The sequence below is a fragment of the Solanum dulcamara genome, chromosome 1 (assembly GCF_947179165.1).
Source record: "Solanum dulcamara chromosome 1, daSolDulc1.2, whole genome shotgun sequence".
In the NCBI taxonomy this organism is placed as follows: domain Eukaryota; kingdom Viridiplantae; phylum Streptophyta; class Magnoliopsida; order Solanales; family Solanaceae; genus Solanum; species Solanum dulcamara.
Genome location: NC_077237.1, coordinates 86,541,618 through 86,613,517, shown reverse-complemented (window position 1 = coordinate 86,613,517; position 71,900 = coordinate 86,541,618).

Genomic DNA, 71,900 nt, shown 5'->3' with positions numbered 1-71,900 from the left:
ACGGATATTTTAGGTGCCGGAGGTCCGAGTCGAATTTTCTTGGATTTTTCAATAGTAGCGTCCGTAACGAACTGGGGAACGACTCCAGTAGCCCTGACGGTGTTATAGAGGGGTTTAGGAGCATTTTATTGGCAACGCAATAGGAATTAAGCGAATTTGCAAGTTTTTCGTGTGTGTTAGTCCACGGATTTTTTAGGTTTCGGAGGTGCGGGTCGAATTTTCTTAGATTCTTCCATTGTAGCGTTTGTAACGACCTGGGGAATAACTCTAGTAGCCCCGACGGCGCTATTGAGGGGTTCAAGAGCATTTTATTGGCGATGCAATAGGAATTAGGCAATATTGCCAGTTTTTCGTGTGTGTTAGCCCACATATATTTTACATGCCGGGGTACTTGTCTAAATTTCTTGGTTTTTTCCATTGTAACATCCGTAATGACCTGGGGAACGACTCCAGTAGCCCCGGCAGCGCTATAGAGGGGTTTAGGAGCATTTGATTGGCGGCGCAATGGGATTAGGCAATTTTGCCACTTTTTTGTGTGTGGTAGCCCACAGATATTTTAGGTGCCGGGGTTCCGGGTCGAATTTCTTGGATTCATCCATAGTAGCATCCATAACGACCTGGGGAACGACTCCAATAGCCCCGGTGATGCTATAGAGGTGTTTAAGAGCATTTTATTGGCAACGCAATATAAAATAGGCAATTTTTGCCAGTTTTTTATGTGTGTTAGCCCACGGACTTTTTACATGCCGGGGGGCCGTGTCTAAATTTCTTGGATTCATCCATTATAGCATTCGTACCGACCTGGAGAACGACTCCAGCAGCCCCGACGATGCTATAGAGGGGTTTAAGAGAATTTTATTGGCGACGCAATAGATATTAGGCAATTTTGCCAGTTTTTTGTTTGTGTTAGCCCACGGATATTTTAGGTGCCGGGGGTCCGGATCGAAATTTCTTGGATTCTTCCATTGTAGCATCCATAACGACCTGGGGAACGACTCTAGCTGCCCCGACGGCGCTATAGTGGGGTTTATGAGCATTTTATTAGCAGCGCAATAGGAATTAGGCAATTTTGCCACTTTTTCGTGTGTGTTAGCCCATGGATATTTTAGGTGTCGGGGGTCCGGGTCGAATTTTCTTGGATTCTTCAATAGTAGCATCCGTAAAAACCTGGGCAACGACTCCAGTAGCCCCGGCGGCGCTATAGAGGGGTTCAAGTGCATTTTATTGGCGATGCAATAGGAAATAGGCTATTTTGCCAGTTTTTCGTGTGTCAGCCCACGAATTTTTTAGGTGCCTGGGGTCTGGGTCGAACTTTCTTAGATTTTTCCATAGTAGCGTCCGTAACGACTTGGGGAACGACTCCGGTAGCCCTGGCGGCGCTTTAGAGGGGTTTAGGAGCATTTTATTTGAGACGCAATAGGAATTAGGCGATTTTGCCAGTTTTTCATGTGTGTTAGCTCACACATTTTTTACGTGCTGGGGGTCTATGTCGAAATTTCTTGGAATCATCCATTGTAGCAGCTGTAACGACTTGGGAACAATTCCAGTAGCCCCGGCGGTGCTTTAGAGGGGTTTAGGAGCATTTTATTGGCGATGCAATAGGAATTAAGCGATTTTGCCAGTTTTTCGTGTATGTTTGCTCACAGATTTTTTAGGTGCCGGGGGTCCAGTTCAAATTTTCTTGGATTCTTCAGTAGTAACGTCCGTTACAACCTGGGGAATGACTCCAGTAGCCCCGACGGTGCTTTAGAGGGGTTTAGGAGCATTTTATTGGCGACGCAATAGGATTTAGGTGATTTTGCCAGTTTTTCATGTGTGTTAGCCCACAAATTTTTTAGGTGCCAGGGATCCGGATTGAATTTTCTTGGATTCTTCCATAGTAGCATCCGTAACGACATGGGGAAGGACTCCAGTAGCCCCGACGGTGCTATAGAGGTGTTTAAGAGCATTTTATTGGCGACGCAATAGAAATTAGGCAATTTTGCCAGTTTTTTCGTGTGTGTTAGCCTACGGATTTTTTACATGCCGGGGGCCGTGTCTAGATTTCTTGGTTTCTTCCATTGTAACATCCGTACCGACCTAGGGAACGACTCCATCAGCCCCAACGGCGCTATAGAGGGGTTTAAGAGCATTTTATTGGCGGCGCAATAGGAATTAGGCAATTTTATCCACTTTTTCGTGTGTTAGCCCACAGATATTTTAGTTGTCGGGGGTCCGGGTCGAATTTTCTTCGATTCTTCCATAGTAGCATCCGTAATGACCTGGGGAACAACTCCAGTAGCCCCGGCGGCACTTTAGAGGGGTTTAGGAGCATTTTATTTGAGACGCAATAGGAATTAGGCGATTTTGCCAGTTTTTCGTGTGTGTTAGCCCACAAATGTTTTACGTGCTGGGAGGCCGTGAGGAAATTTCTTGGAAACTTCCATTATAGCGTCCGTAACGACCTGGGGAACGACTCCAGTTGCCCCGGCTACGCTTTAGAGGGGTTTAGGAGCATTTTATTGGCGATGCAATAGGAATTAGGCAATTTTGCCAGTTTTTCGTGTATGTTTGCCCACGGATTTTTTAGGTGCCGGGGGTACGGTTTAAATTTTCTTAGAGTCTTCCATAGTTACGTCCGTAACGACTTGGGAAACGACTCCAGTAGCCCCGGCGGCGCTTTAGAGGGGTTTAGGAGCATTTTCTTGGCGACGCAATAGGAATTAGGTGATTTTGCCAATTTTTCGTGTGTGTTAGCCCACGGATTTTTTACATGCCGGGGTCCTTGTCTAAATTTCTTGGTTTCTTCCATTGTAACATCCGTAACGACCTGGGGAACAACTCCAGTAGCCCCGGCAGCGCTATAGAGGGGTTTAGGAGCATTTGATTGGCGGCGGAATGGGATTAGGCAATTTTGCCACTTTTTTGTGTGTGGTAGCCCACAGATATTTTAGGTGCCGGGGTTTCGGGTCGAATTTCTTTAATTCTTCCATAGTAGCATCCATAACGACCTGGGGAACGACTCCAGTAGCCCCGGCGATGCTATATAGGTGTTTAAGAGCATTTTATTGGCAACGCAATATAAAATAGGCAATTTTTGCCAGTTTTTCATGTGTGTTAGCCCACAGATATTTTACATGCCGGGGGGCCGTGTCTAAATTTCTTGGATTCTTCCATTATAGCATTCGTACCGACTTGGAGAACAACTCCAGCAGCCCCGACGACGGTATAGAGGGGTTTAAGAGCATTTTATTGGCGACGCAGTAGAAATTAGGCAATTTTGCCAGTTTTTTGTTTGTGTTAGCCCACGGATATTTTAGGTGCTGGGGGTCCAGATCGAAATTTCTTGGATTCTTCCATTGTAGCATCCATAACGACCTGGGGAACGACTCTAGCTGCCCCGACGGCGCTATAGTGGGGTTTATGAGCATTTTATTAGCAGCGCAATAGGAATTAGGCAATTTTGCCACTTTTTCGTGTGTGTTAGCCCATGGATATTTTAGGTGTCGGGGGTCCGGGTCGAATTTTCTTGGATTCTTCAATAGTAGCGTCCGTAAAAACCTGGGCAACGACTCCAGTAGCCCCGGCGGCGCTATAGAGGGGTTCAAGTGCATTTTATTGGCGATGCAATAGGAAATAGGCTATTTTGCCAGTTTTTCGTGTGTCAGCCCACGAATTTTTTAGGTGCCGGGGGTCTGGGTTGAATTTTCTTGGATTTTTCCATAGTAGAGTTTGTAACGACTTGGGGAACGACTCCAGTAGCCCTGGCGGTGCTTTAGAGGGGTTTAGGAGCATTTTATTTGAGACGCAATAGGAATTAGGCGATTTTGCCAGTTTTTCATGTGTGTTAGCTCACACATTTTTTACGTGCTGGGGGTCTATGTCAAAATTTCTTGGAATCATCCATTGTAGCAGCTGTAACGACCTGGGAACCATTCCAGTAGCCCCAGCAGTGCTTTAGAGGGGTTTAGGAGCATTTTATTGGCGATGCAATAGGAATTGAGCGATTTGTCCAGTTTTTTGTGTATGTTTGCTCACAGATTTTTTAGGTGCCAGGGGTCCGGTTCAAATTTTCTTGGATTCTTCAATAGTAACGTCCGTAACGACCTGGGGAATGACTCCAGTAGCCCCGACGGCGCTTTAGAGGGGTTTAGGAGCATTTTATTGGCAACGCAATAGGAATTCGGTGATTTTGCCAGTTTTTCGTGTGTGTTAGCCTATGGATTTTTTACATGCCGGGGGCCTTATCTAAATTTCTTGGATTCTTGCATTTTAGCATCCGTAACAACCTGGGGAACGACTCTAGTAACCCCGGCGGCGCCATAGAGGGGTTTAGGAGCATTTTATTGGCGGCGCAATAGGAATTAGGCAATTTTGCCACTTTTTCATGTGTGTTACCCCACAGATATTTTAGGTGCCGGGGGTCCGGGTCGGATTTTCTTGGATTCTTCCATAGTAGCGTCCGTAACGACCTGGGGAACGACTCCATTAGCCCCGACGGTGCTATAGAGGGGTTTAGGAGCATTTTATTTGCGGCGCAATAGGAATTAGGCAATTTTGCCAGTTTTTTGTGTGTTTTAACCCATGGATTATTTAGGTGCCGGGGGTTCGGGACAAAGTTTCTTGGATTATTCAATATTAGCGTCCGTAAGGACCTGGGGAACGACTCCAGTAGCCCCGGCGGTGCTTTAGAGGGGTTTAAGAGCATTTTATTGGAGACGCAATAGGAATTAGGCGATTTTACCAGTTTTTCGTGTCTGTTAGCCCACGGATTTTTAAGGTGCCGAGGGTCCAGGTCAAAGTTTCTTGGATTCTTCAATAGTAGCGTCCGTAACAACCTGGGGAACGACTCCAGTAGCCTCGGCAACGTTTTAGAGGGGTTTAGGAGCATTTTAGTAGCAATGAAATAGGAATTAGGCAATTTTATCCACTTTTTCGTGTGTTAGCCCACGGATATTTTAGGTGCCGGGGGTCCGGGTTAAATTTTCTTGGATTCTTCAATAGTAGCGTCCGTAACGACCTGGGGAACGACTCCAGTCGCCCCGACGGTGCTTTAGAGGGGCTTAGGAGCATTTTATTAGAAATGCACTAGTAATTAGGCGATTTTTCTAGTTTTTCATGTGTGTTAGCTCACAGATTTTTTACGTGTTGGGGGTCCATGTTGAAATTTCTTGGATTCTTCAATAGTAGCATTCGTAACGACCTAGGGAACGACTCCAGTAGCCCCGGCGGCGGTTTAGAGGGGTTTAGGAGCATTTTATTAGAGACGCAATAGGAATTAGGCAATTTTGCAAGTTTTTCATGTGTGTTAGCCCACGGATTTTTTAGGTGCCGAGGGTCTGGGTCGAAATTTCTCTGATTCTTCCATAGTAGCATCCGTAACGACCTGGGGAACGATTCCAGTAGCCACAGTAGCGCTATAGAGGGTTTTAGGAGCATTTTATTGGCGGTGCAACAGGAATTAGGCAATTTTGCCACTTTTTCGTGTGTGTTAGCCCACGGATATTTTAGGTGCCGAAGGTCCGGGTCGAATTTTCTTGGATTTTTCAATAGTAGCATCCATAACGACCTGGGGAACGACTCCAGTAGCCCCGACGGTGCTATAGAGGGGTTTAGGAGCATTTTATTGGAAACGCAATAGGAATTAGGCAATTTTGCCAGTTTTTCGTGTGTGTCAGCCCACGGATTTTTTAGGTGCCAGGGGTCCGGGTCGAATTTTCTTGGATTCTTCCATAGTAGCGTCCGTAACGACCTGGGAAATAACTCCAGTTGCCTCGGCGGTGCTACAGAGGTGTTTAAGAGCATTTTATTGGCGACGCAATAGAAATTAGGCAATTTTGCTAGTTTTTTCGTGTGTGTTAATCCACGGATTTTTCACATGCCGGGGGGGGCATGCCTAGATTTCTTGTATTCTTCCATTGTAGCGTTCGTACCAACCTGGAGAACGACTCCAGCAGCCCCAACAGCGCTATAGAGGGGTTTAGGAGCATTTTATTGGCGGCGCAATAGGAATTAGGCAATTTTGCCACTTTTTCGTGTGTGTTAGCCCACGGATATTTTAGGTGCCGGGGGTCCGGGTCGAATTTTCTTGGATTCTTCCATAGAAGCGTCCGTAACGACCTGGGGAACGACTCTAGTAGGTGTCGGGGGTTTGGGTCAAATTTTATTGGATTTGTCTATAGTAGCGTATGTAACGACCTAGAGAATGACTCTAGTAGCCCCGACGGTGCGTTAGAGGGGTTTAGGAATATTTTATTAAAGACGCAATAGGCATGAGGCGATTTTGCCAGTTTTTCGTGTGTATTAGCCCCCGGATTTTTTACATGCTAGGGGTCCGTGTTGAAATTTCTTGGATTCTTCAATAGTAGCGTCCGTAACGACCTGGGAAACGACTCCAGTAGCCCTGGCGGTGCTTTAGAGGGGTTTAGGAGCATTTTATTTGAGACGCAAAAGGAATTAGGCGATTTTGCCAGTTTTTCGTGTGTGTTAGCCCACACATTTTTTATGTGCTGGGGTGTGTGTCCAAATTTCTTGGAATCATCCATTGTAGCAGCCGTAACGACCTGGGGAACGATTCCAGTAGCCCCGGCGGTGCTTTAGACGGGTTTAGGAGCATTTTATTGGCGATGCAATAGGAATTGAGAGATTTGTCCAGTTTTTCGTGTATGTTTGCTCACAGATTTTTTAGGTGCCAGGGGTCCGGTTCAAATTTTCTTGGATTCTTCAATAGTAACATCCGTAACGACCTGGGGAATGACTCTAGTAGCCCCGACGGTGCTTTAGAAGGGTTTAGGAGCATTTTATTATCGACGCAATAGGAATTCGGTGATTTTGCCAGTTTTTCGTGTGTTAGCTCACGGATATTTTACATGCCGGGGGCCTTATCTAAATTTCTTGGATTCTTGCATTTTAGCATCCGTAACAATATGGGGAACGACTCTAGTAGCCCCGGCGGCGCCATAAAGGGGCTTAGGAGCATTTTATTGGCGGCGCAATGGGAATTAGGCAATTTTGCCACTTTTTCATGTGTTAGCCCACGGATAATTTAGGTGCCGGGGGTCCAGGTCGGATTTTCCTGGATTCTTCCATAGTAGCATCCGTAATGACCAGGGGAACGACTCCATTAGCCCCGGCGGTGCTATAGAGGGGTTTAGGAGCATTTTATTTGCGGCGCAATAGGAATTAGGCAATTTTGCCAGTTTTTTGTGTGTGTTAACCAACAGATTATTTAGGTGCCGGGAGTTCGGGACAAAGTTTCTTGGATTATTAAATAGTAGCATCCGTAACGACCTGAGGAACGACTCCAGTAGCCCCGACGGTGCTTTAGAGGGGTTTAAGAGCATTTTATTGGAGACGCAATAGGAATTAGGCGATTTTACCAGTTTTTCGTGTGTGTTAGCCCACGGATTTTTAAAGTGTCGAGGGTCCAGGTCAAAGTTTCTTGGATTCTTCAATAGTAGCATCCATAACAACCTGGGGAACAACTCTAGTAGCCTCGGCGGCATTTTAGAGGGGTTTAGGAGCATTTTAGTAGCGATGAAATAGGAATTAGGCAATTTTATCCACTTTTTCGTGTGTTAGCTCACGGATATTTTAGGTGCCGGGGGTCCGGGTCAAATTTTGTTGGATTTTTCCATAGTAGCGTCCGTAACGACCTGGGAAACGACTCCAGTAGCCCCGACAGCACTATAGAGAGGTTTAGGAGCATTTTATTGGCGACACAATAGGAATTAGGCAATTTTGCCAGTTTTTCGTGTGTGTTAGCCCACAGATTTTTAAGGTGTCGGGGGTCCGGGTCAAATTTTCTTAGACTCTTCCATTGTAGCGTCCGTAACGACCTGAGGAACGACTCCAGTCACCCTGACGGTGCTTTAGAGGGGCTTAGGAGCATTTTATTAGAGATGCAATAGTAATTAGGCGATTTTGCCAGTTTTTCATGTGTGTTAGTTCACAGATTTTTTACGTGCTGGGGGTCCATGTTGAAATTTCTTGGATTCTTCCATAGTAGCATCCATAACGACCTAGGGAACGACTCCAGTAGCCCCAGCGGCGGTTTAGAGGGGTTCAGGAGCATTTTATTAGAGACGCAATAGTAATTAGGCAATTTTGCAAGTTTTTCATGTGTGTTAGCCCACAGATTTTTTTGGTGCCGAGGGTCCGGGTCGAGATTTCTCTGATTCTTCAATAGTAGCGTCCGTAACGACCTGGGGAACGATTTCAGTAGACACAGTAGCGCTATAGAGGGGTTTAGGAACATTTTATTGGCGGTCCAACAGGAATTAGGCAATTTTGCCACTTTTTCGTGTGTGTTAGCCCACGGATATTTTAGGTGCCGGAGGTCCGGGTCGAATTTTCTTGGATTTTTCAACAGTAGCGTCCGTAACGATCTGGGGAATGACTCCAGTAGCCCCGACGGTGCTATAGAGGGGTTTAGGAGCATTTTATTGGCAACGCAATAGGAATTAAGCAATTTTGCAAGTTTTTCGTGTGTGTTAGTCCACGGATTTTTTAGGTTTCGGGGGTGCGGGTCGAATTTTCTTAGATTCTTCCATTGTAGCGTTTGTAACGACCTGGGGAATAACTCTAGTAGCCCCGGCGGTGCTATAGAGGGGTTCAAGAGCATTTTATTGGCGACGCAATAGGAATTAGGCAATTTTGCCAGTTTTTCGTGTGTGTCAGCCCACGGATTTTTTAGGTGCCGGGGGTCCGGGTCGAATTTTCTTGGATTCTTCCATTGTAGCGTCCGTAACGACCTGGGGAATAACTACAGTAGCCCCGGCAGTGCTACAGAGGTGTTTAAGAGCATTTTATTGGCGACGCAATAGAAATTAGGCACTTTTGCCAGTGTATTCGTGTGTGTTAGTCCACGGATATTTTACATGCCGGGGGGCCGTGCCTAGATTTCTTAGATTCTTCCATTGTAGCGTTCGTACCGACCTGGAGAACGACTCCAGCAGCCCCAACAACGCTATAGAGGGGTTTAGGAACATTTTATTGGCGGCGCAATAGGAATTAGGCAATTTTGCCACTTTTTCGTGTGTGTTAGCCCACGGATATTTTAGGTGCTGGGGGTACGGGTCGAATTTTCTTGGATTCTTCCATAGTAGCGTCCGTAACGACCTGGAGAACAACTCCAGTAGCCCCGGCGGCGCTTTAAAGGGGTTTAGGAGCATTTTATTTGAGACGCAATAGGAATTAGGCGATTTTGCCAGTTTTTCGTGTGTGTTAGCCCACAAATTTTTTACGTGCTGGGGGGCCATGTCGAAATTTCTTAGAATCTCCCATTATAGCGTCCGTAACGACCTGAGGAACGACTCCAGTAGACCCGGCGGTGCTTTAGAGGGGTTTAGGAGCATTGTCTTGGCGACGCAATAGGAATTAGGTGATTTTGCCAATTTTTCGTGTGTGTTATCCCACAAATTTTTTACATGCCGGGGTCCTTGTCTAAATTTCTTGGTTTCTTCCATTGTAACATTCGTAACGACCTGGGTAACGACTCCTGTAGCCCCGGCAGCGCTATAGTGGGGTTTAGGAGCATTTGATTGGCGGCGCAATGGGAATTAGGCAATTTTGCCACTTTTTTGTGTGTGGTAGCCCACGGATATTTTAGGTGCCGGGGTTCCGGGTCGAATTTCTTTAATTCTTCCATAGTAGCATCCATAACGACCTGGGGAACGACTCCAGTAGCCCCGGCGATGCTATATAGGTGTTTAAGAGCATTTTATTGACAACGCAATATAAAATAGACAATTTTTGCCAGTTTTTCATGTGTGTTAGCCCACGGATATTTTACATGCCGGGGGGCCGTGTCTAAATTTCTTGGATTCTTCCATTATAGCATTCGTACCGACTTGGAGAATGACTCCAGCAGCCCCGACGACGCTATAGAGGGGTTTAAGAGCATTTTATTGGCGACGCAATAGAAATTAGGCAATTTTGCCAGTTTTTCGTTTGTGTTAGCCCACGGATATTTTAGGTGCCGGGGGTCCGGATCGAAATTTCTTGGATTCTTCAATAGTAGCGTCCGTAACAGCCTGGGCAACGACTCCAGTAGCCCCGGTGGCGCTATAGAGGGGTTCAAGTGCATTTTATTGGCGACGCAATAGGAATTAGGCAATTTTGCCAGTTTTTCGTGTGTGTCAGCCTATGGCTTTTTTAGGTGCCGGGGGTCCGGGTCGAATTTTCTTGGATTCTTCCATAGTAGCGTCCATAACGACCTGGGGAATGACTCCAGTATGCGTGGCGGTACTTTAGAGGGGTTTAGGAGAATTTTATTTGAGAAGCAATAGGAATTAGGCGATTTTGCCAGTTTTTTGTGTGTTAGCCCATACATTTTTTACGTGCTGGGGGTCTATGTCCAAATTTCTTGGAATCATCCATTGTAGCAGCCGTAACGACCTGGGGAACGACTCCAGTAGCCCCGGCGGTGCCTTAAAGGGGTTTAGGAGCATTTTATTGGCGACGCAATAGGAATTAAGCGATTTTGCTAGTTTTTTGTGTATGTTTGCTTACAGATTTTTTAGGTGCCGGGGGTCCGGTTCAAATTTTTTTGGATTCTTCAATAGTAACGTCCGTAACGACCTGGGGAACGACTCCAGTAGCCCCGACGACGCTTTAGAGGGGTTTAGGAGCATTTTCTTGGCGACGCAATAGGAATTAGGTGATTTTGCTAATTTTTCGTGTGTGTTAGCCCACGGATTTTTTACATGCCGGGGTCCTTGTCTAAATTTCTTGGTTTCTTACATTGTAACATCCGTAACGACCTGGGGAACGACTCCACTAGCCCCGGCAGCGCTATAGAGGGGTTTAGGAGCATTTGATTGGCGGCGCAATAGGAGTTAGGCAATTTTGCCACTTTTTCATGTGTGTTAGCCCACGGATATTTTAGGTGCCGGGGGTCCGGGTCGGATTTTCTTGGATTCTTCCATAGTAGCGTCCGTAACGACCTGGGGAACGACTCCATTAGCCCCGGCGGTGCTATAGAGGGGTTTAGGAGCATTTTATTGGCGGCGCAATAGGAATTAGGCAATTTTGCCAGTGTTTTCGTGTGTGTTAGTCCACGGATATTTTACATGCCGAGGGGCCGTGCCTAGATTTCTTGGATTCTTCCATAGTAGCGTTCGTACAGATCTGGAGAATGACTCCAGCAGCCCCAACAACGCTATAGAGGGGTTTAGGAACATTTTATTGGCGGCGCAATAGGAATTAGGCAATTTTGCCACTTTTTCGTGTGTGTTAGCCCACGGATATTTTAGGTGCCGGGGGTCCGGGTCGAATTTTCTTGGATTCTTCCATAGTAGCGTCCGTAATGACCTGGAGAACAACTCTAGTAGCCCCGGCGGCGCTTTAAAGGGGTTTAGGAGCATTTTATTTGAGACGCAATAGGAATTAGGCGATTTTGCCAGTTTTTCGTGTGTGTTAGCCCACGAATTTTTTACGTGCTGGGGGGCCATGTCGAAATTTCTTAGAATCTTCCATTATAGCGTCTGTAACGACTTGAGGAACGACTCCAGTAGACCCGACGGCGCTTTAGAGGGGTTTAGGAGCATTGTCTTGGCGACGCAATAGGAATTAGGGGATTTTGCCAATTTTTCGTGTGTGTTAGCCCACAGATTTTTTACATGCCGGGGTCCTTTTCTAAATTTCTTGGTTTCTTCTATTGTAACATCCGTAATGACCTGGAGAACGACTCCAGTAGCCCCGACAGCACTATAGAGGGGTTTAGGAACATTTGATTGGCGGCGCAATAGGAATTAGGCAATTTTGCCGTTTTTTCATGTGTGTTAGCCCACGGATATTTTAGGTGTCGGGGGTCCGTGTCGGATTTTCTTGGATTCTTCCATAGTAGCGTCCGTAACGACATGGGGAACGGCTCCATTAGCCTCGGCGGTGCTATAGAGGGGTTTAGGAACATTTTATTTGCGGCGCAATAGGAATTAGGCAATTTTGCCAGTTTTTCGTGTGTGTTAACCCACAGATTATTTAGGTGCCGGGGGTTAGGGACAAAGTTTCTTGGATTATTAAATAGTAGCGTCCGTAACGACCTGGGGAACGACTCCAGTAGCCCCAGCGGTGCTTTAGAGGGGTTTAAGAGCATTTTATTGGAGACGCAATAGGAATTAGGCGATTTTACCAGTTTTTCGTGTGTGTTAGCCCACGGATTTTTAAGGTGTCGAGGGTCCAGGTCAAAGTTTCTTGGATTATTCAATAGTAGCGTCCGTAACAACCTAGGGAACGACTCCAGTAGCCTCGGCGGCGTTTTAGAGGGGTTTAGGAGCATTTAGTAGCGATGAAATAGGAATTAGGCAATTTTATCCATTTTTTCGTGTGTTAGCCCACGGATATTTTAGGTGCCGGGGGTCCGGGTCAAATTTTCTTGAATTCTTCCATAGTAGCGTCTCTAACGACCTGGGGAACGACTCCAGTAGCCCCAGCAGCACTATAGAGAGGTTTAGGAGCATTTTATTGGCGACACAATAGGAATTAGGCGATTTTGCCAGTTTTTCGTGTATGTTAGCCCATGGATTTTTAAGGTGCTGGGGGTCCAGGTCAAATTTTCTTAGACTCTTCCATTGTAGCGTCCGTAACGACCTGGGGAACGACTCCAGTCACCCCGACGGTGCTTTAGAGGGGCTTAGGAGCATTTTATTAGAGATGCAATAGTAATTAGGCGATTTTGCCAGTTTTTCATGTGTGTTAGCTCACAGATTTTTTACGTGCTGGGGGTCCGGGTCAAATTTTCTTAGACTCTTCCATTGTAGCGTCCGTAACGACTTGGGGAACGACTCCAGTCGCCCCGATGGTGTTTTAGAGGGGCTTAGGAGCATTTTATTAGAGATGCAATAGTAATTAGGCGATTTTGCCATTGAAATTTCTTGGATTCTTCCATTGTAGCATCCGTAACGACCTAGGGAACGACTCCAGTAGCCCCGACGGCAGTTTAGAGGAGTTTAGGAGCATTTTATTAGAGACGCAATAGGAATTAGGTGATTTTGCAAGTTTTTCATGTGTGTTAGCCCATGGATTTTTTAGGTGCTGAGGGTTCGGGTCGAAATTTCTCTGATTCTTCCATAGTAGCGTCCGTAACGACCTGGGGAACGATTACAGTAGCCACAGTAGCGCTATAGAGGGGTTTAGGAGCATTTTATTGGCGGCGCAACGGAAATTAGGCAATTTTTCCACTTTTTCGTGTGTGTTAGCCCACGGATATTTTACGTGCCGGAGGTTCGGGTCGAATTTTCTTGGATTTTTCAATAGTAGCGTCCGTAACGAACTGGGGAACGACTCCAGTAGCCCTGACGGTGTTATAGAGGGGTTTAGGAGCATTTTATTGGCAACGCAATAGGAATTAAGCGAATTTGCATGTTTTTCGTGTGTGTTAGTCCACGGATTTTTTAGGTTTCGGAGGTGCGGGTCGAATTTTCTTAGATTCTTCCATTGTAGCGTTTGTAACGACCTGGGGAATAACTCTAGTAGCCCCGGCGGCGCTATTGAGGGGTTCAAGAGCATTTTATTGGCGATGCAATAGGAATTAGGCAATATTGCCAGTTTTTCGTGTGTGTCAGCCCACGGATTTTTTAGGTGCCGGGGGTCCGGGTCGAATTTTCTTGGATTCTTCCATAGTAGCGTCCGTAATGACCTGGGGAATAACTCCAGTAGCCCCGGCGGTGCTATAGAGGTGTTTAAGAGCATTTTATTGGCGACGCAATAGAAATTAGGAAATGTTTCTAGTGTTTTCGTGTGTGTTAGTCCACGGATTTTTTACATGCCGGGGGGCCGTGTCTAGATTTCTTGGATTCTTCCATTGTAGCATTCGTACCAACCTGGAGAACGACTCCAGCATCCCCAACAACGCTATAGAGGGGTTTAGGAATATTTTATTGGCGGCGCAATAGGAATTAGGCAATTTTGCCACTTTTTCGTGTGTGTTAGCCCACGGATATTTTAGGTGCCGGGGGTCCGGGTCGAATTTTCTTAGATTCTTCCATAGTAGAGTCCGTAACGACCTGGGGAACGACTCCAGTAGCCCTGGCGGCGCTTTAGAGGGGTTTAGGAGCATTTTATTTGAGACGCAATAGGATTTAGGCGATTTTGCCAGTTTTTCGTGTGTGTTAGCCCACGAATTTTTTACGTGCTGGGGTCCATGTCGAAATTTCTTAGAATCTTCCATTATAGCGTCCGTAACGACCTGGGGAACGACTCCAGTAGACCCGGCGGCGCTTTAGAGGGGTTTAGGAGCATTTTCTTGGCGACGCAATAGGAATTAGGTGATTTTGCCAATTTTTCGTGTGTGTTAGCCCACGGATTTTTTACATGCCGGGGTCCTTGTCTAAATTTCTTGGTTTCTTACATTGTAACATCCGTAACGACTTGGGGAACGACTCCAGTAGCCCCGACAGCGCTATAGAGGGGTTTAGGAGCATTTGATTGGCGGCGCAATGGGAATTAGGCAATTTTGCCACTTTTTTGTGTGTGGTACCCCACGGATATTTTAGGTGCCGGGGTTCCGGGTCGAATTTCTTGGATTCTTCCATAGTAGCATCCGTAACGACCTGGGGGAACGACTCCAGTAGCCCCGACGATGCTATAGAGGTGTTTAAGAGCATTTTATTGGCAATGCAATAGAAAATAGGCAATTTTTGCCAGTTTTTCATGTGTGTTAGCCCACGGATTTTTTACATGCCGGGGGGCCGTGTCTAAATTTCTTGGATTCTTCCATTATAGCATTCGTACCGACTTGGAGAATGACTCTAGCAGCCCCGACGGTGCTATAGAGGGGTTTAAGAGCATTTTATTGGCGACGCAATAGAAATTAGACAATTTTGCTAGTTTTTTGTTTGTGTTAGCCCACGGATGTTTTAGGTGCCGGGGGTCCGGATCGAAATTTCTTGGATTCTTCCATTGTAGCGTCCGTAACGACCTGGGGAATCACTCCAGCAGCCCCGGCGGCGCTATAGAGGGGTTTAGGAGCATTTTATAGGCGGCGCAATAGGAATTAGGCAATTTTGCCACTTTTTCGTGTGTGTTAGCCCACAGATTTTTTAGGTGCCGGGGGTCCGGGTCGAATTTTCTTGGATTCTTCCATAGTAGCGTCCGTAACGACCTGGGGAACGACTCCAGTAGCCCTGGCGGCACTTTAGAGGGGTTTAGGAGCATTTTATTTGAGACGCAATAGGAATTAGGTGATTTTTCCAATTTTTCGTGTGTGTTAGCCCACAAAATTTTTACGTGCTGGGGGTCTGTGTCAAAATTTCTTGGAATCATCCATTGTAGCAGCCGTAATGACCTGGGGAACGACACCAGTAGCCCCGGCGGTGCTTTAGAGGGGTTTAGGAGCATTTTATTGGCGATGCAATAGGAATTAAGCGATTTTTCCAGTTTTTCGTGTATGTTTGCTCACATATTTTTTAGGTGCCGGGGGTCCAGTTCAAATTTTCTTGGATTTTTCAATAGTAATGTCCGTAACGACATGGGGAATGACTCCAGTAGCCCCGGCGACGCTTTAGAGGGTTTTAGGAGTATTTTATTGGCGACGCAATAGGAATTAGGTGATTTTGCCAGTTTTTCGTGTGTGTTAGCCCATGGATTTTTTACATGCCGGGGGCCTTATCTAAATTTCTTGGATTCTTCTATTGTAGCATCCGTAACGTCCTGGGGAACGACTCTAGATGCCCCAGCGGCGCCATAAAGGGGCTTAGGAGCATTTTATTGGCGGCACAATAAGAATTAGGCAATTTTGCCACTTTTTCATGTGTGTTAGCCCATGAATATTTTAGGTGTCGGGGGTTCGGGTCGAATTTTCTTGGATTATTCCATAGTAGCATCCGTAACGACCTGGGGAATGACTCCAGTAGCCCCGGCGGTGCTTTAGAGGGGTTTAGGAGCATTTTATTGGCGACGCAATAGGAATTAGATGATTTTGCCAGTTTTTCGTGTTTGTTAGCCCATGGATTTTTTACATGCCGGGGGCCTTATCTAAGTTTCTTGGATTATTCAATAGTAGCGTCCGTAACGACCTGGGGAACGAATCCAGTAGCCCCGGTGGTGCTTTAGAGGGGTTTAGGAGCATTTTATTGGAAACGCAATAGGAATTAGGCAATTTTACCAGTTTTTCGTGTGTGTTAGCCCACGGATTTTTAAGGTGCCTAGGGTCCGGGTCAAAGTTTCTTGGATTCTTTAATAGTAGCATCTGTAACAACCTAGGGAACGACTCCAGTAGCCTCGGCGGCATTTTAGAGGGGTTTAGGAGCATTTTATTGGCGACGCAATAGGAATTAGGCAATTTTGCTAGTTTTTCGTGTGTATCAGCCCACAGACTTTTTTGGTGCCGGGGGTCCGGGTCGAATTTTCTTCTATTATTCCATAGTAGCGTCCGTAACGACCTGGGGAACGATTCCAGTAGTCCCGACAGCGCTATAGAGAGGTTTATGAGCTTTTTATTGGCGACACAATAGGAATTAGGCGATTTTGCCAGTTTTTCGTGTGTGTTAGCCCACAGATTTTTAAGGTAACGGGGGTCTGGGTCAAATTTTCTTAGACTCGTTCATTGTAGCGTCCGTAATGACCTAGGGAACGACTTCAGTCGCCCCGGCGGTGCTTTAGAGGAGCTTAGGAGCATTTTATTAGAGATGTAATAGTGATTAGGCAATTTTGCCAGTTTTTCATGTGTGTTAGCTCACAGAGTTTTTACGTGCTGGGGGTCCATGTTGAAATTTCTTGGATTCTTCCATAGTGGCATCCGTAACGACCTAGGGAACGAGTCCAGTAGCCCCGGCGGCAGTTTAGAGGGATTAGGAGCATTTTATTAGAGACGCAATAGGAATTAGGCGATTTTGCAAGTTTTTCACGTGTGTTAGCCCACGGATTTTTTAGGTGTCGAGGGTCGAGTCGAAATTTGTTGGATTCTTCCATAGTAGCATCCGTAACGAACTGGGAAACGACTCCAGTAGCCACAGTGGCGCTATAGAGGGGTTTAGGAGCATTTTATTGGCGGCGCAACAGGAATTAGGCAATTTTCCCACTTTTTCGTGTGTGTTAGCCCACGGATATTTTAGGTGCCGGAGGTCCGGGTCGAAGTTTGTTTGATTTTTCAATAATAGTATCCGTAACGACCTGGGGAACGACTCCAGTTGCCCCGGCGGCGCTATAGAGGGGTTTAGGAGCATTTTATTGGCGACGCAATAGGAATTAAGCGATTTTGCAAGTTTTTCGTGTGTGTTAGTCCACGGATTTTTTGGTTGTCGGGGGTGCGGGTTGAATTTTCTTAGATTCTTCTATTGTAGCATTCGTAACGACCTTGGGAATAACTCCAGTAGCCCCGATGGCACTTTAGAGGGGCATAGGAGCATTTTATTAGAGAAGCAATATTAATTAGGCAATTTTGCCAGTTTTTAATGTGTGTTAGCCCACAGATTTTTTACGTGCCGGTGGTCCGTGTTGAAATTTCTTGGATTCTTCCATACTAGCATCCGTAATGACCAGGGGAACAACTCCAGTAGCCCCGGCGGCGGTTTAGAGGGGTGTAGGAGCATTTTATTGGATACGCAATAGGAATTAGGCAATTTTGCCAGTTTTTCGTGTGTGTCAGCCCACGGATTTTTTAGGTGCCGGGGGTCCGGGTCGAATTTTCTTGGATTCTTCCATAGTAGCGTCCGTAACAACCTGGGCAACGACTCCAGTAATCCCGGCGGCGCTATAGAGGGGTTCAAGAGCATTTTATTGGTGACGCAATAGAAATTAGACAATTTTGCCAGTTTTTCATGTGTGTCAGCCCACAGATTTTTTAGGTGCCGGGGGTCCGGGTCGAATTTTCTTAGATTCTTCCATAGTAGAGTCCGTAACGACCTGGGGAACGACTCCAGTAGCCCTGGCGGCGCTTTAGAGGGGTTTAGGAGCATTTTATTTGAGAAGCAATAGGAATTAGGCGATTTTGCCAGTTTTTCGTGAGTGTTAGCCCACGAATTTTTTACGTGCTAGGGGTCTGCGTCGAAATTTCTTGGAATCATCTATTGTAGTAGCCGTAACGACCTGGGGAACGACTCCATTAGCCCCGATGGTGCTTTAGAGGGGTTTAGGAGCATTTTAATTGCGACGCAATAGGAATTAGACAATTTTACCAGTTTTTCGTGTGTGTTAGCCCACAGATTTTTTAGGTGCTGGGGGTCCGGGTCGAATTTTCTTGGATTCTTCCATAGTAGCGTCCGTAACGACCTGGGGAACGACTCCAGTAGCCCTGGCGGCGCTTTAGAGGGGTTTAGGAGCATTTTATTTGAGACGCAATAGAAATTAGGCGATTTTGCCAGTTTTTCGTGAGTGTTAGCCCACGAATTTTTTACGTGCTGGGGGTCTGTGTCGAAATTTCTTGGATTCTTCAATAGTAGCGTCCGTAACAACCCGGGGAACGACTCCAGTAGCCTCGATGACATTTTAGAGGGGTTTAGGTGCATTGTATTAGCGACGCAATAGCAATTAGGCAATTTTTGCCACTTTTCATGTGTTTGCCCACGGATATTTTAGGTGCCGGGGGTCCGGGTCAAATTTTCTTGGATTCTTCCATAGTAGCGTCTGTAACGACTTGGGGAACGACTCCAGTAGCCCCGGCAGTACTATAGAGGGGTTTAGGAGCATTTTATTGGTGACACAATAGGAATTAGGCGATTTTGCCAGTTTTTCGTGTGTGTTAGCCCACGAATTTTTAAGGTGCCGGGGGTCCGGGTCAAATTTTCTTAGACTCTTCTATTGTAGCATCCGTAACGACTTGGGTAACGACTCTAGTCGCCCCGGCGGTGCTTTAGAGGGCTTAGGAGCATTTCATTAGAGATGCAATAGTAATTAGGCGATTTTGCCAGTTTTTCATGTGTGTTAGCTCATAGATTTTTTACGTGCTGGGGGTCCGTGTTGAAATTTCTTGGATTCTTCCATAGTAGCAACTGTAAGGACCTAGGGAATGGCTCCAGTAGCCCCACCGGCGGTTTAGAGGGGTTTAGGAGCATTTTATTAGAGACGCAGTAGGAATTAGGCAATTTTGTAAGTTTTTCATGTGTGTTAGCCCACTGATTTTTTTGGTGCCGAGGGTCCGGGTCGAAATTTCTAGGATTCTTCCATAGTAGCATCCGTAACGACCTGGGAATCGACTCCAATAGCCACAGTGGTGCTATAGAGGGTTTTAGGAGCATTTTATTGGCGACGCAATAGGAATTAGGCGATTTTGCCAGTTTTTCTTGTGTTGCCAGGGGTCCGGGTCAAAGTTTCTTGGATTCATCTATAGTAACATCTGTAACGACCTGGGGAACGACTCCAGCAGCCCCGGCGGTGCTATAGAGGGGTTTAGGAGCATTTTATTGGCAACACAATAGGAATTAAGCGATTTTGCAAGTTTTTCGTGTGTGTTAGTCCACCAATTTTTTAGGTGTCGAGGGTGCGGGTCGAATTTTCTTACATTCTTCCATTGTAGCATTCGTAACGACCTGGAGAATAACTCTAGTAGCCCCGATGGCGCTTTAGAGGGGCTTAGGAGCATTTTATTAGAGACGCAATAGTAATTAGGCAATTTTGCCAGTTTTTCATGTGTGTTAGCCCACATATTTTTTACGTGCCGGTGGTCCGTGTTGAAATTTCTTGGATTCTTCCATAGTAGCATCATTAATGACCAGTGGAACAACTCCAGTAGCCCCGGCGGCAGTTTAGAGGGGTGTAGGAGCATTGTATTGGAGATGCAATAGGAATTAGGCGATTTTGCCAGTTTTTCGTGTGTGTTAGCCCACGGATTTTTTACTTGCTAGGGGGCCATGTCGAAATTTCTTGGAATCTTCCATTATAGCGTTCGTAAAGATTTGGGGAACGACTCCAATAGCCCTGGCGGTGCTTTAGAGGGGTTTAGGAGCATTTTATTGGCGACTCAATAGGAATTAGGCGATTTTGCCAGTTTTTTCGTGTATGTTTGCCCACAGATTTTTTAGGTGCCGGGGGTCCGGTTCAAATTTTATTGGATTCTTCCTTAGTAACGTCTGTAACGACTTGGGGAACGACTCCAGTAGCCTCGGCGGTGCTTTAGAGGGGTTTAGGAGCATTTGATTGGCGACGCAATAGGAATTAGGTGATTTTGCCAGTTTTTTGTGTGTGTTAGCCCACAGATTTTTTACATGCCGGGGTCCTTGTCTAAATTTCTTGGATTCTTCCATTGTAACATCCGTAACGACTTGGGAAACGACTCCAGTAGCCCCGGCGGTGCTATAGAGGGGTTTAGGAGTATTTTATTGGCGGCACAATGGAAATTAGGCAATTTTGCCACTTTTTTGTGTGTGTTAGCTCACAGATATTATAGGTGCCGGGGGTCCAGGTCGAATATCTTGGATACTTTTATAGTAGCGTCCGTAACGACCTGGGGAACGACTCCAGTAGCCCCGGCAGAGCTATAGAGGTGTTTAAGAGCATTTTATTGGCGACGCAATAGAAATTAGACAATTTTGCTAGTTTTTTGTTTGTGTTAGCCAACGGATATTTTAGGTGCCGGGGTTCTGGGTCGAAATATCTTGGATTCTTCCATTGTAGCATCCGTAACGACCTGGGGAACGACTCCAGCAGCCCCGGCGGTGCTATAGAGGGGTTTAGGAGCATTTTATTGGCGGCGCAATAGGAATTAGGCAATTTTGCCACTTTTTCGTGTGTGTTAGCCCACGGATATTTTAGGTGCCGGGGTCCGGGTGGATTTTCTTGGATTCTTCAATAGTAGCGTCCGTAACGACCTGGGAAACGACTCTAGTAGCCCCGGCGGCGCTATAGAGGGGTTCAGGAGCATTTTATTGGCGACGCTATAGGAATTAGGCAATTTTACCAGTTTTTCGTGTGTGTCAGCCCACGGATTTTTAGGTGCCTGGGGTCCGGGTCGAATTTTCATGGAATCTTCCATTATAGCGTCCGTAACGATCTGGGGAACGACTCCAGTAGCCCCGGCGGTGCTTTAGAGGGGTTTAAGAGCATTTTATTGGCGACGCAATAGGAATTAGGCGATTTTGCCAATTTTTCATGTATGTTTGCCCACGGATATTTTAGGTGCCGGGGGTCCGGTTCAAATTTTCTTGGATTCTTCCATAGTAACGTCCGTAACGACTTGGGGAACGACTCCAGTAGCCCTGGCGGCGCTTTAGAGGGGTTTAGGAGCATTTTATTGGCGACGCAATAGGAATTAGGTGATTTTGCCAGTTTTTCTTGTGTGTTAGCCCACGAATTGTTTACATGCCGGGGTCCTTATCTTCCATTGTAACATCCGTAACGACTTGGGGAACGACTCACGTAGCCTCGGCGGCGCTATAGAGGGGTTTATGAGCATTTTATTAGCGGCGCAATGGGAATTAGGCAATTTTGCCACTTTTTCATGTGTGTTAGCCCACGGATATTTTAGGTGCCGGGGGTCCAGGTCGAATTTCTTGGATTCTTCCATAGTAGCGTGCGTAATGACCTGGGGAACGACTCCAGTAGCCCCGGCAATGCTATAAAGGTGTTTAAAAGCATTTTATTGGCGACGCAATAGAAATTATGCAATTTTGCTAGTTTTTCGTTTGTGTTAGACCACGGATATTTTAGGTGTCGGGGGTCCGGGTAGAAATTTCTTGGATTCTTCCATTGTAACATCCGTACCGACCTGGGGAACGACTACAGCAGCCCCGGCAGTGTTATAGAGGGGTTTAGGAGCACTTTATTGGCGGCGCAATAGGAATTAGGCAATTTTGCCACTTTTTCGTGTGTGTTAGCCCACGGATTTTTTAGGTGCTGGGGGTCCGGGTCGAATTTTCTTGGATTCTTCAATAGTAGCGTCCGTAATGACCTGGGCAACGACTCCAGTAGCCCCGGCGGTGCTATAGAGGGGTTCAGGAGCATTTTATTGGAAATGCTATAAGAATTAGGCAATTTTACCAGTTTTTCGTGTGTGTCAGCCCACAGATTTATTAGGTGCCTGGGGTCCGGGTCGAATTTTCTTGGATTCTTCCATAGTAGCGTCCGTAAAAACTTGGGGAATGACTCCAGTAGCTTCGGCGGCGCTTTAGAGGGGTTTAGGAGCATTTTATTTGAGACGCAACAGGAATTAGGTGATTTTGCCAGTTTTTCGTGTGTGTTAGCCCACGGACTTTTTACATGCCGCGGGGCGTATTCTAAATTTCTTGGATTCTTCTATTGTAGCGTCCGTAACGACCTGGGAATGACTCCAGTAGCCCCGGCAGTGCTATAGAGGGGTTTAGGAGCATTTTATTGGCAGCGCAATAGGAATTAGACAATTTTGCCACTTTTTTATGTGTGTTAGCCCACGGATATTTTAGGTGTTGGGGGTACGGGTCGGATTTTCTTGGATTCTTCTATAGTAGCATCCGTAACGACCTGGGGAACGACTCCAGTAGCCCCGGCGAAGCTATAGAGGTGTTTAAGAGCATTTTATTGGCGATGCAATAGAAATTAGGCAATTTTTCCAGTTTTTCGTGTGTGTTAGCCCACGGATTTTTTACATGCCGGGGTCTTGTTTAAATTTCTTGGATTCTTCCATTGTAGCGTCCGTACCGACATTGGTAACGACTCCACCAGCCTCGATGGCGCTATATAGGGGTTTAGGAGCATTTTAATTGCGGCGTAATAGGAATTAGGCAATTTTGCCACATTTTCGTGTGTGTTAGCCTACAGATATTTTAGGTGCCGGGGGTTCAGGTCGAATTCTCTTGGATTATTCCATATTAGCATCTGTAATGACCTGGGGAACGACTCCAATAGCTCCGGCGGTGCTATAGAGGAGTTTAAGAGCATTTTATTGGCGACGCAATAGAAATTAGGAAATTTTGCCAGTTTTTCGTGTGTGTTAGCCCACGGATTTTTTACATGTCAGGGGACCGTGTATAAATTTCTTGGATTCTTCCATTGTAGTGTCCGTAACTACTTGGGGAATGACTCCAGCAGCACCGACGGCGCTATAAAGGGGTTTAGGTGCATTTTAATTGCGGCGCAATAGGAATTAGGCAATTTTGCCACTTTTTCATGTGTGTTAGCCCACAGATATTTTAGGTGTCGGGGGTTCGCGTCGAATTTTCTTGGATTCTTCAATAGTAGCATGCGTAACGACCTGGGCAGCGACTCCAGTAGCCCCGGCGGTGCTATAGAGGGGTTTAGGAGCAATTTATTGGCGACGGAATAGGAATTTGGCAATTTTGCCAGTTTTTCGTGTGTCTTAGCCCACGTATTTTTTAGGTGTCGGGGGTCCGGGTCGAATTTTCTTGGATTCTTCTATAGTAGCATCCGTAACGACCTCGGGAATGACTCCAGTAGCCCCGACGGCGCTTTAGAGGGGTATAAGAGCATTTTATTGGCGACGCAATAGGAATTAGGCGATTTTGCCAGTTTTTCATGTGTGTTAGCCCACGGATTTTTTAGGTGCCGGGGGTCCTGGTCAAATTTTCTTGGATTCTTTAATTATAACATCTATAACGACCTGGGGAACGACTCTAGTAGCTCCGGCAGCGCTATAGAGCGGTTTAGAAGCATTTTATTGGCGGCGCAATGGGAATTAGGCGATTTTGCCAATTTTTCGTGTGCGTTAGCCCACAGATATTTTAGGTGCTGGGGGTTCGGGTCAAATTTTCTTGGATTCTTCCATAGTAGCGTCTGTAACGACCTAGGGAATGACTGCAGTAGCCCCGGCGGCACTTTAGAGGGGTTCAGGAGCATTTTATTAGCGACGCAATATGAATTAGTCGATTTTGCAAGTTTTTCGTGTGTGTTAACCCACGGATCATTTAGGTGTCGGGGGTGCGAGATGATATTTCTTGATTTCTTCCATTGTAGAATCCGTAACGACCTAGGGAACGACTCCAGTAGCCCCGGCGGCGCTTTAGAGGGGTTTAGGAGCATTTTATTTTAGACGCAATAGAAATTAGGCGATTTTTCTAGTTTTTCTTGTGTGTTAGCCCACAGATATTTTATGTGCTAGGGGGACGTGTCGAAATTTCTTGGAATCTTCCATTGTAGCATCCGTAACGACCTGGGTAACGACTCTAGAAGCCCCGACGATGCTATAGAGGGGTTTAGGAGCATTTTAATTGCGGCGCAATAGGAATTAGGCAATTTTGCCATTTTTTTGTGTGTGTTAGCCCACGAATATTTTAGGTGTCGGAGGTTCAGGTCGATTTTTCTTGGATTCTTCCATAGTAGCGTCTGTAACGACCTAGGGAACGACTCCAGTAGCCCTGACGGTGCTATAGAGGGGTTTAGGAGCATTTTATTAGAGATACAATAGGAATTAAGCAATTTTGCCAGTTTTTTTGTGTGTTAGCCCATGGATTTTTTACATGCTGGGGGGCCGTATCGAAATTTTTTGGAATCTTCCATTGTAGCATCCGTAGCAACCTGGGGAACGACTCCAGTAGCCCCGGCGGTGCTTTAGAGGGTTTAGGAGCATTTTATTAGAGACGCAATAGAAATTAGGCGATTTTGCCCGTTTTTCTTGTGTGTTAGCCCACGGATTTTTTACGTGCATGGGGGCCGTATCGAAATTTTGTGGAATCTTCAATTGTAGCATCCGTAACGACCTGGGGAACGACTCCAGTAGCCCCGGCGGTGCTTTAAAGGGGTTTAGGAGCATTTTATTAGAGATGAAATAGGAATTAGGCAATTTTGCCAGTTTTTCGTGTGTGTTAGCACACAGATTTTTTAGGTGCCAGGGGTCCGTGTCAAATTTTCTTGGATTCGTCTATAGTAGCATTCGTAGCGACCTGGGGAACGACTCCAGTAGCCCCATCGGCGCTTTAGAGAGGTTTAGGAGCATTTTATTGGCGACGCAATAGGAATTAGGCAATTTTGCCAGTTTTTCGTGTGTGTTAGCCCACAGATATTTTTAGGTGCAGGGGGTCTAGGTCGAATTTTCTTGGATTCTTTAATAGTAGCGTTCTTAACGACCTGGGGAACGACTCCAGCAGCTCTGTCGGCTCTATAGAAGGTTTAGGAGCATTTTATTGGCGACGCAATAGGAATTAGGCAATTTTGCAAATTTTTCGTGTATGTAAGCCCACGGATTTTTTAGGTACCGGGGTACGGGTCGAATTTTCTTGGATTCTTCCATTGTAGCATCCGTAACGACCTGGGGAAGGACTCCAGTAGCCCCGGTGGCGCTTTAGAGAGGTTTAGGAGTATTTTTTTGGCAACACAATATGAATTAGGCAATTTTGCCATTTTTTCGTGTGTGTTAGCCCACGGATATTTTAGGTGCCGGGGATCCGAGTCGAATTTTCTTGGATTCTTCCATAGTAGCATCCGTAATGACCTGGGGAATGACTCCAGTAGCCCCGACGGTGCTATAGAGGTGTTTAGAGCATTTTATTGGCGACGCAATAGAAATTAGGCAATTTTGCTAGTTTTTCGTGTGTGTTAGCCCACAGATTTTTTACATGCTGGGGGGCCGTGTCTAAATTTCTTGGATTCATCCATTGTAGCGTTTGTACCGACCTGGGGAACGACTCCAGCAGCCCCAATGGCGCTATAGAGTGGTTTAGGAGCATTTTATTGGCGGCGCAATAGGAATTAGGCAATTTTGCCACTTTTTCGTGTGTGTTAGACCACGGATATTTTAGGTGTCGGGGTTCGGGTCGACTTTTCTTGTATTCTTCCATAGTAGCATCCATAACGACCTGGGGAACAACTCTAGTAGCCCGGGACGGTACTATAGAGGGGTTTAAGAGCATTTTATTGGCGACGCAATAGAAATTAGTCAATTTTGCCAGTTTTTCGTGTGTGTTAGCCCACAGATTTTTTTACATGCCGGGGGGCCGTGTCTAAATTTCTTGGATTCTTCCATTGTAGCGTCCGTAACGACCTGGGGAATGACTCCAGCAGCCCCGACGGCGCTATTGAGGGGTTTAGGAGCATTTTATTAGCAGCGCAATAGGAATTAGGCAATTTTGCCACTTTTTCGTGTGTGTTAGCCCACGGATATTTTAGGTGCCGGGGGTCCGGGTCGAATTTTATTGGATTTTTCCCTAGTAGCATCCGTAACAACTTAGGAAATGACTCCAGTAGCCCCGACGGTGCTTTAGAGGGGTTTAGGAGAATATTATTAGAGACGCAATAGGCATTAGGCGATTTTGCCAGTTTTTCATGTTTGTTTGCCCACCGATATTTTACGTGCCGGTGGGTCCGTATCGCGTTTTCTGGGATTGTTCAACAGTAGCGTCTGTAACGATATGGGGAACAACTCCAGTAGCCCCGGCGGTGCTTTAGAGGGGTTTAGGAGCATTTTATTGGAGACGCAATAGGAATTAGGCAATTTTACCAGTTTTTCGTGTGTGTTAGCCCATGGATTTTTAAGGTGCCGAGGGTCCGGGTCAAAGTTTCTTGGATTCTTCAATAGTAGCATCCGTAACAACCTGGGGAACGACTCTATTAGCCTCTGCGGCGTTTTAGAGGGGTTTAGGAGCATTTTAGTAGCGACGAAATATGAATTAGGCAATTTTTGCCACTTTTTCGTGTGTTAGCCCACAGATATTTTAGGTGCCGGGGGTCCGGGTCACATTTTCTTGGATTCTTCCATAGTAGCATCTGTAATGACCTGGGGAACGACTCCAGTAGCCCCGGCAGCGCTATAGAGAGGTTTAGGAGTATTTTATTGGCGACGCAATAGGAATTAGGTGATTTTGCCAGTTTTTCGTGTGTGTTAGCCCATGGATTTTTTACATGTCGGGGGCCTTGTCTAAATTTCTTGGATTCTTCCATTGTTACATCCGTAACGACCTGGGGAACGACTCTAGTAGCCCCGGCGGCGCTATAGAGGGGCTTAGGAACATTTTATTGGCGGCGCAATAGGAATTACGCAATTTTCCACTTTTTCATGTGTGTTAGCCCACGGATATTTTAGGTGCCGGGGGTCCGGGTCGGATTTTCCAGGATTCTTCCATAGTAGCGTCCGTAACGACTTAGGGAACGACTCCAGTAGCCCCGGCGGTGCTATAGAGGGGTTTAGGAGCATTTTATTGGCGGCGCAATTGGAATTAGGCGATTTTGCTAGTTTTTCGTGTGTGTTAACCCACGAATTATTTAGGTGTCGGGCTTTCGGGACAAAGTTTCTTGGATTATTCAATAGTAGCGTCTGTAACGATCTGGGGAACGACTCCAGTAGCCCCGGTGGTACTTTAAAGGGATTTAGGAGCATTTTATTGGAGACGCAATAGAAATTAGGGAATTTTGTCTGTTTTTCATGTGTATTAGCGTAAGGATTTTTTAGGTGCCGGGGGTTCGGATCAAAGTTTCTTGGATTTTTCCATAGTAGCATCCATAACGACCTGGGGAACGACTCCAGTAGCCCCGGTGGCGCTATAGAGAGGTTTAGGAGCATTTTATTCGCGATGCAATAGGAATTAGGTGATTTTTCCAATTTTTCGTGTGTGTTAGCCCAAGAATTTTTTAGGTGCCGGGGGTCCGGGTCGAAATTTCTTCCATTCTTCCATAGTAGCGTCCCTAACGACCTGGGGAACGACTCCAGTAGCCCCGGCGGTGCTATAGAGAGGTTTAGGAGCATTTAATTGGCGACACAATAGGAATTAGGTGATTTTGCCAGTTTTTCGTGTGTGTTAGCCCACGGATTTTTAAGGTGCCGGAGGTCCGAGTCAAATTTTCTTAGACTCTTCCATTGTAGCGTCCGTAACGACCTAGGGAACTACTCCAGTCTCCCCGGCGGTGCTTTAGAGGGGCTTAGGAGCATTTTATTAGAGATGCAATAGTAATTAGGCGATTTTGCTAGTTTTTCATATGTGTTAGCTCACAGATTTTTTACGTGCTGGGGGTCCGTGTTGAAATTTCTTGGATTCTTCTATAGTAGCATCTGTAACGACCTAGGAAACGACTCTAGTAGCCCCGGCGGCGATTTAGAGGGGTTTAGGAGCATTTTATTAGGGACGCAATAGGAATTAGGGGATTTTGCAAGTTTTTCATGTGTGTTAGCCCACGAAATTTTTAGGTGTTGAGGGTACGGGTCGAAATTTCTTGGATTCTTCCATAGTAGCGTCCGTAACGACCTGGGGAACGACTCCAGTAGCCACAGTGGCGCTATAGAGGGGTTTAGGAGCATTTTATTGGCGGCGCGACAGGAATTAGGCAATTTTGCCACTTTTTCGTATGTGTTAGCCCACGGATATTTTAGGTGCCGGAGGTCTGGGTCGAATTTTCTTGGATTTTTCAATAGTAGCGTCCGTAACGACCTGGGGAACGACTCCAGTAGCCCCGACGGTGCTATAGAGGGGTTTAGGAGTATTTTATTGGCGACGCAATAGGAATTAAGCGATTTTGCAAGTTTTTCGTGTGTGTTAGTCCACAGATTTTTTAGGTGTCGGGGGTGCGGGTCGAATTTTCTTAGATTCTTCCATTGTAGCGTCCGTAACGACCTGGGGAACAACTCCAGTAGCCCCGATGGCGCTTTAGAGGGGCTTAGGAGTATTTTATTAGAGACACAATAGTAATTAGGCAATTTTGCCAGTTTTTCATGTGTGTTAGCCCACAGATATTTTACGTGCCGGTGGTCCGTGTCTAAATTTCTTGGATTCTTCCATAGTAGCATCCGTAATGACCAAGGGAACAACTCCAGTAGCCCCGGCGACGGTTTAGAGGGGTGTAGGAGCATTTTATTGGATACGGAATAGGAATTAGGCGATTTTGCAAGTTTTTCATGTGTGTTAGCCTATGGATTTTTTAGGTGCCGAGGGACCGGGTCAAAATTTCTTAGATTCTTCCATTGTAGCATCCATAACGACCCGGGGAACGACTCCAGCAGCTCCGACGGCGCTATAGAGGGGTTTAGGAGCATTTTATTGGCGGCGCAATAGGAATTAGGTAATTTTGCCACTTTTTCGTGAGTGTTAGCCCATGGATATTTTAGGTTCCGGGGGTCCGGGTCGAATTTTCTTGGATTCTTCAATAGTAGCATCCATAACAACCTGGGCAACGACTCCAGTAGCCCCGACGGCGCTATAGAGGGGTTCAAGAGCATTTTATTGGCGACGCAATTGGAATTAGGCAATTTTGCCAGTTTTTCGTGTGTGTTAGCCCACGGATTTTTTAGGTGCCGGGGGTCTGGGTCGAATTTTCTTGGATTCTTCCATAGTAGCGTCCGTAACGACCTGGGGAATGACTCCAGTAGCCCCGGCGGTGCTATAGAGGTGTTTAAGAGCATTTTATTGGCGACGCAATAGAAATTAGGCAATTTTGCCAGTTTTTTCGTGTGTGTTAGCCCACGGATTTTTTACATGCCGGGGGGCCGTTTCTAGATTTCTTAGATTCTTCCATTGTAGCATTCATACCGACCTGGGGAACGACTCCAGCAGCCCCAACGGCACTATAGAGGGGTTTAGGAGCATTTTATTGGCGGCGCAATAGGAATTAGGCAATTTTACCACTTTTTCGTGTGTGTTAGCCCATGGATATTTTAGGTGTCGGGGGTCCGGGTCGAATTTTCTTGGATTCTTCCATAGTAGAATCCGTAACAACCTGGGGAACAACTCCAGTAGCTCCGGCGGCGCTTTAGAGGGGATTAGGAGCATTTTATTTGAGACGCAATAGAAATTCGGTGATTTTGCAAGTTTTTCGTGTATGTTAGCCCACGAATTTTTTACGTGCTGGGGGGTCGTGTCGAAATTTCTTGGAATATTCCATTATAGCGTCCGTAATGACCTGGGGAACGACTCCAGTAGCACCGGCTACGCTTTAGAGGGGTTTAGGAGCATTTTATTAGCGACGCAATAGGAATTAGGCAATTTTGCTAGTTTTTCGTGTATGTTTGCCCACGGATATTTTAGGTGTCGGGGGTCCGGTTCAACTTTTCTTGGATTCTTCCATAGTTACGTCCGAAACGACCTGGGGAATGACTCCAGTAGCCCCGGCGGCGCTTTAGAGGGGTTTAGGAGCATTTTCTTGGTGACGCAATAGGAATTAGGTGATTTTGCCAATTTTTCATGTGTGTTAGCCCACAGATTTTTTACATGCCGGGGTCCTTGTCTAAATTTCTTGGTTTCTTCCATTGTAACATCCGTAACGACCTAGGGAACGACTCCAGTAGCCCCGGCAGCGCTATAGAGGGGTTTAGGAGCATTTGATTGGCGGCGCAATGGGAATTAGGCAATTTTGCCACTTTTTTGTGTGTGGTAGCCCACGGATATTTTAGGTGCCGGGGTTCCGAGTCAAATTTATTGGATTCTTCCATAGTAGCGTTCGTAACGACCTGGGGAACGACTCCAGTAGCCCCGGCGATGCTATAGAGGTGTTTAAGAGCATTTTATTGGCAACGCAATAGAAATTAGGCAATTTTTGCCAGTTTTTCATGTGTGTTAGCCCACAGATTTTTTACATGCTGGGGGGCCGTGTCTAAATTTCTTGGATTCTTCCATTATAGCTTTCGTACCGACCTGGAGAACGACTCCAGCAGCCCTGACGGCGCTATAGAGGGGTTTAAGAGCATTTTATTGGCGACGCAATAGAAAATAGGCAATTTTTGCTAGTTTTTCATGTGTGTTAGCCCACGGATTTTTTACATGCCGGGGGGCCGTGTCTAAATTTCTTGGATTCTTCCATTATAGCATTCGTACCGACCTGGAGAACGACTCCAGCAACCCCGATGGTGCTATAGAGGGGTTTAAGAGCATATTATTGGCGACGCAATAGAAATTAGGCAATTTTGCTAGATTTTCGTTTTTGTTAGCCCACGGATATTTTATGTGCCGGGGGTCCGGATCGAAATTTCTTGGATTCTTCCATTGTAGAGTCCGTAATGACCTGGAGAACGACTCCAGCAACCCCGGCGGCGCTATAGAGGGGTTTAGGAGCATTTTATTGGCGGCGCAATAGGAATTAGGTAATTTTGCCACTTTTTTGTGTGTGTTAGCCCATGGATATTTTAGGTGTCGGGGGTCCGGGTCGAATTTTCTTGGATTCTTCCATAGTAGCGTCCGTAACCACCTGGGGAACGACTCCAGTAGCCCCAGCGGTGCTTTAGAGGGGTTTAGGAGCATTTTATTTGAGACGCAATAGGAATTAGGCGATTTTGCCAGTTTTTCGTGTGTGTTAGCCCACAAAATTAGTATGTGCTGGGGTCCGTGTCGAAATTTCTTAGAATCATCCATTGTAGCAGCCGTAACAACCTGGGGAATGACTCCAGTAGCCCCGGCGGTGCTTTAAAGAGGTTTAGGAGCATTTTATTGGCGATGCAATAGGAATTAAGCGATTTTGACAGTTTTTCGTGTATGTTTGCCCACAGATTTTTTAGGTGCCAGGGGTCCAGTTCAAATTTTCTTGGATTCTTCAATAGTAACGTCCGTAACGACATGGGGAATGACTCCAGTAGCCCCGGCGGTGCTTTAGAGGGGTTTAGGAACATTTTATTGGCGACGCAATAGGAATTAGGTGATTTTGCCAGTTTTTCGTGTGTGTTAGCCCATGGATATTTTACATGCCGGGGGCCTTATCTAAATTTCTTGGATTCTTCCATTGTAGCATCTATAACGACCTGGGGAACGACTCCAGTAGCCCCGGCGGCGCCATAGAAGGGCTTAGGAGCATTTTATTGGCGGCGCAATAGGAATTAGGCAATTTTGCCACTTTTTCATGTGTGTTAGCCCACAGATATTTTAGGTGCCGGGGGTCCGTGTCTAAATTTCTTGGATTCTTCCAGTAGCCCCGGCGGTGCTATAGAGGGGTTAAGGAGCATTTTATTGGCGACGCAATAGGAATTAGGCAATTTTGCCAGTTTTTCGTGTGTGTTAGCCAACGGATTTTTTAGGTGTCGGGGGTCTGGGTCGAATTTTCTTGGATTCTTCCATAGTAGCGTCCGTAACGACCTGGGAATGACTCCAGTAGCCCCGGCGGCGCTTTAGAGGGGTTTAGGAGTATTTTATTGGCGACGCAATAGGAATTAGGCGATTTTGCCAGTTTTTCGTGTGTGTTAGCCCACGGATTTTTTAGGTGCCGGGGGTCCAGGTCAAATTTTCTTGGATTCTTCCATTATAACCTCTTTAACGACCTAGGGAATGACTCTAGTAGCTCTAGCGGCGCTATAGAGGGGTTTAGGAGCATTTTATTAGCGGCGCAATGGAAATTAGGCGATTTTGCCAATTTTTCGTGTGTGTTAGCCCACGGATATTTTAGGTGGTGGGGGTTCGGGTCAAATTTTCTTGGATTCTTCCATAGTAGCGTCCGTAACGACCTAGGGAATGACTCCAGTAGCCGCGGCGGCGCTTTAGAGGGGTTTAGGAGCATTTTATTAGCGACGCAATATGAATTAGTCGATTTTGCAAGTTTTTCGTGTGTGTTAGCCCACAAATCTTTTAGGTGTCGGGGGTGCGAGACGAATTTTCTTGAATTCTTCCATTGTAGCGTCCGTAACGACCTGGGGAACGACTCCAGCAGCCTCGGCGGCTCTATAGAGGGGTTTAGGAGCATTTTATTGTAGACGCAATAGGAATTACGCAATTTTGCCACTTTTTTGTGTGTGTTAGCCCATGGATATTTTAGGTGCCGGGGGTCCGGGTCGAATTTTATTGGATTCTTCCCTAGTAGCATCCGTAACAACTTAGGAAATGACTCCAGTAGCCCCGGCGGGGCTATAGAGGGGTTTAGGAGCATTTTAATTACGGCGCAATAGGAATTAGGCAATTTTGCCACTTTTTCGTGTGTGTTAGCCCACGGATATTTTAGGTGCCGGGGGTTCAGGTCGAATTTTCTTGGATTCTTCCATAGTAGCGTCCGTAACGACCTGGGGAACGACTCCAGTAGCCCCGGCGGTGCTATAGAGGGGTTTAGGATCATTTTATTAGAGACGCAATAGAAATTAAGCGATTTTTCCAGTTTTTCTTGTGTGTTAGCCCATGGATTTTTTACGTGCTGGGGGGCCATATCAAAATTTTTTGGAATCTTCCATTGTAGCATCTGTAGAAACCTGGGGAACGACTCCAGTAGCCCCGGCGGTGCTTTAGAGTGTTTAGGACTATTTTATTAGAGACGCAATAGGAATTAGGCGATTTTGCCAGTTTTTTCTTGTGTGTTAGCCCATAGATTTTTTACGTGCTGGGGGGCCGTATCGAAATTTTTTGGAATCTTCCATTGTAGCGTCCGTAACGACCTGGGGAACGACTCCAGTTGCCCCCGAGGTGCTTTAGAGGGGTTTAAGAGCATTTTATTAGAGATGCAATAGGAATTAGGCAATTTTGCCAGTTTTTCGTGTGTGTTAGCACACAAATTTTTTAGTTGCCAGGGGTCCGTGTCAAATTTTCTTGGATTCGTCCATAGTAGCATCCGTAGGGACCTGGGGAACGACTCCAGTAGCCCCAGCGGCGCTTTAGAGAGGTTTAAGAGCATTTTATTCGCGATGCAATAGGAATTAGGCAATTTTGCCAGTTTTTCGTGTGTGTTAGCCCACGGATATTTTTAGGTGCCGGGGGTCTAGGTCGAATTTTCTTGGATTCTTCAATAGTAGCGTTCTTAACGATCTGGGGAACGACTCCAGCAGCCCTGTCGGCGCTATAGAGGATTTAGGAGCATTTTATTGATGACGCAATAGGAGTTAGGCAATTTTGCAAATTTTTCGTGTATGTAAGCCCACGGATTTTTTAGGTGCCGGGGTGCGGGTCGAATTTTCTTGGATTCTTCCATTGTAGCGTCCGTAACGACCTGGGGAACGACTCCAGTAGCCCCGGCGGTGCTATAGAGGTGTTTAAGAGCATTTTATTGGCGACGCAATAGAAATTAGGCAATTTTTCCAGTTTTTCGTGTGTGTTAGCCCACGGATTTTTTACATGCCAGGGGGCGTGTCTAAATTTCTTGGATTCTTCCATTGTAGCGTTCGTACCGACCTGGGGAATGACTCCAGCAACCCCAACGGCGCTATAGAGTGGTTTAGGAGCATTTTATTGGCAGTGCAATAGGAATTAGGAAATTTTGCCACTTTTTCGTTTGTGTTAGCCCACGGGTATTTTAGGTGTCGGGGTCCGGGTCGACTTTTCTTGTATTCTTCCATAGTAGCATCCGTAACGACCTGGGGAACAACTCTAGTAGCCCGGGCGGTGCTATAGACGGGTTTAAGAGCATTTTATTGGCGACGCAATAGAAATTAGTCATTTTTGCCAGGTTTTCGTGTGTGTTAGCCCACAGATGTTTTTACATGCCGGGGGGCCGTGTCTAAATTTCTTGAATTCTTCTTCGTGTTTGTTTGCCCACCGATTTTTTACGTTCCGGTGGGTCCGTGTCGAATTTTCTTGGATTCTTCAATAGTAGCGTCCATAACGACCTAGGGAAGGACTCCAGTAGCCCCGGCGGCACTATAGAGAGGTTTAGGAGCATTTTATTAGCGAAGCAATAGGAATTAGGCGATTTTGCAAGTTTTTCGTGTGTGTTAGCCCACAGAATTTTTAGGTGCCGGGGGTTTAGGTCGAATTTTCTTGGATTCTTCCATAGTAGAGTCTGTAACGACCTGGGGAACTACTCCAGTAGCCCCGACGACGCTTTAGAGGGGTTTAGAAGCATTTTATTTGAGACGCAATAGGAATTAGGCAATTTTGCCAGTTTTTCTTATGTGTTAGCCCACAGATTTTTTATGTGCTGGGGGGCCGTGTCGAATTTTCTTGATTTCTTCCATAGTAGCATCCATAACGACCTGGGGAATGACTCCAGTAGCCCCGGTGGCACTTTAGAGGGGTTTAGGAGCATTTTATTTGAGACGCAATAGGAATTAGGCAATTTTGCCAGTTTTTCTTGTGTGTTAGCACACAGATTTTTTAGGTGCCATGGGTCCGTGTCAAATTTTCTTGGATTCTACCATAGTAGCGTCCGTAGCGACTTGGGGAACGACTCCAGTAGCCCCAGCGGTGCTTTAGAGAGGTTTAGGAGCATTTTATTGGCTACGCAATAGGAATTAGGCAATTTTGCCAGTTTTTCGTGTGTTAGCCCATGGATATTTTAGGTGTCGGGGGTTCGGGTTGAATTTTATTGGATTCTTCCATAGTAGAGTCCGTAACGACTTAGGGAATGACTCCAGTAGCCCCGGCGGTGCTTTAGAGGGATTTAGGAGCATTTTATTAGAGACGCAATAGGTATTAGGCGATTTTGCCAGTTAGGCATTAGGCGATTTTGCCAGTTTTTCATGTTTGTTAGCCCACCGGTTTTTTACGTGCCGGTGGGTCCATGTCGAATTTTCCTGGATTCTTCAATAGTAGCATCCGTAATGACCTGGGGAACGACTCCAGTAGCCCCGACGGTACTACAGAGAGGTTTAGGAGCATTTTATTAGCGACGCAATAGGAATTAGGCGATTTTGCCATTTTTTCGTGTGTGTTAGCCCACCGAATTTTTAGGTGCCGGGGATCTAGGTCGAATTTTCTTGGATTCTTCAAAAGTAGCATCCGTAACGACCCAGGGAACGACTCCAGCAGCCCTGGCGGCGCTATAGAGGGTTTAGGAGCATTTTATTGGCGATGCAATAGGAATTAGGCGATTTTGCAACTTTTTCGTGTATGTAAGCCCACGGATTTTTTAGGTGCCTGGGTGCGGGTTGAATTTTCTCGGATTCTTCTATTGTAGCATCCGTAACGACCTGGGGAACGGCTCCAGTAGCCCCGGTGGCACTTTAGAGGGGTTTAGGAGTATTTTATTGGCGACGCAATAGGAATTAGGCAATTTTGCCATTTTTTCGTGTGTGTTAGCCCACGGATATTTTAGGTGCAGGGGATCCGGGTTGAATTTTCTTGGATTCTTCCATAGTAGCGTCCGTAACGACCTGGAGAATGACTTCAGTAGCCCCGGCGGTGCTATAGAGGTGTTTAAGAGCATTTTATTGGCGATGCAATAGAAATTAGGCAATTTTGCCAGTTTTTCGTGTGTGTTAACCCACGGATTTTTTACATGCCGGGGGGCCGTGTCTAAATTTCTTGGATTCTTCCATTGTAGCATCCGTAATGACCTGGGGAACGACTCCAGCAGCCCCAGCGGCGCTATAGAGGGGTTTAGGAGCATTTTATTGGCGGCGCAATAGGAATTAGGCAATTTTGCCACTTTTTCGTGTATGTTAGCCCACGGATATTTTAGGTGCGGGGGTACGGGTCAAATTTTCTTGGATTCTTCAATAGTAGAGTCCCGTAACGACTTGGACAATGACTCCAGTAGCCCCGGCAGCGCTATAGAGGGGTTCAAAAGAATTTTATTAGCGACGCAATAGGAATTAGGCAATTTTGCCAGTTTTTCGTGTGTGTCAGCCAATGGATTTTTTAGGTGCCGGGGGTCTGGGTCGAATATTCTTCCATTCTTACATAGTAGCGTCCATAACGACCTGGGGAATGACTCCAGTAGCCCCGGCGGCACTATAGAGGGGTTTAGGAGCATTTTATTAGCGACATAATAGAAATTAAGCAATTTTGCCAGTTTTTCATATATGTTAGCCTACGGATATTTTAGGTGCGGGGGTCCGGGTCGAATTTTCTTGGATTCTTCAATAGTAGAGTTCTGTAACGACTTGGGCAATGACTCCAGTAGCCCCGGCAGTGCTATAGAGGGGTTCAAAAGAATTTTATTAGCGACGCAATAGGAATTAGGCAATTTTGCCAGTTTTTCGTGTGTGTCAGCCCACGGATATTTTAGGTGCGGGGGTCCGGGTCGAATTTTCTTGGATTCTTCAATAGTAGAGTCCTGTAACGACTTGGGCAATGACTCCAGTAGCCCCGGCAGTGCTATAGAGGGGTTCAAAAGAATTTTATTAGCGACGCAATAGGAATTAGGCAATTTTGCCAGTTTTTCGTGTGTGTCAGCCCACAGATTTTTTAGGTGCCGGGGGTTCGAGTCAAATTTTAATGGATTCTTCCATAGTAGCGTCCGTAACGACCTGGGGAACAACTCCAGTTGCCCTGGCGGTGCTATAGAGGAGTTTAGGAGCATTGTATTGGCGACGCAATAGGAATTAGGCGATTTTGCTAGTTTTTCATGTGTGTTAGCTCACGGATTTTTTAGGTGTCGGGGTCCGGGTTGAATTTTCTTGGATTCTTCAATAATAGTGTCCAAAACGACCTGGGCAATGACTCCAGTAGCCCCGGCAATGCTTTAGAGGGGTTTAGGAGCATTTTATTAGAGACACAATAGGCCTTAGGCGATTTTGCCAGTTTTTCGTGTTTGTTAGCCCACGGAGTTTTTACGTCCCGGTGGGTCCGTGTTGAATTTTCTTGGATTCTTCCATAATAGCGTCCGTAACGACATGGGGAACGACTCCAGTAGCCCCGACGGTGCTTTAGAGGGGTTTAGGAGCATTTTATTAGAGACGCAATTGGTATTAGGCAATTTTGCCAGTTTTTCGTGTGTGTTAGCACACAGATTTTTTGGGTGCCAGGGGTCTATGTCAAATTTTCTTGGATTCTTCCATAGTAGCGTCCGTAGAGACCTGGGGAACGACTCCAGTAGCCCCAGCGGCACTTTTGAAGTGTTTAGAAGCATTTTATTGGCGACGCAATAGAAATTAGGCAATTTTGCTAGTTTTTCGTATGTGTTAGCCCACGGATATTATAGGTGTCGGGGGTACGGGTCGAATTTTATTGGATTCTTCCATAGTAGCGTCCGTAACGACTTAGAGAATGACTCCAATAGTCCCGGCGGTGCTTTAGAGGGGTTTAGGAGCATTTTATTAGAGACGCAATAGGCATTAGGCGATTTTGCCAGTTTTTTGTTTTTGTTAGCCCATCGATTTTTTACGTGCCGATGGGTCCATGTCAAATTTTCTTTGATTGTTCAATAGTAGCATCCATAAAGACCTGGGGAACGACTCCAGCATCCCCGGTGGCACTATAGAGAGGTTTAGGAGCATTTTATTAGCGACACAATAGGAATTAGGCGATTTTGCCAGTTTTTTGTGTGTGTTAGCCCACAGAATTTTTAGGTGGCGGGGATCTAGGTCAGATTTTCTTGGATTCTTCAATAGTAGCCTCCTTAACGACCTGGGGATAGACTCCAGCAGCCCTGGCGCTATAGAGGTTTTAGGAGCATTTTATTGACGACGCAATAGGAATTAGGCGATTTTGCCAATTCTTCATGTATGCAAGCCCACAGATTTTTTAGGTGCCGGGGTACGGGTCGAATTTTCTTGGATTCTTCCATTGTAGCGTCTGTAATGACCTGGGGAACGACTCCAGTAGCCCCGTTGGTGCTTTAGAGGGGTTTAGGAGTATTTTATTGGCGACGCAATAGGAATTAGGCAATTTTGCCATTTTTTTGTGTGTGTTAGCCCACGAATATTTTAGGTGCCGGGGATCCGGGTCGAATTTTCTTCGATTCTTCCATTGTAGCGTCCGTAACAACCTGGGGAATGACTCCAGTAGCCCCGGCGGCACTATAGAGGGGTTTAGGAGCATTTTATTGGCGACATAATAGAAATTAGGCAATTTTGCCAGTTTTTCGTTTGTGTTAGCCCACAGATGTTTTATGTGCCGGGGGTTCGAGTCAAAGTTTCATGGATTCTTCCATAGTAGCGTCCGTAAAGACTTGGGGAACGACTCCAGTAGCCCCGGCATTGCTTTAGAGGCGTTTAGGAGCATTTTATTAGCGACGCAATAGAAATTAGGCAAATTTGCAAGTTTTTCGTGTGTGTCAGCCTACAGATTTTTTAGGTGCTGGGGGTCCGGGTCGAATTTTCATCCATTCTTCCATAGTAGCATCTGTAACGACCTGGGAAATGACTCCAGTTGCCCTGGCGGCGCTATAGAGGGGTTTTGGAGCATTGTATTGGTGACGCAATAGGAATTAGGCGATTTTGCCAGTTTTTCGTGTGTGTTAGCTCACGGATTTTTTAGGTGCCGGGGGTCCAGGTCGAATTTTCTTAGATTCTTCAATAGTAGCGCCGAAACGACCTGGGCAATGACTTCAGTAGCCCCGGCGGTGCTTTAGAGGGGTTTAGGAGCATTTTATTAGAGACGCAATAGGCATTAGGCGATTTTGCCAGTTTTTCGTATTTGTTAGCCCACGGACTTTTTACGTGCCGGTGGTTTCGTGTTGAATTTTCTTGGATTCTTCAATAGTAGCATCCGTAACGACTTGGGGAAAGACTCCAGTAGCCCTGGCGGCGCTCTAGAGGGTTTAGGAGCATTCTATTGGCGACGCAATAGGAATTAGGCGATTTTGCCAGTTTTTCGTGTGTGTTAGCCCACGGATTTTTAAGTTGCCGGGGGTCCGGGTCAAATTTTCTTGGATTCTTCCATAGTAGTGTCCGTAACGACCTGGGGAATGACTCCAGTATCCCCGGCGGTGCTTTAGAGGGGTTTAGGAGCATTTTATTGGCGACGCAATAGGAATTAGGCAATTTTGCCAGTTTTTCGTGTGTGTTAGCCCACGGATTTTTTTGGTGCCGGGGGTTTGGGTCCAAATTTCTTGGATTCTTCCATAGTAGCATCCGTAACAACCTGGTGAACGACTTCAGTAGCCCCGACAGCATTATAGAGGGGTTTAGGAGCATTTTATTGGCGACGCAATAGGAATTAGGCAATTTTGCCAGTTTTTCGTGTGTGTTAGCCTACAGAATTTTTAGGTGCCGGGGGTCTAGGTCAAATTTTCTTGAATTCTTCAATAGTAGCCTCCTTAACGACCTGAGGAACGACTCCAGAAGCCCCGACGGCGCTATAGAGGGTTTAGGAGCATTTTATTGGCGACGCTATAGGAATTAGGCGATTTTGCAAATTCTTCGTGTATGCAAGCCAACGGATTTTTTAGGTGCCGGGGTGCGGGTCTAATTTTCTTGGATTCTTCCATTGTAGCGTCTATAACGACCCGGAGAATGACTCCAGTAGCCCCGTTGGCGCTTTAGAGGGGTTTAGGAGTATTTTATTGGCGACGCAATAGGAATTAGGTAATTTTGCCATTTTTTCGTGTGTGTTAGCCCACGGATATTTTAGGTGCCGGGGGTCCGGGTCGAATTTTCTTAGATTCTTCTATAGTAGCGTCCATAACGACTTGGGGAATGACTCCAGTAGCCCCGGCGGTACTATAGAGGTGTTTAAGAGCATTTTATTGGCGACGCAATAGAAATTAGGCAATTTTGCCAGTTTTTCGTGTGTGTTAGCCCACAGATTTTTTACATGCCGGGGGGCCGTGTCTATATTTCTTGGATTCTTCCATTGTAGCGTTCGTACCGACCTGGGGAACGAATCCAGCAGCCCCAACGATGCTATAGAGGGGTTTAGAAGCATTTTCTTGGCGGTGCAATAGGAATTAGGCAATTTTGCCACTTTTTCGTATGTGTTAGCCCACAGATATTTTAGGTGCCGGGGTCCGGGTCGACTTTTCTTGTATTCTACCATAGTAGCGTCCGTAACGATCTGGGGAACAACTCCAGTAGCCCGAGCGGTGCTATAGAGTGGTTTAAGAGCATTTTATTGGCGACGCAATAGAAATTAGTCAATTTTGCCAGTTTTTCGTGTGTGTTAGACCACAGATATTTTTACATGCTGGGGGCCGTGTCTAAATTTCTTGGATTCTTCTATTGTAGCATCCATAACGACCTGAGGAACGACTCCAGCAGCCCCGGCGGCACTATAGAGGGGTTTAGAAGCATTTTCTTGGCGACATAATAGGAATTAGGCAATTTTTCTAGTTTTTCATGTGTGTTAGCCCACGGATGTTTTAGATGCCAGGGGTTCGAGTCAATTTTTCATGGATTCTTCCATAGCGTCCGTAACGACCTGGGGAACGACTCCAATAGCCCCGGCGTTGCTGTAGAGGCGTTTAGGAGCATTTTATTGGCGACGCAATAGAAATTAGGCAAATTTGCAAGTTTTTCGTGTGTGTCAGCCCATGGATTTTTTAGGTGCCGAGGGTCCGGGTCGAATTTTCTTCCATTCTTCCATAGTAGCGTCTGTAACGACCTGGGGAATGACTCCAGTTGCCCTCGCGGCGCTATAGAGGGGTTTTGGAGCATTGTATTAGTGACCTAGGGAACGGGGTCCGGGTCAAATTTTCTTGGATTCTTCCATAGTAGCGTCCGTAACGACCTAGGGAACGACTCCAGTAGCCCCGGCAGCGCTTTAGAGGGGTTTAGGAGTATTTTATTGGCGACGCAATAGGAATTAGGCAATTTTGCTAGTTTTTCGTGTGTGTTAGCCCCACGGATTTTTTAGGTTTCGGGGGTTTGGGTCAAAATTTCTTGGTTTCTTCCATAGTAGCACTCGTATCGACCTGGGGAACGACTTCAGTAGCCCCGACGGCATTATAGAGGGGTTTAGGAGCATTTTATTGGCGACGCAATAGGAATTAGGCGATTTTGCCAGTTGTTCGTGTATGTTAGCCCACAGATTTTTTAGGTGCCGGAGGTGCGGGTCGAATTTTCTTGGATTCTTCCATAGTAACGTCCGTAACGACTTGGGGAACGACTCCAGTAGCCCCGGCAGTGCTTTAGAGGGGTTTAGGAGCATTTTATTGGCGACGCAATAGGAATTAGGCAATTTGACACTTTGTCGTGTATGTTAGCCCACGGATCTTTTAGGTGTCAGGGTTGCGGGTCGAATTTTCTTGATTTCTTCCATAGTAGCATCCGTAACGACCTGGGGAACGACTCCATTAGCCCCGTAGGTGCTTTAGAGGGGTTTAGGAGCATTTTATGTGAGATGCAATAGGAATTAGGCGATTTTGCCAGTTTTTCTTGTCTGTAAACCCACGGATTTTTTAGCTGCCGGGGGTTTTGGTCAAATTTTCTGTGATTCTTCTATAGTAGCATCCGTAACGACCTGGGAAACGACTCTAGTAGCCTCGGCGGCACTATATAGGGGTTTAGGAGTATTTTATTGGCGACGCAATAGGAATTAGGGAATTTTGCCAGTTTTTCGTGTGTGTTAGCCCACTGATTTTTTAGATGCTGGAGGTCCGGGTCAAATTTTTTTGGATTCTTCCTTAGTAGCGTCTGTAACGACCTGGGGAACAACTCCAGTAGCCCCGGTGGCGCTTTAGAGGGGTTTAAGAGCATTTTATTTGAGACGCAATAAGAATTAGGCGATTTTGCCAGTTTTCATGTGTGTTAGCCCACAGATGTTTTTTACGTGCTAGGGGCCATATCGAAATTTCTTGGAATCTTCCATTATAGCATCCGTAACGATCTGGGGAATGACTCCAGTAGCCTCGGCAGTGCTTTAGAGGGGTTTAGAAGCATTTTATTGGCGATGCAATAGGAATTAGGCGATTTTGCCAGTTTTTCGTGTATGTTTGCCCACGGATTTTTTAGGTGCCGGGGGGTCCGGTTCAAATTTTCTTGGATTCTTCCATAGTAACATCCATAACGACCTGGGGAACGACTCCAGTAGCCCCGACGGTGCTTTAGAGGGGTTTAGGAGCATTTTATTAGCGACGCAATAGGAATTAGGTTGTTTTGCCAGTGTTTTGTGTGTGTTAGCCCACGAATTTTTTACATGCCAGGGTCCTTATCCAAATTTCTTGGATTCTTCCATTGTAACATCCGTAACGACCTGGGAAACGACTCCAGTAACCCCGGCGGTGCTATAGAGGTGTTTAGGAGCATTTTATTGGCGGCGCAATGGGAATTAGGCAATTTTGCCAGTTTTTCTTGTGTGTTAGCCCACGGATATTTTAGGTGACTGGGGTCCAGGTCGAATATCTTGGATTCTTCCATAGTAGCATCCGTAACGACCTGGGGAATGACTCTAGTAGCCCCGGCAGTGCTATAGAGGTGTTTAAGAGCATTTTATTTGCGACGCAATAGAAATTAGGTAATTTTGCTAGTTTTTCGTTTGAGTTAGCCCACGGATATTTTAGGTGCCGGGAGTCTGGGTCGAAATTTCTTGGATTCTTCCATTGTAGCGTCCGTAACGACCTGGGGAACGACTCGAGCAGCCTCGGCGGCGCTATAGAGGGGTTTAGGATCATTTTATTGGCGGCGCAATACGAATTAGGCAATTTTGCATCTTTTTCGTGTGTGTCAGCCCACGGATTTTTAGGTGCCGGGGGTCCGGGTCGAATTTTCTTGGATTCTTCCATAGTAGCGTCCGTAACGACCTGGGGAACGACTCCAGTAGCCCTGGCGGCACTTTAGAGGGGTTATAAAGCATTTTATTTGAGACGCAATAGGAATTAGGTGATTTTTCCAATTTTTCGTGTGTGTTAGCCCACAAAATTTTTACGTGCTGGGGGTCTGTGTCAAAATTTCTTGGAATCATCCATTGTAGCAGCCGTAATGACCTGGGGAACGACACCAGTAGCCCCGGCGGTGCTTTAGAGGGGTTTAGGAGCATTTTATTGGCGATGCAATAGGAATTAAGCGATTTTTCCAGTTTTTCGTGTATGTTTGCTCACATATTTTTTAGGTGCCGGGGGTCCAGTTCAAATTTTCTTGGATTTTTCAATAGTAATGTCCGTAACGACTTGGGGAATGACTCCAGTAGCCCCGGCGACGCTTTAGAGGGTTTTAGGAGCATTTTATTGGCGACGCAATAGGAATTAGGTGATTTTGCCAGTTTTTCGTGTGTGTTAGCCCACAGATTTTTTACATGCCGGGGGCCTTATCTAAATTTCTTGGATTCTTCCATTGTAGCATCCATAACGTCCTGGGGAACGACTCTAGATGCCCCAGCGGCGCCATAAAGGGGCTTAGGAGCATTTTATTGGCGGCACAATAAGAATTAGGCAATTTTGCCACTTTTTCATGTGTGTTAGCCCATGAATATTTTAGGTGTCGGGGGTTCGGGTCGGATTTTCTTGGATTATTCCATAGTAGCATCCGTAACGACCTGGGGAATGACTCCAGTAGCCCCGGCGGTGCTTTAGAGGGGTTTAGGAGCATTTTATTGGCGACGCAATAGGAATTAGATGATTTTGCCAGTTTTTCGTGTTTGTTAGCCCATGGATTTTTTACATGCCGGGGGCCTTATCTAAGTTTCTTGGATTATTCAATAGTAGCGTCCGTAACGACCTGGGGAACGACTCCAGTAGCCCCGGTGGTGCTTTAGAGGGGTTTAGGAGCATTTTATTGGAAACGCAATAGGAATTAGGCAATTTTGCCAGTTTTTCGTGTGTGTTAGCCCACGGATTTTTAAGGTGCCTAGGGTCCGGGTCAAAGTTTCTTGGATTCTTTAATAGTAGCATCTGTAACAACCTAGGGAACGACTCCAGTAGCCTCGGCGGCATTTTAGAGGGGTTTAGGAGCATTTTATTGGCGACGCAATAGGAATTAGGCAATTTTGCTAGTTTTTCGTGTGTATCAGCCCACAGACTTTTTTGGTGCCGGGGGTCCGGGTCAAATTTTCTTCTATTATTCCATAGTAGCGTCCGTAACGACCTGGGGAACGATTCCAGTAGTCCCGACAGCGCTATAGAGAGGTTTATGAGCTTTTTATTGGCGACACAATAGGAATTAGGCGATTTTGCCAGTTTTTCGTGTGTGTTAGCCCACAGATTTTTAAGGTAACGGGGGTCTGGGTCAAATTTTCTTAGACTCGTTCATTGTAGCGTCCGTAATGACCTAGGGAACGACTTCAGTCGCCCCGGCGGTGCTTTAGAGGAGCTTAGGAGCATTTTATTAGAGATGTAATAGTGATTAGGCAATTTTGCCAGTTTTTCATGTGTGTTAGCTCACAGAGTTTTTACGTGCTGGGGGTCCATGTTGAAATTTCTTGGATTCTTCCATAGTGGCATCCGTAACGACCTAGGGAACGAGTCCAGTAGCCCCGGCGGCAGTTTAGAGGGATTAGGAGCATTTTATTAGAGACGCAATAGGAATTAGGCGATTTTGCAAGTTTTTCACGTGTGTTAGCCCACGGATTTTTTAGGTGTCGAGGGTCGAGTCGAAATTTGTTGGATTCTTCCATAGTAGCATCCGTAACGAACTGGGAAACGACTCCAGTAGCCACAGTGGCGCTATAGAGGGGTTTAGGAGCATTTTATTGGCGGCGCAACAGGAATTAGGCAATTTTCCCACTTTTTCGTGTGTGTTAGCCCACGGATATTTTAGGTGCCGGAGGTCCGGGTCGAAGTTTGTTTGATTTTTCAATAATAGTATCCGTAACGACCTGGGGAACGACTCCAGTTGCCCCGACGGTGCTATAGAGGGGTTTAGGAGCATTTTATTGGCGACGCAATAGGAATTAAGCGATTTTGCAAGTTTTTCGTGTGTGTTAGTCCACGGATTTTTTAGGTGTCGGGGGTGCGGGTTGAATTTTCTTAGATTCTTCTATTGTAGCATTCGTAACGACCTTGGGAATAACTCCAGTAGCCCCGATGGCACTTTAGAGGGGCATAGGAGCATTTTATTAGAGAAGCAATATTAATTAGGCAATTTTGCCAGTTGTTAATGTGTGTTAGCCCACAGATTTTTTACGTGCCGGTGGTCCGTGTTGAAATTTCTTGGATTCTTCCATACTAGCATCCGTAATGACCAGGGGAACAACTCCAGTAGCCCCGGCGGCGGTTTAGAGGGGTGTAGGAGCATTTTATTGGATACGCAATAGGAATTAGGCAATTTTGCCAGTTTTTCGTGTGTGTTAGCCCACGGATTTTTTAGGTGCCGGGGGTCCGGGTCGAATTTTCTTGGATTCTTCCATAGTAGCGTCCGTAACAACCTGGGCAACGACTCCAGTAATCCCGGCGGCGCTATAGAGGGGTTCAAGAGCATTTTATTGGTGACGCAATAGAAATTAGACAATTTTGCCAGTTTTTCATGTGTGTCAGCCCACAGATTTTTTAGGTGCCGGGGGTCCGGGTCGAATTTTCTTAGATTCTTCCATAGTAGAGTCCGTAACGACCTGGGGAACGACTCCAGTAGCCCTGGCGGCGCTTTAGAGGGGTTTAGGAGCATTTTATTTGAGAAGCAATAGGAATTAGGCGATTTTGCCAGTTTTTCGTGTGTGTTAGCCCACGAATTTTTTACGTGCTAGGGGTCTGCGTCGAAATTTCTTGGAATCATCCATTGTAGCAGCCGTAACGACCTGGGGAACGACTCCATTAGCCCCGACGGTGCTTTAGAGGGGTTTAGGAGCATTTTAATTGCGACGCAATAGGAATTAGACAATTTTACCAGTTTTTCGTGTGTGTCAGCCCACAGATTTTTTAGGTGCTGGGGGTCCGGGTCGAATTTTCTTGGATTCTTCCATAGTAGCGTCCGTAACGACCTGGGGAACGACTCCAGTAGCCCTGGCGGCGCTTTAGAGGGGTTTAGGAGCATTTTATTTGAGACGCAATAGAAATTAGGCGATTTTGCCAGTTTTTCGTGTGTGTTAGCCCACGAATTTTTTACGTGCTGGGGGTCTGTGTCGAAATTTCTTGGATTCTTCAATAGTAGCGTCCGTAACAACCCGGGGAACGACTCCAGTAGCCTCGATGACATTTTAGAGGGGTTTAGGTGCATTGTATTAGCGACGCAATAGCAATTAGGCAATTTTTGCCACTTTTCATGTGTTTGCCCACGGATATTTTAGGTGCCGGGGGTCCGGGTCAAATTTTCTTGGATTCTTCCATAGTAGCGTCTGTAACGACTTGGGGAACGACTCCAGTAGCCCCGGCAGTACTATAGAGAGGTTTAGGAGCATTTTATTGGTGACACAATAGGAATTAGGCGATTTTGCCAGTTTTTCGTGTGTGTTAGCCCACGAATTTTTAAGGTGCCGGGGGTCCGGGTCAAATTTTCTTAGACTCTTCTATTGTAGCATCCGTAACGACTTGGGTAACGACTCCAGTCGCCCCGGCGGTGCTTTAGAGGGCTTAGGAGCATTTCATTAGAGATGCAATAGTAATTAGGCGATTTTGCCAGTTTTTCATGTGTGTTAGCTCATAGATTTTTTACGTGCTGGGGGTCCGTGTTGAAATTTCTTGGATTCTTCCATAGTAGCAACTGTAAGGACCTAGGGAATGGCTCCAGTAGCCCCACCGGCGGTTTAGAGGGGTTTAGGAGCATTTTATTAGAGACGCAGTAGGAATTAGGCAATTTTGTAAGTTTTTCATGTGTGTTAGCCCACTGATTTTTTTGGTGCCGAGGGTCCGGGTCGAAATTTCTAGGATTCTTCCATAGTAGCATCCGTAACGACCTGGGAATCGACTCCAATAGCCACAGTGGTGCTATAGAGGGTTTTAGGAGCATTTTATTGGCGACGCAATAGGAATTAGGCGATTTTGCCAGTTTTTCTTGTGTTGCCAGGGGTCCGGGTCAAAGTTTCTTGGATTCATCTATAGTAACATCTGTAACGACCTGGGGAACGACTCCAGCAGCCCCGGCGGTGCTATAGAGGGGTTTAGGAGCATTTTATTGGCAACACAATAGGAATTAAGCGATTTTGCAAGTTTTTCGTGTGTGTTAGTCCACCAATTTTTTAGGTGTCGAGGGTGCGGGTCGAATTTTCTTACATTCTTCCATTGTAGCATTCGTAACGACCTGGAGAATAACTCTAGTAGCCCCGATGGCGCTTTAGAGGGGCTTAGGAGCATTTTATTAGAGACGCAATAGTAATTAGGCAATTTTGCCAGTTTTTCATGTGTGTTAGCCCACATATTTTTTACGTGCCGGTGGTCCGTGTTGAAATTTCTTGGATTCTTCCATAGTAGCATCATTAATGACCAGTGGAACAACTCCAGTAGCCCCGGCGGCAGTTTAGAGGGGTGTAGGAGCATTGTATTGGAGATGCAATAGGAATTAGGCGATTTTGCCAGTTTTTCGTGTGTGTTAGCCCACGGATTTTTTACTTGCTAGGGGGCCATGTCGAAATTTCTTGGAATCTTCCATTATAGCGTTCGTAAAGATTTGGGGAACGACTCCAATAGCCCTGGCGGTGCTTTAGAGGGGTTTAGGAGCATTTTATTGGCGACTCAATAGGAATTAGGCGATTTTGCCAGTTTTTTCGTGTATGTTTGCCCACAGATTTTTTAGGTGCCGGGGGTCCGGTTCAAATTTTATTGGATTCTTCCTTAGTAACGTCTGTAACGACTTGGGGAACGACTCCAGTAGCCTCGGCGGTGCTTTAGAGGGGTTTAGGAGCATTTGATTGGCGACGCAATATGAATTAGGTGATTTTGCCAGTTTTTTGTGTGTGTTAGCCCACAGATTTTTTACATGCCGGGGTCCTTATCTAAATTTCTTGGATTCTTCCATTGTAACATCCGTAACGACTTGGGAAACGACTCCAGTAGCCCCGGCGGTTCTATAGAGGGGTTTAGGAGTATTTTATTGGCGGCACAATGGAAATTAGGCAATTTTGCCACTTTTTTGTGTGTGTTAGCTCACAGATATTATAGGTGCCGGGGGTCCAGGTCGAATATCTTGGATACTTTTATAGTAGCGTCCGTAACGACCTGGGGAACGACTCCAGTAGCCCCGGCAGAGCTATAGAGGTGTTTAAGAGCATTTTATTGGCGACGCAATAGAAATTAGACAATTTTGCTAGTTTTTTGTTTGTGTTAGCCAACGGATATTTTAGGTGCCGGGGTTCTGGGTCGAAATATCTTGGATTCTTCCATTGTAGCATGCGTAACGACCTGGGGAACGACTCCAGCAGCCCCGGCGGTGCTATAGAGGGGTTTAGGAGCATTTTATTGGCGGCGCAATAGGAATTAGGCAATTTTGCCACTTTTTCGTGTGTGTTAGCCCACGGATATTTTAGGTGCCGGGGTCCGGGTGGATTTTCTTGGATTCTTAAATAGTAGCGTCCGTAACGACCTGGGAAACGACTCTAGTAGCCCCGGCGGCGCTATAGAGGGGTTCAGGAGCATTTTATTGGCGACGCTATAGGAATTAGGCAATTTTACCAGTTTTTCGTGTGTGTCAGCCCACGGATTTTTAGGTGCCTGGGGTCCGGGTCGAATTTTCATGGAATCTTCCATTATAGCGTCCGTAACGATCTGGGGAACGACTCCAGTAGCCCCGGCGGTGCTTTAGAGGGGTTTAAGAGCATTTTATTGGCGACGCAATAGGAATTAGGCGATTTTGCCAATTTTTCATGTATGTTTGCCCACGGATATTTTAGGTGCCGGGGGTCCGGTTCAAATTTTCTTGGATTCTTCCATAGTAACGTCCGTAACGACTTGGGGAACGACTCCAGTAGCCCTGGCGGCGCTTTAGAGGGGTTTAGGAGCATTTTATTGGCGACGCAATAGGAATTAGGTGATTTTGCCAGTTTTTCTTGTGTGTTAGCCCACGAATTGTTTACATGCCGGGGTCCTTATCTTCCATTGTAACATCCGTAACGACTTGGGGAACGACTCACGTAGCCTCGGCGGCGCTATAGAGGGGTTTATGAGCATTTTATTAGCGGCGCAATGGGAATTAGGCAATTTTGCCACTTTTTCATGTGTGTTAGCCCACGGATATTTTAGGTGCCGGGGGTCCAGGTCGAATTTCTTGGATTCTTCCATAGTAGCGTGCGTAACGACCTGGGGAACGACTCCAGTAGCCCCGGCAATGCTATAAAGGTGTTTAAAAGCATTTTATTGGCGACGCAATAGAAATTATGCAATTTTGCTAGTTTTTCGTTTGTGTTAGACCACGGATATTTTAGGTGTCGGGGGTCCGGGTAGAAATTTCTTGGATTCTTCCATTGTAACATCCGTACCGACCTGGGGAACGACTACAGCAGCCCCGGCAGTGTTATAGAGGGGTTTAGGAGCACTTTATTGGCGGCGCAATAGGAATTAGGCAATTTTGCCACTTTTTCGTGTGTGTTAGCCCACGGATTTTTTAGGTTTTGGGGGTCCGGGTCGAATTTTCTTGGATTCTTCAATAGTAGCGTCCGTAATGACCTGGGCAACGACTCCAGTAGCCCCGGCGGTGCTATAGAGGGGTTCAGGAGCATTTTATTGGCAACGCTATAAGAATTAGGCAATTTTACCAGTTTTTCGTGTGTGTCAGCCCACAGATTTATTAGGTGCCTGGGGTCCGGGTCGAATTTTCTTGGATTCTTCCATAGTAGCGTCCGTAAAAACTTGGGGAATGACTCCAGTAGCTTCGGCGGCGCTTTAGAGGGGTTTAGGAGCATTTTATTTGAGACGCAACAGGAATTAGGTGATTTTGCCAGTTTTTCGTGTGTGTTAGCCCACGGACTTTTTACATGCCGCGGGGCGTATTCTAAATTTCTTGGATTCTTCTATTGTAGCGTCCGTAACGACCTGGGAATGACTCCAGTAGCCCCGGCAGTGCTATAGAGGGGTTTAGGAGCATTTTATTGGCAGCGCAATAGGAATTAGACAATTTTGCCACTTTTTTATGTGTGTTAGCCCACGGATATTTTAGGTGTTGGGGGTACGGGTCGGATTTTCTTGGATTCTTCTATAGTAGCATCCGTAACGACCTGGGGAACGACTCCAGTAGCCCCGGCGAAGCTATAGAGGTGTTTAAGAGCATTTTATTGGCGATGCAATAGAAATTAGGCAATTTTTCCAGTTTTTCGTGTGTGTTAGCCCACGGATTTTTTACATGCCGGGGTCTTGTTTAAATTTCTTGGATTCTTCCATTGTAGCGTCCGTACCGACATTGGTAACGACTCCACCAGCCTCGATGGCGCTATATAGGGGTTTAGGAGCATTTTAATTGCGGCGTAATAGGAATTAGGCAATTTTGCCACATTTTCGTGTGTGTTAGCCTACAGATATTTTAGGTGCCGGGGGTTCAGGTCGAATTCTCTTGGATTATTCCATATTAGCATCTGTAATGACCTGGGGAACGACTCCAATAGCTCCGGCGGTGCTATAGAGGAGTTTAAGAGCATTTTATTGGCGACGCAATAGAAATTAGGAAATTTTGCCAGTTTTTCGTGTGTGTTAGCCCACGGATTTTTTACATGTCAGGGGACCGTGTATAAATTTCTTGGATTCTTCCATTGTAGTGTCCGTAACTACTTGGGGAATGACTCCAGCAGCACCGACGGCGCTATAGAGTGGTTTAGGAGCATTTTATTTGCGGCGCAATAGGAATTAGGCAATTTTGCCACTTTTTCATGTGTGTTAGCCCACAGATATTTTAGGTGTCGGGGGTTCGCGTCGAATTTTCTTGGATTCTTCAATAGTAGCATGCGTAACGACCTGGGCAGCGACTCCAGTAGCCCCGACGGTGCTATAGAGGGGTTTAGGAGCAATTTATTGGCGACGGAATAGTAATTTGGCAATTTTGCCAGTTTTTCGTGTGTCTTAGCCCACGTATTTTTTAGGTGTCGGGGGTCCGGGTCGAATTTTCTTGGATTCTTCCATAGTAGCATCCGTAACGACCTCGGGAATGACTCCAGTAGCCCCGACGGCGCTTTAGAGGGGTATAAGAGCATTTTATTGGCGACGCAATAGGAATTAGGCGATTTTGCCAGTTTTTCATGTGTGTTAGCCCACGGATTTTTTAGGTGCCGGGGGTCCTGGTCAAATTTTCTTGGATTCTTTAATTATAACATCTATAACGACCTGGGGAACGACTCTAGTAGCTCCGGCAGCGCTATAGAGCGGTTTAGAAGCATTTTATTGGCGGCGCAATGGGAATTAGGCGATTTTGCCAATTTTTCGTGTGCGTTAGCCCACAGATATTTTAGGTGCTGGGGGTTCGGGTCAAATTTTCTTGGATTCTTCCATAGTAGCGTCTGTAACGACCTAGGGAATGACTGCAGTAGCCCCGGCGGCACTTTAGAGGTGTTCAGGAGCATTTTATTAGCGACGCAATATGAATTAGTCGATTTTGCAAGTTTTTCGTGTGTGTTAACCCACGGATCATTTAGGTGTCGGGGGTGCGAGATGATATTTCTTGATTTCTTCCATTGTAGAATCCGTAACGACCTAGGGAACGACTCCAGTAGCCCCGGCGGTGCTTTAGAGGGGTTTAGGAGCATTTTATTGTAGACGCAATAGAAATTAGGCGATTTTTCTAGTTTTTCTTGTGTGTTAGCCCACAGATATTTTATGTGCTGGGGGGACGTGTCGAAATTTCTTGGAATCTTCCATTGTAGCATCCGTAACGACCTGGGTAACGACTCTAGAAGCCCCGACGACGCTATAGAGGGGTTTAGGAGCATTTTAATTGCGGCGCAATAGGAATTAGGCAATTTTGCCATTTTTTTGTGTGTGTTAGCCCACGAATATTTTAGGTGTCGGAGGTTCAGGTCGATTTTTCTTGGATTCTTCCATAGTAGCGTCTGTAACGACCTAGGGAACGACTCCAGTAGCCCTGACGGTGCTATAGAGGGGTTTAGGAGCATTTTATTAGAGATGCAATAGGAATTAAGCAATTTTGCCAGTTTTTTTGTGTGTTAGCCCATGGATTTTTTACATGCTGGGGGGCCGTATCGAAATTTTTTGGAATCTTCCATTGTAGCATCCGTAGCAACCTGGGGAACGACTCCAGTAGCCCCGGCGGTGCTTTAGAGGGTTTAGGAGCATTTTATTAGAGACGCAATAGAAATTAGGCGATTTTGCCCGTTTTTCTTGTGTGTTAGCCCATGGATTTTTTACGTGCATGGGGGCCGTATCGAAATTTTGTGGAATCTTCAATTGTAGCATCCGTAACGACCTGGGGAACGACTCCAGTAGCCCCGGCGGTGCTTTAAAGGGGTTTAGGAGCATTTTATTAGAGATGAAATAGGAATTAGGCAATTTTGCCAGTTTTTCGTGTGTGTTAGCACACAGATTTTTTAGGTGCCAGGGGTCCGTGTCAAATTTTCTTGGATTCGTCTATAGTAGCATTCGTAGCGACCTGGGGAACGACTCCAGTAGCCCCATCGGCGCTTTAGAGAGGTTTAGGAGCATTTTATTGGCGACGCAATAGGAATTAGGCAATTTTGCCAATTTTTCGTGTGTGTTAGCCCACAGATATTTTTAGGTGCCGGGGGTCTAGGTCGAATTTTCTTGGATTCTTTAATAGTAGCGTTCTTAACGACCTGGGGAACGACTCCAGCAGCTCTGTCGGCTCTATAGAAGGTTTAGGAGCATTTTATTGGCGACGCAATAGGAATTAGGCAATTTTGCAAATTTTTCGTGTATGTAAGCCCACGGATTTTTTAGGTACCGGGGTACGGGTCGAATTTTCTTGGATTCTTCCATTGTAGCATCCGTAACGACCTGGGGAAGGACTCCAGTAGCCCCGGTGGCGCTTTAGAGAGGTTTAGGAGTATTTTTTTGGCAACACAATATGAATTAGGCAATTTTGCCATTTTTTCGTGTGTGTTAGCCCACGGATATTTTAGGTGCCGGGGATCCGAGTCGAATTTTCTTGGATTCTTCCATAGTAGCATCCGTAATGACCTGGGGAATGACTGCAGTAGCCCCGACGGTGCTATAGAGGTGTTTAGAGCATTTTATTGGCGACGCAATAGAAATTAGGCAATTTTGCTAGTTTTTCGTGTGTGTTAGCCCACAGATTTTTTACATGCTGGGGGGCCGTGTCTAAATTTCTTGGATTCATCCATTGTAGCGTTTGTACCGACCTGGGGAACGACTCCAGCAGCCCCAATGGCGCTATAGAGTGGTTTAGGAGCATTTTATTGGCGGTGCAATAGGAATTAGGCAATTTTGCCACTTTTTCGTGTGTGTTAGACCACGGATATTTTAGGTGTCGGGGTTCGGGTCGACTTTTCTTGTATTCTTCCATAGTAGCATCCATAACGACCTGGGGAACAACTCTAGTAGCCCGGGACGGTACTATAGAGGGGTTTAAGAGCATTTTATTGGCGACGCAATAGAAATTAGTCAATTTTGCCAGTTTTTCGTGTGTGTTAGCCCACAGATTTTTTTACATGCCGGGGGGCCGTGTCTAAATTTCTTGAATTCTTCCATTGTAGCGTCCGTAACGACCTGGGGAATGACTCCAGCAGCCCCGACGGCGCTATTGAGGGGTTTAGGAGCATTTTATTAGCAGCGCAATAGGAATTAGGCAATTTTGCCACTTTTTCGTGTGTGTTAGCCCACGGATATTTTAGGTGCCGGGGGTCCGGGTCGAATTTTATTGGATTCTTCCCTAGTAGCATCCGTAACAACTTAGGAAATGACTCCAGTAGCCCCGACGGTGCTTTAGAGGGGTTTAGGAGAATATTATTAGAGACGCAATAGGCATTAGGCGATTTTGCCAGTTTTTCATGTTTGTTTGCCCACCGATATTTTACGTGCCGGTGGGTCCGTATCGCGTTTTCTGGGATTGTTCAACAGTAGCGTCTGTAACGATATGGGGAACAACTCCAGTAGCCCCGGCGGTGCTTTAGAGGGGTTTAGGAGCATTTTATTGGAGACGCAATAGGAATTAGGCAATTTTACCAGTTTTTCGTGTGTGTTAGCCCATGGATTTTTAAGGTGCCGAGGGTCCGGGTCAAAGTTTCTTGGATTCTTCAATAGTAGCATCCGTAACAACCTGGGGAACGACTCTATTAGCCTCTGCGGCGTTTTAGAGGGGTTTAGGAGCATTTTAGTAGCGACGAAATATGAATTAGGCAATTTTTGCCACTTTTTCGTGTGTTAGCCCACAGATATTTTAGGTGCCGGGGGTCCGCGTCACATTTTCTTGGATTCTTCCATAGTAGCATCTGTAATGACCTGGGGAACGACTCCAGTAGCCCCGGCAGCGCTATAGAGAGGTTTAGGAGTATTTTATTGGCGACGCAATAGGAATTAGGTGATTTTGCCAGTTTTTCGTGTGTGTTAGCCCATGGATTTTTTACATGTCGGGGGCCTTATCTAAATTTCTTGGATTCTTCCATTGTTACATCCGTAACGACCTGGGGAACGACTCTAGTAGCCCCGGCGGCGCTATAGAGGGGCTTAGGAACATTTTATTGGCGGCGCAATAGGAATTACGCAATTTTCCACTTTTTCATGTGTGTTAGCCCACGGATATTTTAGGTGCCGGGGGTCCGGGTCGGATTTTCCAGGATTCTTCCATAGTAGCGTCCGTAACGACTTAGGGAACGACTCCAGTAGCCCCGGCGGTGCTATAGAGGGGTTTAGGAGCATTTTATTGGCGGCGCAATTGGAATTAGGCGATTTTGCTAGTTTTTCGTGTGTGTTAACCCACGAATTATTTAGGTGTCGGGCTTTCGGGACAAAGTTTCTTGGATTATTCAATAGTAGCGTCTGTAACGATCTGGGGAACGACTCCAGTAGCCCCGGTGGTACTTTAAAGGGATTTAGGAGCATTTTATTAGAGACGCAATAGAAATTAGGGAATTTTGTCTGTTTTTCATGTGTATTAGCGTAAGGATTTTTTAGGTGCCGGGGGTTCGGATCAAAGTTTCTTGGATTTTTCCATAGTAGCATCCATAACGACCTGGGGAACGACTCCAGTAGCCCCGGTGGCGCTATAGAGAGGTTTAGGAGCATTTTATTCGCGATGCAATAGGAATTAGGTGATTTTTCCAATTTTTCGTGTGTGTTAGCCCATGAAGTTTTTAGGTGCCGGGGGTCCGGGTCGAAATTTCTTCCATTCTTCCATAGTAGCGTCCCTAACGACCTGGGGAACGACTCCAGTAGCCCCGGCAGCGCTATAGAGAGGTTTAGGAGCATTTAATTGGCGACACAATAGGAATTAGGTGATTTTGCCAGTTTTTCGTGTGTGTTAGCCCACGGATTTTTAAGGTGCCGGAGGTCCGAGTCAAATTTTCTTAGACTCTTCCATTGTAGCGTCCGTAACGACCTAGGGAACTACTCCAGTCTCCCCGGCGGTGCTTTAGAGGGGCTTAGGAGCATTTTATTAGAGATGCAATAGTAATTAGGCGATTTTGCTAGTTTTTCATATGTGTTAGCTCACAGATTTTTTACGTGCTGGGGGTCCGTGTTGAAATTTCTTGGATTCTTCTATAGTAGCATCTGTAACGACCTAGGAAACGACTCTAGTAGCCCCGGCGGCGATTTAGAGGGGTTTAGGAGCATTTTATTAGAGACGCAATAGGAATTAGGGGATTTTGCAAGTTTTTCATGTGTGTTAGCCCACGAAATTTTTAGGTGTTGAGGGTACGGGTCGAAATTTCTTGGATTCTTCCATAGTAGCGTCCGTAACGACCTGGGGAACGACTCCAGTAGCCACAGTGGCGCTATAGAGGGGTTTAGGAGCATTTTATTGGCGGCGCAACAGGAATTAGGCAATTTTGCCACTTTTTCGTATGTGTTAGCCCACGGATATTTTAGGTGCCGGAGGTCTGGGTCGAATTTTCTTGGATTTTTCAATAGTAGCGTCCGTAACGACCTGGGGAACGACTCCAGTAGCCCCGACGGTGCTATAGAGGGGTTTAGGAGCATTTTATTGGCGACGCAATAGGAATTAAGCGATTTTGCAAGTTTTTCGTGTGTGTTAGTCCACAGATTTTTTAGGTGTCGGGGGTGCGGGTCGAATTTTCTTAGATTCTTCCATTGTAGCATCCGTAACGACCTGGGGAACAACTCCAGTAGCCCCGATGGCGCTTTAGAGGGGCTTAGGAGTATTTTATTAGAGACACAATAGTAATTAGGCAATTTTGCCAGTTTTTCATGTGTGTTAGCCCACAGATATTTTACGTGCCGGTGGTCCGTGTCTAAATTTCTTGGATTCTTCCATAGTAGCATCCGTAATGACCAAGGGAACAACTCCAGTAGCCCCGGCGACGGTTTAGAGGGGTGTAGGAGCATTTTATTGGATACGGAATAGGAATTAGGCGATTTTGCAAGTTTTTCATGTGTGTTAGCCTATGGATTTTTTAGGTGCCGAGGGACCGGGTCAAAATTTCTTAGATTCTTCCATTGTAGCATCCATAACGACCCGGGGAACGACTCCAGCAGCTCCGACGGCGCTATAGAGGGGTTTAGGAGCATTTTATTGGCGGCGCAATAGGAATTAGGTAATTTTGCCACTTTTTCGTGAGTGTTAGCCCATGGATATTTTAGGTTCCGGGGGTCCGGGTCGAATTTTCTTGGATTCTTCAATAGTAGCATCCATAACAACCTGGGCAACGACTCCAGTAGCCCCGGCGGCGCATAGAGGGGTTCAAGAGCATTTTATTGGCGACGCAATAGGAATTAGGCAATTTTGCCAGTTTTTCGTGTGTGTCAGCCCACGGATTTTTTAGGTGCCGGGGGTCTGGGTCGAATTTTCTTGGATTCTTCCATAGTAGCGTCCGTAACGACCTGGGGAATGACTCCAGTAGCCCCGGCGGTGCTATAGAGGTGTTTAAGAGCATTTTATTGGCGACGCAATAGAAATTAGGCAATTTTGCCAGTTTTTTCGTGTGTGTTAGCCCACGGATTTTTTACATGCCGGGGGGCCATTTCTAGATTTCTTAGATTCTTCCATTGTAGCATTCATACCGACCTGGGGAACGACTCCAGCAGCCCCAACGGCACTATAGAGGGGTTTAGGAGCATTTTATTGGCGGCGCAATAGGAATTAGGCAATTTTACCACTTTTTCGTGTGTGTTAGCCCATGGATATTTTAGGTGTCGGGGGTCCGGGTCGAATTTTCTTGGATTCTTCCATAGTAGAATCCGTAACAACCTGGGGAACAACTCCAGTAGCTCCGGCGGCGCTTTAGAGGGGATTAGGAGCATTTTATTTGAGACGCAATAGAAATTCGGTGATTTTGCAAGTTTTTCGTGTATGTTAGCCCACGAATTTTTTACGTGCTGGGGGGTCGTGTCGAAATTTCTTGGAATATTCCATTATAGCGTCCGTAATGACCTGGGGAACGACTCCAGTAGCACCGGCTACGCTTTAGAGGGGTTTAGGAGCATTTTATTAGCGACGCAATAGGAATTAGGCAATTTTGCTAGTTTTTCGTGTATGTTTGCCCACGGATATTTTAGGTGTCGGGGGTCCGGTTCAACTTTTCTTGGATTCTTCCATAGTTACGTCCGAAACGACCTGGGGAATGACTCCAGTAGCCCCGGCGGCGCTTTAGAGGGGTTTAGGAGCATTTTCTTGGTGACGCAATAGGAATTAGGTGATTTTGCCAATTTTTCATGTGTGTTAGCCCACAGATTTTTTACATGCCGGGGTCCTTTTCTAAATTTCTTGGTTTCTTCCATTGTAACATCCGTAACGACCTAGGGAACGACTCCAGTAGCCCCGGCAGCGCTATAGAGGGGTTTAGGAGCATTTGATTGGCGGCGCAATGGGAATTAGGCAATTTTGCCACTTTTTTGTGTGTGGTAGCCCACGGATATTTTAGGTGCCGGGGTTCCGAGTCAAATTTATTGGATTCTTCCATAGTAGCGTTCGTAACGACCTGGGGAACGACTCCAGTAGCCCCGGCGATGCTATAGAGGTGTTTAAGAGCATTTTATTGGCAACGCAATAGAAAATAGGCAATTTTTGCCAGTTTTTCATGTGTGTTAGCCCACAGATTTTTTACATGCTGGGGGGCCGTGTCTAAATTTCTTGGATTCTTCCATTATAGCTTTCGTACCGACCTGGAGAACGACTCCAGCAGCCCTGACGGCGCTATAGAGGGGTTTAAGAGCATTTTATTGGCGACGCAATAGAAAATAGGCAATTTTTGCTAGTTTTTCATGTGTGTTAGCCCACGGATTTTTTACATGCCGGGGGGCCGTGTCTAAATTTCTTGGATTCTTCCATTATAGCATTCGTACCGACCTGGAGAACGACTCCAGCAACCCCGATGGTGCTATAGAGGGGTTTAAGAGCATATTATTGGCGACGCAATAGAAATTAGGCAATTTTGCTAGATTTTCGTTTTTGTTAGCCCACGGATATTTTATGTGCCGGGGGTCCGGATCGAAATTTCTTGGATTCTTCCATTGTAGAGTCCGTAATGACCTGGAGAACGACTCCAGCAACCCCGGCGGCGCTATAGAGGGGTTTAGGAGCATTTTATTGGCGGCGCAATAGGAATTAGGAAATTTTGCCACTTTTTTGTGTGTGTTAGCCCATGGATATTTTAGGTGTCGGGGGTCCGGGTCGAAGTTTCTTGGATTCTTCCATAGTAGCGTCCGTAACGACCTGGGGAACGACTCCAGTAGCCCTGGCGGCGTTTTAGAGGGGTTTAGGAGCATTTTATTTGAGACGCAATAGGAATTAGGCGATTTTGCCAGTTTTTCGTGTGTGTTAGCCCACAAAATTAGTATGTGCTGGGGTCCGTGTCGAAATTTCTTAGAATCATCCATTGTAGCAGCCGTAACAACCTGGGGAATGACTCCAGTAGCCCCGGCGGTGCTTTAAAGAGGTTTAGGAGCATTTTATTGGCGATGCAATAGGAATTAAGCGATTTTGACAGTTTTTCGTGTATGTTTGCCCACAGATTTTTTAGGTGCCAGGGGTCCAGTTCAAATTTTCTTGGATTCTTTAATAGTAACGTCCGTAACGACATGGGGAATGACTCCAGTAGCCCCGGCGGTGCTTTAGAGGGGTTTAGGAACATTTTATTGGCGACGCAATAGGAATTAGGTGATTTTGCCAGTTTTTCGTGTGTGTTAGCCCATGGATATTTTACATGCCGGGGGCCTTATCTAAATTTCTTGGATTCTTCCATTGTAGCATCTATAACGACCTGGGGAACGACTCCAGTAGCCCCGGCGGCGCCATAGAAGGGCTTAGGAGCATTTTATTGGCGGCGCAATAGGAATTAGGCAATTTTGCCACTTTTTCATGTGTGTTAGCCCACAGATATTTTAGGTGCCGGGGGTCCGTGTCTAAATTTCTTGGATTCTTCCAGTAGCCCCGGCGGTGCTATAGAGGGGTTAAGGAGCATTTTATTGGCGACGGAATAGGAATTAGGCAATTTTGCCAGTTTTTCGTGTGTGTTAGCCAACGGATTTTTTAGGTGTCGGGGGTCTGGGTCGAATTTTCTTGGATTCTTCCATAGTAGCGTCCGTAACGACCTGGGAATGACTCCAGTAGCCCCGGCGGCGCTTTAGAGGGGTATAATAGTATTTTATTGGCGACGCAATAGGAATTAGGCGATTTTGCCAGTTTTTCGTGTGTGTTAGCCCACGGATTTTTTAGGTGCCGGGGGTCCAGGTCAAATTTTCTTGGATTCTTCCATTATAACCTCTTTAACGACCTAGGGAATGACTCTAGTAGCTCTAGCGGCGCTATAGAGGGGTTTAGGAGCATTTTATTAGCGGCGCAATGGAAATTAGGCGATTTTGCCAATTTTTCGTGTGTGTTAGCCCACGGATATTTTAGGTGGTGGGGGTTCGGGTCAAATTTTCTTGGATTCTTCCATAGTAGCGTCTGTAACGACCTAGGGAATGACTGCAGTAGCCGCGGCGGCGCTTTAGAGGGGTTTAGGAGCATTTTATTAGCGACGCAATATGAATTAGTCGATTTTGCAAGTTTTTCGTGTGTGTTAGCCCACAGATCTTTTAGGTGTCGGGGGTGCGAGACGAATTTTCTTGATTTCTTCCATTGTAGCGTCCGTAACGACCTGGGGAACGACTCCAGCAGCCTCGGCGGCTCTATAGAGGGGTTTAGGAGCATTTTATTGTAGACGCAATAGGAATTACGCAATTTTGCCACTTTTTTGTGTGTGTTAGCCCATGGATATTTTAGGTGCCGGGGGTCCGGGTCGAATTTTATTGGATTCTTCCCTAGTAGCATCCGTAACAACTTAGGAAATGACTCCAGTAGCCCCGGCGGGGCTATAGAGGGGTTTAGGAGCATTTTAATTACGGCGCAATAGGAATTAGGCAATTTTGCCACTTTTTCGTGTGTGTTAGCCCACGGATATTTTAGGTGCCGGGGGTTCAGGTCGAATTTTCTTGGATTCTTCCATAGTAGCGTCCGTAACGACCTGGGGAACGACTCCAGTAGCCCCGGCGGTGCTATAGAGGGGTTTAGGATCATTTTATTAGAGACGCAATAGAAATTAAGCGATTTTTCCAGTTTTTCTTGTGTGTTAGCCCATGGATTTTTTACGTGCTGGGGGGCCATATCAAAATTTTTTGGAATCTTCCATTGTAGCATCTGTAGAAACCTGGGGAACGACTCCAGTAGCCCCGGCGGTGCTTTAGAGTGTTTAGGACTATTTTATTAGAGACGCAATAGGAATTAGGCGATTTTGCCAGTTTTTTCTTGTGTGTTAGCCCATAGATTTTTTACGTGCTGGGGGGCCGTATCGAAATTTTTTGGAATCTTCCATTGTAGCGTCCGTAACGACCTGGGGAACGACTCCAGTTGCCCCCGAGGTGCTTTAGAGGGGTTTAAGAGCATTTTATTAGAGATGCAATAGGAATTAGGCAATTTTGCCAGTTTTTCGTGTGTGTTAGCACACAAATTTTTTAGTTGCCAGGGGTCCGTGTCAAATTTTCTTGGATTCGTCCATAGTAGCATCCGTAGGGACCTGGGGAACGACTCCAGTAGCCCCAGCGGCGCTTTAGAGAGGTTTAAGAGCATTTTATTCGCGATGCAATAGGAATTAGGCAATTTTGCCAGTTTTTCGTGTGTGTTAGCCCACGGATATTTTTAGGTGCCGGGGGTCTAGGTCGAATTTTCTTGGATTCTTCAATAGTAGCGTTCTTAACGACCTGGGGAACGACTCCAGCAGCCCTGTCGGCGCTATAGAGGATTTAGGAGCATTTTATTGATGACGCAATAGGAGTTAGGCAATTTTGCAAATTTTTCGTGTATGTAAGCCCACGGATTTTTTAGGTGCCGGGGTGCGGGTCGAATTTTCTTGGATTCTTCCATTGTAGCGTCCGTAAAGACCTGGGGAACGACTCCAGTAGCCCCGGCGATGCTATAGAGGTGTTTAAGAGCATTTTATTGGCGACGCAATAGAAATTAGGCAATTTTTCCAGTTTTTCGTGTGTGTTAGCCCACGGATTTTTTACATGCCAGGGAGCCGTGTCTAAATTTCTTGGATTCTTCCATTGTAGCGTTCGTACCGACCTGGGGAACGACTCCAGCAACCCCAACGGCGCTATAGAGTGGTTTAGGAGCATTTTATTGGCAGTGCAATAGGAATTAGGAAATTTTGCCACTTTTTCGTTTGTGTTAGCCCACGGGTATTTTAGGTGTCGGGGTCCGGGTCGACTTTTCTTGTATTCTTCCATAGTAGCATCCGTAACGACCTGGGGAACAACTCTAGTAGCCCGGGCGGTGCTATAGACGGGTTTAAGAGCATTTTATTGGCGACGCAATAGAAATTAGTCATTTTTGCCAGGTTTTCGTGTGTGTTAGCCCACAGATGTTTTTACATGCCGGGGGGCCGTGTCTAAATTTCTTGAATTCTTCTTCGTGTTTGTTTGCCCACCGATTTTTTACGTTCCGGTGGGTCCGTGTCGAATTTTCTTGGATTCTTCAATAGTAGCGTCCATAACGACCTAGGGAAGGACTCCAGTAGCCCCGGCGGCACTATAGAGAGGTTTAGGAGCATTTTATTAGCGAAGCAATAGGAATTAGGCGATTTTGCAAGTTTTTCGTGTGTGTTAGCCCACAGAATTTTTAGGTGCCGGGGGTTTAGGTCGAATTTTCTTGGATTCTTCCATAGTAGAGTCTGTAACGACCTGGGGAACTACTCCAGTAGCCCCGACGATGCTTTACAGGGGTTTAGAAGCATTTTATTTCAGACGCAATAGGAATTAGGCGATTTTGCCAGTTTTTCGTATGTGTTAGCCCACAGATTTTTTATGTGCTGGGGGGCCGTGTCGAATTTTCTTGATTTCTTCCATAGTAGCATCCATAACGACCTGGGGAATGACTCCAGTAGCCCCGGTGGCACTTTAGAGGGGTTTAGGAGCATTTTATTTGAGACGCAATAGGAATTAGGCAATTTTGCCAGTTTTTCTTGTGTGTTAGCACACAGATTTTTTAGGTGCCATGGGTCCGTGTCAAATTTTCTTGGATTCTACCATAGTACCGTCCGTAGCGACTTGGGGAACGACTCCAGTAGCCCCAGCGGTGCTTTAGAGAGGTTTAGGAGCATTTTATTGGCTACGCAATAGGAATTAGGCAATTTTGCCAGTTTTTCGTGTGTTAGCCCATGGATATTTTAGGTGTCGGGGGTTCGGGTTGAATTTTATTGGATTCTTCCATAGTAGAGTCCGTAACGACTTAGGGAATGACTCCAGTAGCCCCGGCGGTGCTTTAGAGGGATTTAGGAGCATTTTATTAGAGACGCAATAGGTATTAGGCGATTTTGCCAGTTAGGCATTAGGCGATTTTGCCAGTTTTTCATGTTTGTTAGCCCACCGGTTTTTTACGTGCCGGTGGGTCCATGTCGAATTTTCCTGGATTCTTCAATAGTAGCATCCGTAATGACCTGGGGAACGACTCCAGTAGCCCCGACGGTACTACAGAGAGGTTTAGGAGCATTTTATTAGCGACGCAATAGGAATTAGGCGATTTTGCCATTTTTTCGTGTGTGTTAGCCCACCGAATTTTTAGGTGCCGGGGATCTAGGTCGAATTTTCTTGGATTCTTCAAAAGTAGCATCCGTAACGACCCAGGGAACGACTCCAGCAGCCCTGGCGGCGCTATAGAGGGTTTAGGAGCATTTTATTGGCGATGCAATAGGAATTAGGCGATTTTGCAACTTTTTCGTGTATGTAAGCCCACGGATTTTTTAGGTGCCTGGGTGCGGGTTGAATTTTCTCGGATTCTTCTATTGTAGCATCCGTAACGACCTGGGGAACGGCTCCAGTAGCCCCGGTGGCACTTTAGAGGGGTTTAGGAGTATTTTATTGGCGACGCAATAGGAATTAGGCAATTTTGCCATTTTTTCGTGTGTGTTAGCCCACGGATATTTTAGGTGCAGGGGATCCGGGTTGAATTTTCTTGGATTCTTCCATAGTAGCGTCCGTAACGACCTGGAGAATGACTTCAGTAGCCCCGGCGGTGCTATAGAGGTGTTTAAGAGCATTTTATTGGCGATGCAATAGAAATTAAGCAATTTTGCCAGTTTTTCGTGTGTGTTAACCCACGGATTTTTTACATGCCGGGGGGCCGTGTCTAAATTTCTTGGATTCTTCCATTGTAGCATCCGTAATGACCTGGGGAATGACTCCAGCAGCCCCAGCGGCGCTATAGAGGGGTTTAGGAGCATTTTATTGGCGGCGCAATAGGAATTAGGCAATTTTGCCACTTTTTCGTGTATGTTAGCCCACGGATATTTTAGGTGCGGGGGTACGGGTCAAATTTTCTTGGATTCTTCAATAGTAGAGTCCCGTAACGACTTGGACAATGACTCCAGTAGCCCCGGCAGCGCTATAGAGGGGTTCAAAAGAATTTTATTAGCGACGCAATAGGAATTAGGCAATTTTGCCAGTTTTTCGTGTGTGTCAGCCAATGGATTTTTTAGGTGCCGGGGGTCTGGGTCGAATATTCTTCCATTCTTACATAGTAGCGTCCATAACGACCTGGGGAATGACTCCAGTAGCCCCGGCGGCACTATAGAGGGGTTTAGGAGCATTTTATTAGCGACATAATAGAAATTAAGCAATTTTGCCAGTTTTTCATATATGTTAGCCTACGGATATTTTAGGTGCGGGGGTCCGGGTCGAATTTTCTTGGATTCTTCAATAGTAGAGTTCTGTAACGACTTGGGCAATGACTCCAGTAGCCCCGGCAGTGCTATAGAGGGGTTCAAAAGAATTTTATTAGCGACGCAATAGGAATTAGGCAATTTTGCCAGTTTTTCGTGTGTGTCAGCCCACGGATATTTTAGGTGCGGGGGTCCGGGTCGAATTTTCTTGGATTCTTCAATAGTAGAGTCCTGTAACGACTTGGGCAATGACTCCAGTAGCCCCGGCAGTGCTATAGAGGGGTTCAAAAGAATTTTATTAGCGACGCAATAGGAATTAGGCAATTTTGCCAGTTTTTCGTGTGTGTCAGCCCACAGATTTTTTAGGTGCCGGGGGTTCGAGTCAAATTTTAATGGATTCTTCCATAGTAGCGTCCGTAACGACCTGGGGAACAACTCCAGTTGCCCTGGCGGTGCTATAGAGGAGTTTAGGAGCATTGTATTGGCGACGCAATAGGAATTAGGCGATTTTGCTAGTTTTTCATGTGTGTTAGTTCACGGATTTTTTAGGTGTCGGGGTCCGGGTTGAATTTTCTTGGATTCTTCAATAATAGTGTCCAAAACGACCTGGGCAATGACTCCAGTAGCCCCGGCAATGCTTTAGAGGGGTTTAGGAGCATTTTATTAGAGACACAATAGGCCTTAGGCGATTTTGCCAGTTTTTCGTGTTTGTTAGCCCACGGAGTTTTTACGTCCCGGTGGGTCCGTGTTGAATTTTCTTGGATTCTTCCATAATAGCGTCCGTAACGACATGGGGAACGACTCCAGTAGCCCCGACGGTGCTTTAGAGGGGTTTAGGAGCATTTTATTAGAGACGCAATTGGTATTAGGCAATTTTGCCAGTTTTTCGTGTGTGTTAGCACACAGATTTTTTGGGTGCCAGGGGTCTATGTCAAATTTTCTTGGATTCTTCCATAGTAGCGTCCGTAGAGACCTGGGGAACGACTCCAGTAGCCCCAGCGGCACTTTTGAAGTGTTTAGAAGCATTTTATTGGCGACGCAATAGAAATTAGGCAATTTTGCTAGTTTTTCGTATGTGTTAGCCCACGGATATTATAGGTGTCGGGGGTACGGGTCGAATTTTATTGGATTCTTCCATAGTAGCGTCCGTAACGACTTAGAGAATGACTCCAATAGTCCCGGCGGTGCTTTAGAGGGGTTTAGGAGCATTTTATTAGAGACGCAATAGGCATTAGGCGATTTTGCCAGTTTTTTGTTTTTGTTAGCCCATCGATTTTTTACGTGCCGATGGGTCCATGTCAAATTTTCTTTGATTGTTCAATAGTAGCATCCATAAAGACCTGGGGAACGACTCCAGCATCCCCGGTGGCACTATAGAGAGGTTTAGGAGCATTTTATTAGCGACACAATAGGAATTAGGCGATTTTGCCAGTTTTTTGTGTGTGTTAGCCCACAGAATTTTTAGGTGGCGGGGATCTAGGTCAGATTTTCTTGGATTCTTCAATAGTAGCCTCCTTAACGACCTGGGGATAGACTCCAGCAGCCCTGGCGCTATAGAGGTTTTAGGAGCATTTTATTGACGACGCAATAGGAATTAGGCGATTTTGCCAATTCTTCATGTATGCAAGCCCACAGATTTTTTAGGTGCCGGGGTACGGGTCGAATTTTCTTGGATTCTTCCATTGTAGCGTCTGTAATGACCTGGGGAACGACTCCAGTAGCCCCGTTGGTGCTTTAGAGGGGTTTAGGAGTATTTTATTGGCGACGCAATAGGAATTAGGCAATTTTGCCATTTTTTTGTGTGTGTTAGCCCACGAATATTTTAGGTGCCGGGGATCCGGGTCGAATTTTCTTCGATTCTTCCATTGTAGCGTCCGTAACAACCTGGGGAATGACTCCAGTAGCCCCGGCGGCACTATAGAGGGGTTTAAGAGCATTTTATTGGCGACATAATAGAAATTAGGCAATTTTGCCAGTTTTTCGTTTGTGTTAGCCCACAGATGTTTTATGTGCCGGGGGTTCGAGTCAAAGTTTCATGGATTCTTCCATAGTAGCGTCCGTAAAGACTTGGGGAACGACTCCAGTAGCCCCGGCATTGCTTTAGAGGCGTTTAGGAGCATTTTATTAGCGACGCAATAGAAATTAGGCAAATTTGCAAGTTTTTCGTGTGTGTCAGCCTACAGATTTTTTAGGTGCTGGGGGTCCGGGTCGAATTTTCTTCCATTCTTCCATTCTTCCATAGTAGCATCTGTAACGACCTGGGAAATGACTCCAGTTGCCCTGGCGGCGCTATAGAGGGGTTTTGGAGCATTGTATTGGTGACGCAATAGGAATTAGGCGATTTTGCCAGTTTTTCGTGTGTGTTAGCTCACGGATTTTTTAGGTGCCGGGGGTCCAGGTCGAATTTTCTTAGATTCTTCAATAGTAGCGCCGAAACGACCTGGGCAATGACTTCAGTAGCCCCGGCGGTGCTTTAGAGGGGTTTAGGAGCATTTTATTAGAGACGCAATAGGCATTAGGCGATTTTGCCAGTTTTTCGTATTTGTTAGCCCACGGACTTTTTACGTGCCGGTGGTTTCGTGTTGAATTTTCTTGGATTCTTCAATAGTAGCATCCGTAACGACTTGGGGAAAGACTCCAGTAGCCCTGGCGGCGCTCTAGAGGGTTTAGGAGCATTCTATTGGCGACGCAATAGGAATTAGACGATTTTGCCAGTTTTTCGTGTGTGCTAGCCCACGGATTTTTAAGGTGTCGGGGTCCGAGTCAAATTTTCTTGGATTCTTCCATAGTAGTGTCCGTAACGACCTGGGGAATGACTCCAGTATCCCCGGCGGTGCTTTAGAGGGGTTTAGGAGCATTTTATTGGCGACGCAATAGGAATTAGGCAATTTTGCCAGTTTTTCGTGTGTGTTAGCCCACGGATTTTTTTGGTGCCGGGGGTTTGGGTCCAAATTTCTTGGATTCTTCCATAGTAGCATCCGTAACAACCTGGTGAACGACTTCAGTAGCCCCGACAGCATTATAGAGGGGTTTAGGAGCATTTTATTGGCGACGCAATAGGAATTAGGCAATTTTGCCAGTTTTTCGTGTGTGTTAGCCTACAGAATTTTTAGGTGCCGGGGGTCTAGGTCAAATTTTCTTGATTTCTTCAATAGTAGCCTCCTTAACGACCTGGGGAACGACTCCAGAAGCCCCGACGGCGCTATAGAGGGTTTAGGAGCATTTTATTGGCGACGCTATAGGAATTAGGCGATTTTGCAAATTCTTCGTGTATGCAAGCCAACGGATTTTTTAGGTGCCGGGGTGCGGGTCTAATTTTCTTGGATTCTTCCATTGTAGCGTCTATAACGACCCGGAGAATGACTCCAGTAGCCCCGTTGGCGCTTTAGAGGGGTTTAGGAGTATTTTATTGGCGACGCAATAGGAATTAGGCAATTTTGCCATTTTTTCGTGTGTGTTAGCCCACGGATATTTTAGGTGCCGGGGATCCGGGTCGAATTTTCTTAGATTCTTCTATAGTAGCGTCCATAACGACTTGGGGAATGACTCCAGTAGCCCCGGCGGTGCTATAGAGGTGTTTAAGAGCATTTTATTGGCGACGCAATAGAAATTAGGCAATTTTGCCAGTTTTTCGTGTGTGTTAGCCCACAGATTTTTTACATGCCGGGGGGCCGTGTCTATATTTCTTGGATTCTTCCATTGTAGCGTTCGTACCGACCTGGGGAACGAATCCAGCAGCCCCAACGATGCTATAGAGGGGTTTAGAAGCATTTTCTTGGCGGTGCAATAGGAATTAGGCAATTTTGCCACTTTTTCGTATGTGTTAGCCCACAGATATTTTAGGTGCCGGGGTCCGGGTCGACTTTTCTTGTATTCTACCATAGTAGCGTCCGTAACGATCTGGGGAACAACTCCAGTAGCCCGAGCGGTGCTATAGAGTGGTTTAAGAGCATTTTATTGGCGACGCAATAGAAATTAGTCAATTTTGCCAGTTTTTCGTGTGTGTTAGACCACAGATATTTTTACATGCTGGGGGCCGTGTCTAAATTTCTTGGATTCTTCTATTGTAGCATCCGTAACGACCTGAGAAACGAGTCCAGCAGCCCCGGCGGCACTATAGAGGGGTTTAGAAGCATTTTCTTGGCGACATAATAGGAATTAGGCAATATTTCTAGTTTTTCATGTGTGTTAGCCCACGGATGTTTTAGATGCCAGGGGTTCGAGTCAATTTTTCATGGATTCTTCCATAGCGTCCGTAACGACCTGGGGAACGACTCCAATAGCCCCGGCGTTGCTGTAGAGGCGTTTAGGAGCATTTTATTGGCGACGCAATAGAAATTAGGCAAATTTGCAAGTTTTTCGTGTGTGTCAGCCCATGGATTTTTTAGGTGCCGAGGGTCCGGGTCGAATTTTCTTCCATTCTTCCATAGTAGCGTCTGTAACGACCTGGGGAATGACTCCAGTTGCCCTCGCGGCGCTATAGAGGGGTTTTGGAGCATTGTATTAGTGACCTAGGGAACGGGGTCCGGGTCAAATTTTCTTGGATTCTTCCATAGTAACGTCCGTAACGACCTAGGGAACGACTCCAGTAGCCCCGGCAGCGCTTTAGAGGGGTTTAGGAGTATTTTATTGGCGACGCAATAGGAATTAGGCAATTTTGCTAGTTTTTCGTGTGTGTTAGCCCCACGGATTTTTTAGGTTTCGGGGGTTTGGGTCAAAATTTCTTGGTTTCTTCCATAGTAGCACTCGTATCGACCTGGGGAACGACTTCAGTAGCCCCGACGGCATTATAGAGGGGTTTAGGAGCATTTTATTGGCGACGCAATAGGAATTAGGCGATTTTGCCAGTTGTTCGTGTATGTTAGCCCACAGATTTTTTAGGTGCCGGAGGTGCGGGTCGAATTTTCTTGGATTCTTCCATAGTAACGTCCGTAACGACTTGGGGAACGACTCCAGTAGCCCCGGCAGTGCTTTAGAGGGGTTTAGGAGCATTTTATTGGCGACGCAATAGGAATTAGGCAATTTACCACTTTTTGTGTATGTTAGCCCACGGATCTTTTAGGTGCCAACGGTGTGGGTCGAATTTTCTTGATTTCTTCCATAGTAGCATCCGTAACGACCTGGGGAACGACTCCATTAGCCCCGTAGGTGCTTTAGAGGGGTTTAGGAGCATTTTATGTGAGATGCAATAGGAATTAGGCGATTTTGCCAGTTTTTCTTGTCTGTAAACCCACGGATTTTTTAGCTGCCGGGGGTTTTGGTCAAATTTTCTGTGATTCTTCTATAGTAGCATCCGTAACGACCTGGGAAACGACTCTAGTAGCCCCGGCGGCACTATATAGGGGTTCAGGAGTATTTTATTGGCGACGCAATAGGAATTAGGGAATTTTGCCAGTTTTTCGTGTGTGTTAGCCCACAGATTTTTTAGATGCTGGAGGTCCGGGTCAAATTTTTTTGGATTCTTCCTTAGTAGCGTCTGTAACGACCTGGGGAACAACTCCAGTAGCCCCGGTGGCGCTTTAGAGGGGTTTAAGAGCATTTTATTTGAGACGCAATAAGAATTAGGCGATTTTGCCAGTTTTCATGTGTGTTAGCCCACAGATGTTTTTTACGTGCTAGGGGCCATATCGAAATTTCTTGGAATCTTCCATTATAGCATCCGTAACGATCTGGGGAATGACTCCAGTAGCCCTGGCGGTGCTTTAGAGGGGTTTAGAAGCATTTTATTGGCGATGCAATAGGAATTAGGCGATTTTGCCAGTTTTTCGTGTATGTTTGCCCACGGATTTTTTAGGTGCCGGGGGTCCGGTTCAAATTTTCTTGGATTCTTCCATAGTAACGTCCGTAATGACTTGGGGAATGACTCCAGTAGCCCCGGCAGTGCTTTAGAGGGGTTTAGGAGCATTTTATTAGCGACGCAATAGGAATTAGGTTGTTTTGCCAGTGTTTTGTGTGTGTTAGCCCACGAATTTTTTACATGGCAGGGTCCTTATCCAAATTTCTTGGATTCTTCCATTGTAACATCCGTAACGACCTGGGAAACGACTCCAGTAACCCCGGCGGTGCTATAGAGGTGTTTAGGAGCATTTTATTGGCGGCGCAATGGGAATTAGGCAATTTTGCCAGTTTTTCTTGTGTGTTAGCCCACGGATATTTTAGGTGACTGGGGTCCAGGTCGAATATCTTGGATTCTTCCATAGTAGCATCCGTAACGACCTGGGGAATGACTCTAGTAGCCCCGGCAGTGCTATAGAGGTGTTTAAGAGCATTTTATTTGCGACGCAATAGAAATTAGGTAATTTTGCTAGTTTTTCGTTTGAGTTAGCCCACGGATATTTTAGGTGCCGGGAGTCTGGGTCGAAATTTCTTGGATTCTTCCATTGTAGCGTCCGTAACGACCTGGGGAACGACTCGAGCAGCCTCGGCGGCGCTATAGAGGGGTTTAGGATCATTTTATTGGCGGCGCAATACGAATTAGGCAATTTTGCATCTTTTTCGTGTGTGTCAGCCCACGGATTTTTAGGTGCCTGGGGTTTGGGTCGAATTTTCTTGGAATCTTCCATTATAGCGTCCGTAACGATCTGGGGAACGACTCCAGTAGCCCTGGCGGTACTTTAGAGGGGTTTAGGAGCATTTTATTGGCGACGCAATAGGAATTAGGCGATTTTGCTAGTTTTTCGTTTGAGTTAGCCCACGGATATTTTAGGTGCCGGGGGTCTGGGTCGAATTTTCTTGGATTCTTCAATAGTAGCGTCTATAACGACCTAGGCAACGACTCCAGTAGCCCCGGCAGCGCTATAGAGGGGTTCAGGAGCATTTTATTGGCGACGCTATAGGAATTAGGCTATTTTACCAGTTTTTCGTGTGTGTCAGCCCACGGATTTTTAGGTGCCAGGGGTCCGGGTTGAATTTTCTTGGAATCTTCCATTATAGCGTCCGTAACGATCTGGGGAACGACTCCAGTAGCCCTGGCGGTGCTTTAGAGGGGTTTAGGAGCATTTTATTGGCGACGCAATAGGAATTAGGCAATTTTGCATCTTTTTCGTGTGTGTTAGCCCACGGATATTTTAGGTGCCGGGGGTCTGGGTCGAATTTTCTTGGATTCTTCAATAGTAGCGTCTGCAACGACCAGGGCAACGACTCCAGTAGCCCCGGCGGAGCTATAGAGGGGTTCAGGAGCATTTTATTGGCGACGCTATAGGAATTAGGCAATTTTACCAGTTTTTCATGTGTGTCAGCCCACGGAATTTTTAGGTGCCTGGGGTCCGGGTCGAATTTTCTTGGATTATTCCATAGTAGCGTCTGTAACAACCTGGGGAACGAGTCCAGTAGCCCCGGCGGTGCTTTAGAGGGGTTTAGGAGCATTTTATTTGAGACGCAATAGGAATTAGGTGATTTTGCTAGTTTTTCGTGTGTGTTAGGCCATGGATTTTTAACGTGCTGGAGGGTCGTGTCGAAATTTCTTTGAATCTTCCATTGTAGCATCCGTAACGACCTGGGTAACGACTCTATCAGCCCCGACGGCGCTATATAGGGGTTTAGGAGCATTTTAAT